Source organism: Condylostylus longicornis, unplaced genomic scaffold (genome assembly GCF_029603195.1).
Source record: "Condylostylus longicornis isolate FDR11 unplaced genomic scaffold, ASM2960319v2 ptg000040l, whole genome shotgun sequence".
In the NCBI taxonomy this organism is placed as follows: Eukaryota; Metazoa; Arthropoda; class Insecta; order Diptera; family Dolichopodidae; genus Condylostylus; species Condylostylus longicornis.
This window is the reverse complement of record NW_026578009.1, coordinates 6,930,419-7,002,507: the sequence shown is the minus strand read 5'-3', so window position 1 is coordinate 7,002,507 and position 72,089 is coordinate 6,930,419. Positions and strand designations below refer to the sequence as shown.

The 72,089-nt window shown below is 25.4% G+C and overlaps 4 protein-coding genes across 4 annotated transcripts; 3 read left to right on the top strand and 1 right to left on the bottom strand.

Moving 5' to 3' along the window:
* Window positions 1-49,452: 49,452 nt before the first annotated feature.
* Window positions 49,453-51,417, top strand: LOC129609717 (inhibitor of growth protein 1). The gene is made up of 3 exons (XM_055521827.1): window positions 49,453-49,733; window positions 49,954-50,915; window positions 50,982-51,417. Exons 1-3 carry the CDS (start codon window positions 49,598-49,600, stop codon window positions 51,186-51,188), a joined length of 1,305 nt encoding a protein of 434 aa, XP_055377802.1. The 5' UTR covers window positions 49,453-49,597; the 3' UTR covers window positions 51,189-51,417.
* A 665-nt stretch (window positions 51,418-52,082) lies between these two features.
* Window positions 52,083-54,400, bottom strand: LOC129609535 (T-complex protein 1 subunit gamma). The gene is made up of 4 exons (XM_055521504.1): window positions 54,265-54,400; window positions 54,147-54,208; window positions 53,253-53,910; window positions 52,083-53,192 (listed from the first exon to the last, which is right to left on the bottom strand). Exons 1-4 carry the CDS (start codon window positions 54,296-54,298, stop codon window positions 52,312-52,314), a joined length of 1,635 nt encoding a protein of 544 aa, XP_055377479.1. The 5' UTR covers window positions 54,299-54,400; the 3' UTR covers window positions 52,083-52,311.
* Window positions 54,401-55,088: 688 nt separating this feature from the next.
* Window positions 55,089-58,306, top strand: LOC129609536 (lysosomal aspartic protease). Its single transcript, XM_055521505.1, has 7 exons — window positions 55,089-55,294; window positions 56,748-56,871; window positions 56,930-57,053; window positions 57,123-57,241; window positions 57,313-57,577; window positions 57,643-57,941; window positions 57,999-58,306. The coding sequence occupies exons 1-7, from the start codon at window positions 55,233-55,235 to the stop codon at window positions 58,158-58,160; spliced, it is 1,155 nt and encodes a 384-aa protein (XP_055377480.1). The 5' UTR covers window positions 55,089-55,232; the 3' UTR covers window positions 58,161-58,306.
* Window positions 58,307-58,788: 482 nt separating this feature from the next.
* Window positions 58,789-66,768, top strand: LOC129609800 (cilia- and flagella-associated protein 43). Its single transcript, XM_055521921.1, has 19 exons — window positions 58,789-58,816; window positions 59,280-59,304; window positions 59,458-59,723; window positions 59,793-60,163; window positions 60,933-61,050; window positions 61,204-61,434; window positions 61,513-61,615; window positions 61,928-62,086; window positions 62,150-62,286; window positions 62,407-62,751; window positions 62,854-63,119; window positions 63,183-63,407; window positions 63,525-64,039; window positions 64,096-64,534; window positions 64,705-64,833; window positions 64,903-65,046; window positions 65,251-65,522; window positions 66,333-66,494; window positions 66,568-66,768. The coding sequence occupies exons 1-19, from the start codon at window positions 58,789-58,791 to the stop codon at window positions 66,728-66,730; spliced, it is 4,098 nt and encodes a 1,365-aa protein (XP_055377896.1). The 3' UTR covers window positions 66,731-66,768.
* Window positions 66,769-72,089: the final 5,321 nt, after the last annotated feature.

The window sequence follows — 72,089 nt, the reverse complement described above, 5'->3', positions numbered from 1 at the left end:
TAAAACAACCTTAAATTACATATAAATATATATATGTGTTATATTACATACATATATGCAAATAAGACAATAATAATTTACAAACATTCTATTTAAAAATTAAAGCAAACAATAAAAAAAAATCAAAGTAATTTATGTATGTAGACACAAAAAAAGAATACAAGTGCAAAATATGTTTCGTCTTTTTTTTTAGGTTTATGACCTACTATTAAAATTTACTCCTCTTCTACACTCATTAATACTCAATTTTTTTTTACATTTATCTTTTATTCTAAAATCTAAATTATGTAAAGGGAAGAATAAAATGAAAATGGTGCCTACTTTTTTTTTTTTGCGTTTCTTTATTGAAGATTTCAATTATTAACCTATGTGTACTATGATTAGCATATGCAAATTATTTAAATAACATAAAAAAACATTTTTTTTTTTAGATTTTCACAATATTATAAATGCTCCATTAAAAAGAGCAGATAATAAAATAAAATTAACAATTACATATAAGCTTGTTTTTATAACACAGAGATATTAAGTGTGAGAAATTTTTAAAAGAGAAATCAAAATACAAAATTTTGATATTTCTGACAATTTACACTGTTCGACGTGTTGATTTGAAACTTTAACACTTCATTTTATAATCTCTTTCACGTCAAACTCAAAAACAGATTTAAAGGATAGGGTCTGAAAATGAGTTTCAAGGTTTTAGGTCACTGAACATTTTTCAAGATCAGTTTAAATGAACTGAACAAATAAAAGAAATTTTTATAAATGCAGTATTGCAAAAATAATAACAGCGAAACAGAATACTGCAAAAATTTACCATGATGAATATGCAAAATATTTTTAATTATTCCACAAAATCAAAACAGTTTAAGTGCCCTACTCACTAACAATTAAACAAAATCAGAAATATTTTGTTTGTGAAAATAAATATAGCGCAGTTTTTTGTACTATATATCGCGATATACTGTGCTTATGAAAAATCCCAATATTATATAATGGGTATTAAATTAATTCGATTACTTTTAAAGTATTAATTTATTTCAAATTTCTGTATATACTTTGTAAATTAAAAAAAAATATTATATATGCATAATTAAAAATTATTGTTATAAATTTGATGATGCATGTTACTTGATGTACTTGCCATATTGGCATTTAAATAAAATGTGTTGCAAAATTCACGCAAGATTTGAATTTGTGCGCAAAAAAGTGTTGCCAACCAAAAAAAAAAAATACAGCGTGACAGGGCTATTAAAATTGGAGCGATACACAAAAGAACAAAGGATTCTTATTGCTGAGCAATATTTTGTAAATAAATCGAACAAAAGCTTCTTCAGTGATGAGGCTCATTTTCATCTTGATGACCTTATTAACAGACAAAATTTATGCTATGCAAATCAATAAAAAATTTATAATTTTTAATTATAAACCAGTGTTTTCTATCAAAATTACTTCTTGCGTGAATTTTGGGACACCTTTTATTAATTATCAATTCTATACTATCAATAAAATGCGAAATGTTTGGCTGAATTACTTTAAGTCAAATTAATTTTTTATATTTTTATGTAAATTTTTTTCTTAAGTTAAAAATATGTTGCATTTCTAGAACGATTTAGATTATGCACATGTTTTTGTTTTAAAAATTAACATTAGTGAATTCAACTCATATCACTTATAACTTCCAACTTAAGCCTATATGATATTATAAAATAGAATAAATAATTCTTTAATGTCCAATATTAATTTATTTAAATTTCATTAAAAATAGAATGTTATAAATTTATTAAATTAAAATTAAAATTAATATAAATTGATAACTAATTTTAAATGAACAAAATAACTTGGTGCAATTAATTAAAATAGAATATATTATTCAATTGTAAAACAAAAATCTTGAAATATTTAAGCTATTTATTAAGTTAATAATAAAATTTTATTGAATTAATTAGTATATGAAAACTATTTTATTCTGTTTTGTACATAACTATACAATTTTAACACATGTTTTATACAACGCAACACAATTTACATAATCATTGATTAAGGTGTGGAAATATGAAATTTAAAGAATTTTTTCATTTTTTTTTTTCAAATTCAATTTTAATTTAATATTTGTTTATTTATAATTTTATATTTTATAAAATTAACCGAATGCACATTATTGTTGACAAGCCTTCCACAGGTAGTTACATAAATTCAGGGTTAAATTGTTAAAAAATCTTGATGAATTACATAGGGCTCTTTTATCATATTCTGTTACAAGTGGCACTATTTTTATTATTTAACATTTTTGAGTAATTCATAATTTTCAATTGCAAGAATTCAAGTGTTAATCGAAAATTGTGGCTCTAAGAAAAAAGTTGAATACAGAATATTTTACAAATTTGAACTTCACATTAATTATAACTAAAATAAGTATTAAGTCAAAATCTAACTTTGACCAAAATATATCTTATCTAGAATCAAAGCCAAAATTTATTTAACATTAATTCAAATTTTTAGTTAAAGTCTTCTCTTAAAAATGCATTGACTTCAAAGTAAATAACTTTCAATAGACTATTGAACTAACATATGCGCGTAACAACTAATCCATTTGAATCCATAGTGTTTTAAGTTCAAGTTCTTTAAAAGCTTTGCAAATTACAATATACCATATTTAGTGGTTTGAATACAACAATAAGTTCAATAATAAATGTTTCTTTCAGCTTTTATACCATATATATCGGATGTGGAAATAGAAAATATAAAAAGTAAAACAATAAAAAGTGGAAACATTTTAAGTCTACTTTGCATAAATTACGCGATTTTTTTTTTGTGTTGTTTCTGCTATTGTTTTTCTTTACAAGATTTTTTAGTTTCTACCTTTTCCTTGTGTTTGTTCTTTTCATTTCTAAATTTATAGTTGTTATTGTTATTTCTATAAAGACCAATTGTGTTTTACTAAATACCAATTCCTTGTTGTAACAAAAAAAAAATGGGGAGAACACTTTCTTCAATTTTACCTTTCCAAATGTCCTCCCACCCATCTCATTCTTTGTCTTTTAACTTAAATTTCATATATGCGACAATATATTTCAGCTATGAATAAAAGCCTCATGGTTTCGACAAAAATATCGAAATCGAAACTTACAATTTGAGTTCAAATGCTGCCACAAAAAATTTTTCCCGAACCAATAAACCACCAGATCTGATCGTGTAGTTTCTATATAGTTATGTACAATCCAAAGCTTGCGTTACATAATTTTTAATACTTCTATTTCTTTAGTTTGTATTAAAGAAACAGAATTTGAAGCCCCAAGTTTCTGAAATATTTTGAAATCTCTACATAGGGAACATTCTGTTCAGTATTACAAAAATCTTTATTTAGCGGGCAATTTGTTTTTCATTAACATTTTTATTTTATGATTTGCTGACCATGAGATTTTGGATTCTCTTCCTACACTATTGAATGTTGTCCCGATCCTATTCTAAAAATTATAATATATGTATATAACAATTCTACGCACTTCGAGTGTGCTATGGAGTCGACCTACGTTTGTAACAACATGTGCAATTTAAGGTCCAATATTTAAAAAATCTGTAAAGATCTTGTAATTCAGTAGATCAACTACCTTTTTCTAACATTTCTTACTTTTATATTCATTTTATTTTCTTTTTGTAAAAATTCACCTGAATAGAAACAGGCGAAAGTATGAAATAAATGAAAAACTTCAAGATTTTTCTTTTGTTTTTTTTTGTTCTGCTTTAAAAGCAATAAAAAATTCTTTTACAAAAATACCGCTCTTAATCATTTGTTACATAAAGACAGTTTGAAAGAAAGAATAAAGCAAAAACAAATGTTAAAATACAAGAGAGAAATAGAAAATTGAACTTGACAAAAGTTAAAGAGAAAAAAAAAATTATAAGAAAAATGTAGGGGAAAATAAATGAATGTGGTTTACAAACAAATTGGAAAATGTGAACATTTTAAGTAACAAGTTTAAAGATCTTATATTTCAAATCTTAATTCAAGTGCTACAACAGCTTATATAGTGAAAAATACTATTGAGACAAATAGTGAGAAAGAGAGGAAAATATTTAAAATGTTATTATATAAGTAAGTAGAAAGATCTTATGAGAAAAAAGAATGTCAGTTATTTCTTTTTTTTTTTTTTTTTTCGCTTTTTATTTTTATTTCATTTTGATTCCATTAAATATGAAAAATTTCTTGTAATAATATTATAGACAAGAACGACACACGGGGGTATGATAAGATGCAGGTAGGTAGATAGGTAGATATAAGTAGGTGCTTTTTGTTTTTTATTTATTTTTTGTTATACCACATAGAAATCTGAACTTTTCAAATATATTTTAATGTATATGTATATAGAAATATGTTTTATAAAGAAAAAAGTAACTACATACTTCAAATAATAAAAAATATGAAAAAAAAACTTGTTATAAATTGCGGTTAAAAGTTCTTGCAACATAGAAGCAAAAAAATAACAATATAAAAGCCAATATATTGAAGGAAAGGTAGGTTAATAACGCTAAATATTTATGATCCAAAAAAATTACATTAATTCATACTATAATAAGATATTGGATGATGTTAAAATGTATTTGAACTGGGACCTAAATTCAAATATACAAAAGTTGAAAAATGCAAAAATTTGACTTTTTTTTTTTCGAAAGTATCAAATTCTAAATCTAAATGTGCTCTAACTAGACACAATTGATATTTGATAATTTTTACAGTTTCTATAGCCACAAATAAAACTATTATGTATTCGCGAGAATCAAATTGAAAAACTGAATTATGAGTTGCCTTTGTTCAGAAGGAACAAGTTTTTTCTACACAATAGAGGGAGCAATCAAATTAAAGATAATGAATGTGTTATATATGGATCTAATGAAGAAATATTTCAATATTTAAAAGTGCAGTACATAGAATTGCTACAACGGGGCATAATTCTAATTAGCCGAACATAGACACAAGAATGGAACAAATTTTTGATGATCTTTAGAGAGGCTACTCGTAATTTTAGAGAGGACAAAAGTGTGATAAACATTTTCACTGAATGCCTATTCTTTCAGTTTCTGTGAGTTTGAGACGAAACAAATTGGGTTTAAAAAAAAATACTGGTTGGTTTAAATAAAACTTGGGATGCGAGCATTAATCTAAAAAGACCTATTATGATCAATAGACCTATTATAATCTAAATACGTTAATTTTCACTCAAAATTTCATAACAAAATTTTTATATTTTTGTCACTTAAATTAAAATTTATAAAAATAAAATTAATATTTTAAATGTCTTTTACTTCCAATCACTGCTCTTTAAAAAGTTTTTCACTTAAGTCTTTTGATTTAGTTTATTAAATGCATGTTACTTAGGATATTTTCTTAGAGAATACCCAAATATAATAAAGAATTAACAGTTTTGTACAGAAACATTACATCACACGTAAGCGGAAACTAAAATTATTTTACATTGAATTCAACATTGTGAAAATGGTAATAGTTATGAACACAATGCTATTTTAAATTTATAATATATTAAAAATAAATTTCTAATTTTCGTATCAAAAGAATAAAAAAAAAATAATTTCTTTTATATCCGATAACGTAACAAATAGAAAATAAAAATTTCAATCTGCCATTGAATATTTCAAATACAATCAAAGTAAATAACAAAAAGAAGGAAAAACAAAAATTGAATTGATTGCATAACTGCTTCTATAAATGTAAATTCCTCCAACACAAAAACATTCTCAGAAAGATTAACAGAATTCCTTAAATTTTTCCATCAAGAATTCAGCAGAGTTTTTTTTTTTCTAAACAGAAAGTTGTCTAAAGACATTGTATAATTGTCATTAATTTTATTTAATATAAAATATGTATGTATGTAAGAAAAAAAACATTTTTTGATATCATACATTTGTACGTATAGAAAATTTCGATTCAGTTTTCGAATTCTTAGAAGAATACGGTTTGGAATTTTTTACAAAAGGCAAAATTTATTAGCATATCAACACAGAAACTATAAGGAAATGAGTAATTGAAATACGAAAGAAAAAAAGTGCATAAAAAATATAGCTTTCACAAGAGTTTCCCTAAAACATTTTACAATAGAAAACAAAATACCTTTATAATTAAATGATTTGTTCCTGTTAATCAATTGATACCTTGCAATGTCGTATATATATAATGGAGTAAGAAACTGTTCTAGTATTTTCTAAAAGAAACACCTTTAAAGATAAAATTTTCAAAGACAAATTATCTCTTTTGAATTATGGAAATGTTGAAGGTCAACTGAAGATCAAATTTTATATGGATTTGGAGTATGTTATTATCAAAAGTAACGTTATTGAAACATAGTTTTTTTAATTTATTTGAATAGTCTTATTTCTCACAAGCAATTTCTTCTGGTCTGGGTAATACTTTGCCAAATAGTAGGACAAAAGATTGTTGTTTCCATGACCGGATATGGATGGTATCGAAAAGTATAAAGAAATTCGCGAAGATAGTTTTCGGAATTGAAGAAATTTTTGTGCAAAATTTTTTTATTCTATTTTTTTTATATTTTTCTATAAACATTCCATAAGAACTTAGTAAATTTATAATGTGAACTGGTTTTTTTGAAAGTGGTATAAGTCCACTTTTTAAAAAGGCTAAGTTAATGGTAATTTTACTGAGTTTTAGACATCTTCTCTCCACTATTTACAATCACAATTTGAACAGAGTTCTCTGTAGACATAAAAGAAACAAATTATGTTATTATGACCAATATTTTTAAATGGATTCAAACGCAAGCCGCTAAATATATGAATATATAAAGAAATGGACTTATAACACTTTCAAAAAAACCAGCTCATATGTTAGTAAAATTTTTGTTTACTAATGAACTATTTCATTGAATTGATCTGCATTAGTTGAGTTTCGAGGATTGTCTGTTTTCGATATTCTTGATTTTGCTTTTAATTTTTACGTTTTAGATTGAGATTTATTCTTGTATAGTTAAATAAAGTAGCAAAAATTTTATTTTATAAACATAAAACTCAAATTAATTTAAGACTTTCCATAGATTAAGATTTTATAAACTCAATTCCCACCATAAATTATGCAATAAAATTATTCATAATTAAAGTCAAATTAAGTATAAAATTTGTGTTTGTTATTTGAATCAAATTTTTTTCCTAATTTAATAAGGTGCTAAAATTTTTGCTTAAAGCTTTTAAATTGAATAAATGAAAAATTTATGACCTATTTACATACTTATGCACATATACCATCTTGGGTCCTTAATACAATACATACTTATCTATACATTTACACAAATAAAGAATGGAATATCAAATTCTATGATAAAATTTTTAAATACCCTAGCTCACAAATAAATAGAATTTTATTTTGAATATTTTTAAATAGAAAATGTTATTGAAATAGAAAAAATCAGTCAATTGAAACAAAATATGGAATTGTATATTTATTAAGAATGTATACGAAAAATTGGCATTCAGTCATATATTGTAGCAGTTAGTCATCATCATATAACCGCCTGTCATATTGGGCTAGATATTCTTATAAGAACGTTTAATCAATAATATAAATTCAAACTCATTAATAAAAAAGAAAATAATAATTTTTTATTGTTCTTATTAAGTACTCTATGATTTAAAACTCAAAAAAAAAAAAAAATTTTTTTTAATATAAACGTGAAATATTCATAATTGGAACCCAATTCAATTCCTTTTATGTACATAATTCCGTCCCATATAGAAATGAGTGCTACTATTATGAACAGACGTCGAATTTATTATTATTTTTTTCTGTTTTGGCTTTCTTTTTTTTTTCTTTTTCTTTAAGTTAAATATGGGTCGAAAATTGATTAGTTTTTCATTTCTCGTCAATATTTTAAGCATTTTATTTTAAATGAATTTTAAAAAATAATCTAAAAATTTTATAATAAGTTGTTCGACTAAAAATATTATGCAGAATTCAGTGACAATTAAAAAAATTTTTTTATATTAAGATTGCGATTTCGTTTCTTGTTTCTATAACCTTAATGAAAAATAGTGAATCTATGTATTTTGCTTGTCCAAATTAGGTTCTTTTATACTCGGAGAAAATAAATGAGCCTAAACGTGAAACTCGCTTTTTTGTCTCACTTTCAAGTTAGAATTCCCTTTTTTTCTAATGAATGTTTCATTTCCTCTAGGGGATTACTTATTTTTGTATACATTTTAGAAAAAATCCAAGATTCGCAATAAGGAAAAACTTTTCTTTTTTGAAAATTACACAAATATATGGTAGTTATTAACCTTGTTCTCATTTGGCTAGCAAAATATCGAGATACACTATCACGCCCTAAATGGTGTAAACTAAGAATTAATAATGTAAATTTTAGCTTACAATATTTTTAAGTAGAAACTTTTAACCCTTTTAGCGTTAACTTTTAAGCTCTAGGTATAATGATTTTCATTCTTAATTTCCAAATTTACATGCTTTTTAAAACCTCAAATTTCTACTTTTCTCTTTATCTGATTGTGGAACCAGTTATACTCATCATAGATTTCAATTTTTTCGATAAACTGCAATTTAAATACGATAAGGCAAACTTTGAACACCAAAATATTGCTCATGCATTTCTTTTATGAAAATTGGATGACGTTCTATTTATTTGGCCAAACAATATTCACCAATATTTATACTTCAAATTTAAATCAAGTTGAACGAAATTCATGACTAAGAACACTAACTAAAATGTCAATACTAAAAGCGGTAAAATTTTTCATATTATTTTTATTTTTTTATTATTCTTCATTTATTATACATTTAATTCTATTTTATTTAAACATTTGTGTGTATTTGTAAATTGATCTCTTTATCTTGTTTCTTTTTGACTTCTTTGTCATTTCATTTCAAAATAAATCCGTAGAGAACTTTGATATCATTTTTCATTTATTTACAATCATAATATTATACAATTACATACTATATAGAGATTTGTATATTAAATTTGGATTGAAAATGGAACAAATTTTTAAAACAATTCTATCATAAAGAGCTCTACATACACATACTATAGTGTTAACAAACATACTCGAATAAAAACAATTAGTTATACTGTGTTTTATCTTTATATCCGTAGAGAGAATTATTGACATAAAAGTAATATTTTTTTTTTATATAGATATGGTCATTACTTCGTGCCGCCGCCGTGATCTTAGACAACTCAATAAAAACAATAAAGAAAAATTGATGTTCAGAATTTTAAAGGAGAGAAATTTATTTCTATACACAATTGAAAGCTCTAAACGTAAGTATTTGTTGTGTGCGAAAACAAAATACTTTGTACAATGTTATTTTTTCAATTATTTGCTACTACAAATGTTTTTAATATTTTATATGTACATATAATGTATTGTGTATACTTACATACATGTTATTATAATTATTGATTTCGATTTCAATGGTTTCAAAGAATATGAATGATTGACTGATCGATTCAATGATCTAGAAATGTCAATTTAAAAGATGACACATAAATGAGAAAGAAAAATTGGAAGAATTTACATAAAGATGACGGAAAGTGAAAAAAAAGATAGTGTAATTTGTCTTAAAAAAATAAATGATAGAAGAATGCATATTATTGAGGAGCCAATATTAGTGAATTTGATAAGGTTATCAAAACCAAGAAACAACATCTACTATTTAAATAAATATTCAGAGATAATTTTTAAAAATTTTCTTAATAATTTGTAATCGCAAGAACAGAAATTTTGAGAATAATCTCAACCATGTATGAAAATAAGGGCAAATTTGAGATTTAACTTCAAAAGTACTCCGTTTTTTAAAAACAAATTGACATGATTTTAATAGTTATTAACATGCTTTAAATTGTTATGGGAAGACATGTTCGCGTAGCTTATTTAAACCTTAATCATTTTCAAAAAGTTATTTATTCCCATAATGTGTGTCTTATGCAAGTTAAAATGCAAACAAATCTCGTTTATCCCCATAGAAAATTCTGTTCATCTGCGAAACACTTCCATTATTTCATTTTATTAAATAAATTGCAATATTATTTTTACCAATTTATTCATCGGTCTCGTTTTCATTTAACGGCTTAAACTCTCTAAATTCATTAGTTTTAATTAGTTTATTAGATAATAATTAAAATTTATATAAATTAAATTTTTATATAATTTTGAAACCTTATACTAAATAAAATAATTTGGAACAAATCGACTATTAATAATATTAATGTTAATAATTCCTATATAAATATATTATTCTAAATAACTAAATCTTACTGATTTTAAAAATAATATTAAAGATTAATAAATAAAACAGTTGGATATTAATATTACATAAAATCATATTTCAAATTAATAAACTAAAAATAAAAATGGAGTGCCAATCATTAATTTATCATAATATGTAAAAATATTAATTATAAAGTCAATGACAAAACTTTTTGTAAACTCTCCTCTTTATTATTATATTTTGGTTTTCTGTTGCATATCTAGATACATGTTGGACAGTAAGTGTTAATTACAATTAATGAACTTTTCAAAAAGACCTTGCATTAGTTTACTAATTGCATTTTATTTAAGAAATAAATGAAATTTGTATTTATTGAACTGAAATGTATGTAGATACTTTATATGTTATGTAATTAACTGAAATATTTTTGTACAAGCAGTTTATTTTGTATGTGTCAACTCTGACAAATTACAGTGTGATTAAGATCAATCTAAAATCAAGGCAAATAAAATTAAATATTTAAAAATTAATGATTTTCATAAAATGTGATGAAGTAATTGAAAAGTGTTATTTTAAAAAAAATTATTTTCTTAATTAATCACTAACTCAATTTATTGATAATTCTATTTGACAAAAATTACATTATGTTAAGTAGACATTTGGGAAATTTCAATGGGAAAATAAATCATTTCACTATTATTTTAAATTAACCGGAATTTAACAAATATCTAGAGATTTACAATCAAATTCTTATTTCATTGCTTTGTTCAAAAATTCAAACCTTTCAAAATAAAATTTTATGGGGCATGGTAGATGCGCTGAAAAGCATAGGGTTCGTCTAGAACCGCATGTAAATATTGAAGTAGCTCAGCTGCTAGGTAATGACGTTTTGACAGAAAGACCTCTCGATTTAACACAAAATACCAATTTGTTTATGGAAGGTATTTAATTCCTGTACGGAAAAGAAAAGTTAGAGCGGAGGTTAGAGCAAGTAGGACCTGTTCTATCCGTTCAGAGTTTAGATGATTTTTTAGGGTAGGAGTCACGCTTCCCCACTGTCGGAGAAAAAAGGCAGTTAGCACCGTCCTTCTTCGTCTTTGGAAATTTTTTTTCCAACCATCCTTTGTTTTAATTGTACCCCTTCGCAAAAAAAATTCTCAAAATCTGATGGTTTTCTTTGATCTCGAATTTTAAGTATAAAATTAAAATTACTTATGCGCATTTCATTTTTCGTACTAACATTTGTTAAATTAAAAAATTCTCATATTGTACAATAAAATTATTATTTTTTTACTTATTTTGTATTTTAAATAATAAAATCAATATTTTTTACATTAATATTCATAATAGCGTATTTATGTATGTTTTAAGTAATTTTGCGTACGTGTAGGCAAAAATTTATTAAGTAAAGAATTGCAAGAGTGCATAATATTAACAAAATGCAAGAGTGCATTCGTATTTTACAATATAAAGAGAACCAACGTCTTTTCGGTATTTATTTTTCCTTTTTAAAGGAGATATTTTTTTATTTTACTAAAAAAAATATATGTAAGTAATATTTAAGTGCATATCATGTACAGAATATTATGAATTTTTATCAATGCATTTCATTTCCAAACAAGGAATCAAATTTCAGCTTAAATAGAAATTCATTGAAATAGCGTGAAATGTGCAATGAATTTTACTTACTTACGAATACCTCTTGTTTTTTTGAAGGAGAACCAAATTATTCCTATTAATTTTTATAATAATTGTTTTTTATCATTTTGTTTTATTTGCGTTATAATTCAATTATTCAATTAAGGGGTTATTATTTTCCATATTTTGTGCATATTTATTTTTTTTTTCAATTTTATGCTATTTTACAATGATGAGTGATCATATTTCTTGCTTAAAATATTCTTGTACATTTACAGTGTAAGTTCAGCAATAATTACTCACACGATTACAAGAAATTTTCAGTGAAAGCAATAAATGGGAATATTTTCCGTTGTTCAGCGTAATTGAAATGCATGGACCCTTGGTGGTTTATTATGGATATATGGAGTTTTATGGATATATTTGCAGTTGAAATACAGAACTCTAATATTGAATTTTGAAAGTTACATTTAGTAACACTTTTTTTATTTCATTTTATAAATACGAATTTTTAAGTTAAATTTTATATGTATAATTAATTAGGGGCTACGAAGAGAAAACGTTAATTGAAATTTTTGTCAAAAATTGTTTTTTTGTATTATCGATGTTGACGACCAAAATGAAATGTAGCTTTGGTAATGGCATTTTCTACAACATTTTGCCTTTTCATGAAATTGAACAGTTGAATTTTCGGCTGTATAGAACCGCAAATTTAATTGTAAAAATTGGAAGTCTTCATGAAAACTTAACTGATTTCTTCTTCCACCCTTCAAATACTATAAATTTCATGCACAATTATATGTCAACTACTATCACATACTGTTTGTTACCTTAAGGGATTAAGAAAAATTAAAGTAAATAGAATTTTTGATGAAAAGAACTTCACTTCTCATATTTCTCCAGTTATCAATAAAAATTTAGGAATTAGACGGTTTTTAGAAATTTCAATTTTAAGGCCTCATAATTCGATTTTTCGATAATCCAAAAAGCTAAATATTTTTAGGTGTTTTACGTTCATTCGGAAGCATTTTATCACTCGGAAACCATTTATGTGTAAGCCAAATCAAAATAATTTTACTGACAAATTAATAAAAATAATTACCAAAGATTATTTATTAATTATAAAATATAGTCACAAAATTCTAGGTTATACTGTAATTTTAGATTTTAAAGTCATAAAATATGAATAATGCATAAGTGCATAAAATAGAATACAGATAAAAATTTCAAAGTTTTGATAGCGTATTGTTTATTTCATATTTTAAATATAATAAAAAATAAATTCATATGAATTTATTGTACACACACACAAACACATATGTGCATATTACATACGTATATGTTTGTGAACATAGAAGAAAATGAATTTGTTTATTATTATAATTAAAAATAAGTAATAAAAATATTTTACAAAGAAAAAAAAATGTTATGATAATATTAAATTGCAATTTAAAACAAAATAAAAAATATAAGAATAGAAATTCTTTGAATTAATTCTTTTTTTTTATTTTAAAGTTATTGAACTTTAAAGTGGAAACATTTCCATAGATATTTGTTCGTTTCTTTGTGTTTATGTGTTATAGAGTTTAAGTGATGTTACCTGAAAAAATGATTAGTATGCTAAGTTCTAAGTAACTAAGACAAAATTAACCAGATAATTAAGACGTTCCCATATTTTCTTTGTTGATTCATAACCAAAAGGTTTGTTTAATGAATGAGAAATTTTGTTTTACTGATAAATGGTTAAAAATAGATTTTTTAAAGAAGTTAAAAAATTATGAGAATTTTTGTATAATAAACACAATTTCAATAAATTTATTGTTAGAATTTGTTGATTTGGTACGAGTAATCGCTGTTTTTAAACAACAATTACCATGGAAATTAATATTGCACGAAAGAGCCAAAACAATTATCATTTAGAACGCACAAAATGTAACTATCCGATTACCTAGCAAAATCTACGTCATTTGAGGAAGGAAAAGGAAATAGTAGGCAGTTAGTAAGCTTTTTTAATTTATTAATGAGACACAAAAATGTTTGGAAAGAAAAAAAAAATAGCAAAAACGTAGTTAAATTGCAATTTAAATTCCTAGAAAATGGAGACCTCAGAGCACTCCTACCAATTCCAAGATCAAAATAAATATAGTTAGAATTGACACGCAACATCCTACTGTTGTTACTGTGATAACGAACATTGAAAAACTCTACCAAACTCAAGCCAAACTTTGAGGGTCAGACCAACATAGAAAAAATCCGGTCCTAGAAATACCAATAAAACGACAAGACGCCCAAACCTGATACGTGCACTCCAAAATGAGTCCAACATATGACAAATAAAGATGCTCCCCAAAGTAAAATTCAACAGAGTCAAATTCAACAAAAGCCTAAAAAACATTAATTTGTAAAAATTTACAAATTAATGTTTTTTAGGCTTTGGGCTTTTTTAAAATAAATAAATAAATAAAATTTATTAAAAAAAAAAAACAATTTGTTTAAAAATTAAAATTATTACTACAATAATTGAAGTTGCAATTAAATTTCAATAATACTCGTATTTCTATAAGATTCGCAATATTTTTCAGTTCAATTACTTTATTAGCTTTAAAAAGTTATTTGATTGTTGCATTATAAAAACTTAGTTAAGTAAGATTCAAATACCTTGTCAATGTATTGAGAACAGTTTTGTAATATTAATTCTAGTTATTTTAAGCAGAACTTTTCGTCAAAATAAATTTAAATTTACATTTTTATTAAAATATGACTGTGTCCACTCAAATATTAAATATTAATATAAAAATATTTTAAGGATTAAACAAAATATATTCATAGTGGACAATTAATATGCAATAAACGTTACTATTATAGCGCTTATATGTAACATTTTCATGAAATATACTTCTATGTCTATTTTATATTATGATGGTGTCACATTAAGTGAAATCTCATAAAGAAACAATAACTCAGATCCGTAAAATAATTTAAAAAATACCTAAATCAATTTTAATATTTAAATTCAATTCTTAATTTGAATATCGTGACATTCAATAATTTTTTTAAGCGCTGATAATTAAAAATTATTCAATTCTTAATTTGAATATCGTGACATTCAATAATTTTTTTAAGCGCTGATAATTAAAAATTAAATTTAAAAAGTTAAATTAAAAAAATCATTATCGACAGCATTGTATACAACGAGGTAAATTATGTGATGGCAGCTAATTTTTCTCCATAGTAGGGAAGCCCAAATAAACTACTTTCAGAGAGTTGTCGGTTTGTGTGTGCACTCGTGTATCTCAAATTCGGGAGTTTATTTTGGCTATGGCAGGGATTAGTAAACTTTTTAAGATTTATCAAACCTCTGCAACTGAACCTTTTTGCGGGTCAATTTTACATTTTTGCGTAGAAATAATCAACCAACTTCCATGAAATTTACTATTTAAATTCGGGGTGATTGTTTTAACTCCTATAATTTTTTTTGAAAAGACCAGGGCTCGGAAATCGGAATATCTACGCAACGGATTGATAGAATTTCTTGAAATTTGAAATTTGAATTCTAGTTGTTACCGAAACTAAGTAATGAACTTTTCAGGGAATTCGGGTAGCACAATGCGAAATTTTACAAAGAGCCAGTTTTACAGTTTTCTAGATATGTTAGATAAAAGCTGATGCATTTTCATAACCTTCTGTAACACTATCACTAAACTAGACAACATACAATGCGGTAGGTTATGTGCTGATCACGTCAAATTTTTTTTATTAATATAAAGCAATTCAAACAATATTCTTAATCAACAGAAATTTATGCTTTGCATTAAAAATGTTACAGAAAAATATTAAAATGTGAAATTATTTAAATCTCATATTACTATTTTATTCGATTTTCAGAAAATTATCAAGAATAACTGCAATAGCGCTGCAACGGAAAACTAGGGCAGCGCAAGAGGAGTACAAGGCAAAGAGGAGGGAAGAGAAAAAGGTCCTGAGGAGGAAAAAACGTGACCATGCTAAATCCCAGCTCTTGGATATCGAGAAACATCGAGACAGAGGCGAAGTAAGAAGCTTTTACAGAAAAGTTAAGCAGCTTTCGGCTGGATTTAAGCCTTACACATATGCGCTGAACGATGGTGACGGAAATATGGTGACCGATGCAGAAGGGATATTACAGACGTGGAAACAGCACTTCGAACAGCTGTTAAATAGGGATATCACCGAAGACGATGCAACAACATCGAACACTCCGGTTAACAACGAAGAGGTATTACCACCTAGCCTCGAAGAAGTTAACAACGCCATTCAAAAGCTGAAGAACAACAAGGCGGCTGGCTCTGATGGTCTGCCAGCGGAGTTGTTCAAGGCTGGAGGTGAGATATTGGTAGGGAGCATGCACCAGATCATCGGCCGCATTTGGATGGAGGAATGTATGCCCGATGAATGGAGTGTTAGCATCATACAGCCCATCCATAAGAAAGGTGATACCACGTCCTGCAACAATTATCGTGGAATATCCTTAATAAATGTTGCTTATAAGATCCTATCCAGCATATTGTGCGAACGGCTGAAACCACTCTGCAATAACATCATAGGAAACTACCAGTGTGGTTTTAGACCAGGGAAATCTACCACGGACCAGATTTTCGCACTCCGCCAGATCCTGGAGAAGACCCACGAATTTCAAATCGACACACACCATTTATTCATCGATTTTAAATCTGCCTATGACAGCATACATCGCACCGCATTATATGAGGCGATGATAGATTATGGGTTCCCGAGCAAACTTATTCGATTATCACGGATGACGCTAGAAAACACCAGATGTGCGGTGGTAGTTGGAAAAAATACGTCTGAGGTTTTTCGAACGCGTACCGGGTTTCGGCAGGGGGACGCGCTGTCATGCGACTTTTTCAATCTTGTTCTGGAGCAAGTAGTGCGCCGCGCGGGTGTTAACACAGAAGGCACTATCTTCTTTAAATCCGTTCAGCTGTTGGGTTTCGCTGACGACATCGACATTATCGCTCGTTCGCGGCGAGCGGTCATCGAAGCCTTTACACAGATTGATCAAGAAGCAAAAAAGGTGGGTCTAAATGTGAACGAGGACAAAACAAAATATATGCTGTCGACAAACAGGCCGGCGGCGGCCCATCATATTGGCCAAAACATCACCATTGGCTCATATAACTTTGAGGTAGTTAAGGAGTTCATCTACCTGGGCACAAACGTAAATTCCACGAACGACATCAGTGTGGAAGTGAGACGCAGGATTACCCTGGCAAACCGCTGCTACTTCGGTTTGCAAAAACAGCTGGGTTCAAAACTCCTGTCCAGAAACACTAAGTTGCAACAGTACAAAATGCTTATTCTTCCGGTTCTGCTCTATGGCTCGGAAGCTTGGACATTGTCTGGGACAAGTGAGCAATGCCTTAGTGTTTTTGAGCGAAAGATTCTTCGTCGCATTCTTGGTCCTGTGAATGAGGGGGGGGTCTGGAGGAGAAGATATAACGCCGAACTCTACGAGCTGTACAGCGACATAGACGTGGTTAGCAAAATTAAAATCAAAAGGCTACACTGGCTAGGTCATGTGGCGCGAATGTCTGAAAGCGCACCAGTAAGGAGAGTATTCGACTCTAGACCCGAGGGAACAAGACGTCGAGGTAGACCGCATCTTCGCTGGGGAGACGAAACATCGGCGGATTTAAAAAGGCTTCGTGTCTCCAACTGGAGGAGAGTCGCCCAGGACCGAGGAGAGTGGAAGAAAATGCTGAGTCAGGCGCAGGACCTTCATGGTCTGTAGGGCCTAGCAAAGAAGAAGAAGAACTGCAATACGAGAAATTAATTTTTGATTTATCTTTGAATTAATTTAATTCCCGATATTTAGAATTTTTAAATGCATAAGTATACAAATGAATAAGTTTTGTATGTATCAGCGAAAAATTTCTGATTCGTTTAAGTTTAATTCGTTTAGATCAGATCAGCACAAATTTCAAAACTTTTAAATTTTTCTCGTAATTTTGCAATAATTTTCAATTATTTTGTGATTATTTGATTATACAAAAATAATTTTCCAATTAAATTTTTTCTTAAATACTTGATTTTTTAATCAAAAATATTAAAATTTAAGTGTTTAATTATTGAATTATAAGTGATAATTTAAAGATTTAATTAAAAATTAAATAATTATAATGAATTTTTACTAATTCTGCTGACTTCTTCTGATTAAAAGATGTGTTAGTTTCATTAAAACTGAATGAATTTTCTTGAACAGTCTGAATTAATTTTTTAATCAAAAAATGAAATAGAGGTCAATGCTACCGGTTTAAAATTATTGCGCTCGATGATTTTCAAAAATCAAGATATTGAACCGTGATATCATGAAGAATAAGTACATACGTTAAAATATTCTGCTTGTATATGAGTGAACCTTTTTCTTTTTCTTAAATTAATATCACGTTTTTTTTTTTAATAACGGAATTAATTTTTCCTGTTCTACACGCTAATATAATTATAATTAAATTAATAAAAAGAAAAGAAAAAAAAAACGGAAATTTTATTTTATTTCCCCAAAAAAAAATTAAAATACTTTTCGTATTTTCTTTTACTTTCATCAAAATAAAGTTTTTTTTTTTTTTTGGAATGAACTTATCACGCGAATAGCGCAAAATTTCTTCTTTGCTTAAATAAATTACTGTATTTTTTTTATATATAATTGTAAAGTGCTTATGTACATGTAAATCACACGGAAATTGTGGTACAAAACACATTCAGGAACAAGAAAAAAAAATATAAGATATGAATAAGGTATTCAAAAAACTTTTATATTTGGCAAATAGAACAAAAGAATCGAGAGAGTCTAAAAAGAGATCGATTGGAAGTTTTGATTCGAAAACAAATAAATTTTGTTAGAATTGACAAGCTTTTTTAAACCCGATAGAATTTTAAATTGGAATAGAAATAACACAAAATATTCTATATTAAAAAATTATTTCAGGAATATAGCGGCTGTTCTCGATAAAGCATATTCTGGACGTACAGTTCTGAGTCACTTTTTAAAGCAGCTCTAACGGATGAAAACACGAACATTTTTGCTTCCAAGATTATGGTTATTGTTTATTGACAAAATATAATTTTTCAAAATGCATTATCTTGAATTGATTTTGCAATTCAGTCTGTAAGATCTTTTGTTAATTTCATTAATACGGGAAAAATGTGTCGAAAATAGATCGAACACAATTTTAAATTAAAACAAGACTTATAGGTAACGCCAATCTATGTTTAATTTTCAAAATAAATAAGCCGGAGTATAATGTGATATTATGAGATTAATAATAAAAATGTAGTGCGCATATATGCTATTTTGACAGTTAACTTTTTCGAAAGCTCCATATTACGAAACACGAATATAATTTGTTGGTGTAAAATATTATAATTTGGCAATATTTTATTTGAATTCATTCAAAATCAAAGCAAATGTCAAAGAAATTATTTAGGTGTAATTAAAAAACAATGTTTTCTATTTGAATTTGGATTTACAAAATATATTTTTTATGATATTCATGTACTCATGCACAGATGAACTGCCCTTAAACTAATTTTTTTATACTTTCTTATTTATAGCATTTTAAGTGAATTATGATAATACAAAAATTTTATTGAAATTTTTCCTATAATATTTTTTATTTCTTTGTTCCTAATAAAATTTTTACATGAAATTTTAAACATTATAACATTAGATTTAAAATAATAATTATGATTACATGTAATACTCGTAGTAATGATGATGATGACTATCGTAATTTTTTGTTAACATACTCATATTATGTATATTTTTTACAAGTTTTTCATACTTTTTTATTATTAATAAATAATGGTCTTGAAATGTTATGAACTTATATGATGACCGCAATAATAATTATAACAATAATAATCATAATAATAATGAACGTATGTAACTATAATAAAAATGGTGTTAAATTTGATCACGATCCATTTTACAAGAATAAAAAATTGTTTCTCTTCTTTAATCTATAAAGCTAAACGATTTATTATTTATTTTTTTTTTACTGCGATTTTATTTGAAACAAAAAACAAGATTAAAAAAATATTGATTAAAATTTATTTATAGGAATAAGTAAAAAAGATTTCAATCTCAGAATTTTTTGCTTTTTATAATAGTTAAGGTAAAAAACATATGTTTAAGGCCTTTAAGGAAAATATGCTGCTAGCGAATGTAATTGAAAATTAATTATTTAGTAATAATTTTTTGAGATTAATACGAAATGGATTTGTGGAACGAAATGAGATAGAGTACATTGCTCTTGAATGAAAGTGAATGTTTTAAAGTTTAAATTAAAAGTTTAATGTTAATTTTCATTACATTTTAGTGTTTAGCTGCTCCTATGATGTGTAAATTCGATTTACAAAGTTATATGGTAATTTTTTGAACTAATTATGACTAAAATTACCAAATGTAAATTGTTTTGATTTAATATTACTGTTATGCAAGTTATTGTGATGCTATTAGTTAAAGCAGTGGTTCTCAACTTCGTTTAGACTAGAGAATTTGTTAATTTTTTTTTGAGAAATTTGAGAGAGCACTTATAAAATAAAATATTACGTGCTGATACACGTAAAGAATTTAGAAGTATTGTATACTTAAATGTTCTTGGATGTTTTTTCGTCTGCTATTACAAATGTATAATTGACATTTGCATAAAAGGTCAAAAATCAAAAAGAAAATTTTATTTTAACTTTCTAATTCCTAAAATGCAATGCATTGAATATTTTATTACTTTCATTTCGTTATAGTTGCAGCGCTATTGTCAAGTGATTGTTAATATAATTTTTTTTTTTTAAATGGCACATCGCATTCATTTAGTGGTAGCCCTCAATAAAATATTTTCAAAATTAATTCTTTGACTTACATGAATATAGGTATCTGTCAACCCTAATACTTGCTTTTCAATTCAACTTACACTGAATACTTTCACACTTATTTAAATAAATCGCAAATAAAGTTGGGTCAAACCAATGGTTTGTATTGTAGCACTTTCTTTTCAACAAGTGAAAATATTGCTTTAAAAAAACAATCTATGTATACCTACCACACTATTAAAATTATTTTCATTCATACATGAAATTATTTTTAGGATTGCATATATTTAGGATGAACGATTTATACAGTCTTTGAAATAAAGCAAAAATTAATTTAAAGAGGTGTTAACAAAATGCTCGATTTTAAGGGTTAATTGTGTGAGTTAAGAAAAATAATTATATTTTTTAATTTCATGGAATTTACTGTTAACTTTTTGCGTTTATAGAAATTTGAAAAAACTTGCGGTTTCAGAAATATAAGGTGTCAAAAATGCATATTTCACAAATTTCAAGAGGCCATAACTTGAGAGGGGGTGGAAATGGAAAAAAATTTTCTTTTAACGAAATGAACTATTTCTTAATGCCTAAAAGCTACTAAAATTTCAATTTCCCATAACCTGGGGTCTAGAAGAAAAACAACATCAAAAATTTGAAAAAAAAAAAAACGGATTTTATATAACGGTAAACTTTAACCTCCATTTTGTTTTTTTTAAAGTTCAAGTATAGTATGCCGTGATAGAAGAAGCAACCCACTGCTTTTTTGCGTTTGTAAAATTTGAAAAATGCATATGGTTCCACTACAATAATTAGTTAAAAATGCAATTTGTGGGGTTTTAGTGGGGTATAATTTTTATAGGCGGGGAGATATGTAAAAATTATGTTCTACGGAAATTAGTTTTCGGTAAAGATCTATGTACATATAAAATTTCGTGTTTCTATCAGACACACGGACAGACGGAAGGACCGACGGATGGATGGGTGGATGGATGTACTGACGGACAGTGTGAAACTAATAAGTATTTTTTTTTCAAAAATTTTTTGGAAAAGTGCTAAAAACTACAAAACTGCGGTCAGTTTTAAAATTTACCTTTTATGTTTTTGAAAGATTACAATACAAGTATGTTGACGAGAACACAATAAGAGATTTTGGATGATTTGGATGATTTTGATAATTTCTTTTTTGATATGAATGAAAGAGTTTGGCTTACAATTTTAATAACAATATTGATAAAATCAAACATAAAAATAAAAAAAAAATTTAATTCTTTGTTAAATTTGATCTAAACAAATATCTTGTTATTTTGTGTGTTAAATATGAAAGATCACAAAAATGGATGAACAATTATAATAAAAAGAAAGTCAATGAAGTTTTTAGTCTTTTGATAATTTTTAATGAGTTTTCTTATACAGTTACCTTTCAGTTTGTTCCTAAAAGCAAATTAATAACATTAAAAAAAAAAGCATAAGTGTAAACGGTCTTCTTAGATTTTTCTTTAATATTAATAATTCAAATAGCTTAACAATTGGATCTTATCAACTTTTGTTAGAAGTGTTCATGTTGAAAAGTTTACTTTTTTTATATAAATTTTTTTTTTTACTTTCGAAATATATAAAACGTATTCTAAATTTTCTAAGTTTATTATTCTTTATGGTCGTATACATATGAAATTTTGTTTACTCATCACCTTTATGAAATTTCACCATTCTAAATTAATATAAGCTTAGATTATGTATTTCAATTATGGTGGATACCTCCATTTAATTCAATAATACTAAATAAGTAATAGACTTATTGAATAGCACCAGTGTAGAGTTCAGATATTTTTATTGTTTCTAGCATTTTAAAAACTTTTTTTTTTAACAAATTTGCAAAGTAATTTCAAAATGTTCTAATAAAATATTGGGCAAAGTTATATTAAATAATTAATTGATTTTTGATTAGAAAAATCTAACAACTTTTCCAACGAAATTGAAGAGTAAATGCACAAGGGTATTCAAATAATAACGAGGAAATTTCCGAAATATTGTAACAGAATTTAATCTAAAATTAGAACGGACAAAAATTAACAGGTAATCTTCGTTAATTAATATAGAGGAATAAATTTCTATTAGAAATGAGTCATAATGGGGAACATGAAATTTAAAACGTTATCATATGTTTTGGAATAGACGGTAATTATTAGACAGTGAGGAGACATCAAAATTTGTACATGTTATGTATTTAATTTGATGAATATTAAAAGATGTTCGATTTTTTATGAATAAACCCAAATATGATTAAGCGGATAAGTCAAACAAAATCTATGAATTCAATTCTGATTTTATAATGAAATCTATCTAAAATATTAATGGTTTTTCAAATCATAATTTCGCTTAATAACAATATTAACAAAAATTGAAATTATATGCTTAAAATTAATGCTCTTAATTCAAATTCAAATAAACTTGCATTCTTTGTATTCATTTTTTCTTATTGTAATTTTAAATTGATTTAAATTAAAAATCTAATTAGGCTTCTTAATCTTAGGAATTAAGGTATCAATATAAGACAAAATCAAAAATAATAATAATAATGTTGTTCATTTTGACATCAAAACATTGTTAATTAAAAGCTTTTCATTGAAAACGGTAGGAGGCTATTTTAAATTTTTTACAAAATATTTTTTTTTTCTTTTCCAAACCTTAAAAAATTTTGAACCCTAAATAAAATATTAAACTTAATTTAATTCTTTAATTTAAAATATTTACAAGATCAAAAATTTTCATATTAATAAAAATTTTTTACAAAATTTCAAAACATTAAATTAAGTTGTCAAAAGTGTATACTAAAATAAATTAAAATTGAATTTTGTATTAGGCTACCACTACTATTGGGTATAATTAAATTTAACACTTAATTTATAGATAAGAGAAATTTCATTTCTTTTCTCTTTGAATTTAAAATTTAACAAAATCAATATCGAAAATAATTTTATACTTATATAGAGTCTTAATTGAACAAAACAAAAATAGTTTTTAATCAGTTTTTTTAATAAAATAAAAAATTTTGAATAATATAAAAATAAATAAGCACAGTGTAAGTGGGTTAATCGGAAATTTATTATTATCTAAATAATAACGAAGTTTATTTAAAAAAAAAAATCTTCTTTTTGGAAAATATTTTAATCAGTTTATAATAAAAATGTATTTGAATTATCATTTTTATTTTCTAAATCTAAAAGGTGTGTTATTTTATTTGAAATTTATAGAAATTAAGATGAGATGTTTTTGTGGGAATCATTTGAAATTATGTAATTTATATAATAAGAAGGAAATTTTCATAATTAGAAGGAAGTTTAAAGCATAAATATATACAAGAGAAATTTAGATCGAAACTAATCAAATTTGAAAAAAAATACAATTTAATAGCTATTTATTATATTGATTTAATGAAATTAAATTTAGAAAATTCATGCAATTTAAAAGCGATTTTATGTAAAATATTGTTTTACATATACACAAATTCTATTGAGAAGTTTATGATTAAGCTGAACTTAGGAATTCACTTTTAATAAGAATTAGATTTGAAAACGTGAATACGGAACTCAAGGATTCTCAAAATTAAAATTTAATGAAGGTATACAAGAAAATTAAGAAATATTAAAAAATAATTTTGAATTCAATTTAAAAATCGATAAAATTCGGATAATTAACTCTTAAAAATTCTAAGTTTTTTCTGGAAAACTCAAATCTTTGTTGAGAAAAAATATTAAATACTCGTATTTTGTTAATTTCCAAAAAAATAACATCATAATATTTGAAAATCAAATGGAATCAGTTTAATTGTTCAAATTAGAGGATGAGAATTTTTAAATATTTTTGAAACACTATAATTAGCATACGAAATATGTACTAAGTTTCGCGAATATTTTAAGAAAACAGAATTCTTGTACGAGAGTATAAAATCAAGTATGCAGTACTTTAAAGGATAGACAGAATTATGAATTAGATAGACAGAAAAATTCGGAAAATTGTGATCGGAGTGTTGTAATTTTTATTGCAATTGGATCAATTACATAGATGTTTGTTAAAAATTAATTGACGAATTCGTTATAAATGGGTTATGGTACGAGTATTAGACACAATGCTGAAGAAAGAAAAGGAATAATAATTTAATATAATAATTAATCAAGCATGATTAATGCTTCTTATTCTTTAAAATTCTTTTTTTATTTGTAAATGATTTTATAAAATATTATTTCTTAAAACTGAGCATTATCAATTTCATTCGCAATCGAAATTCTTGTTTATGGCGTATAACACGACACACGATTTCGTTATGAGCTGTCTGACACATTTATATGGGAACTGAAAAACTCATCCATTTTTTGACATGACATTATTCCAATATATAAAACATTTTCGAAATTTGCAATTAGTTCTTAGAATTAATTTCCATGTCATAATTATTTTGATTTTAGGCAGTCATATTTTGTGGGATTAAAAATTGTACTTATATGTACAAACAATTTTGCCACAAATATATCAAACTGGGACTTAATTGGGTGATGTTTTAAGTCATATTTCTTAAAATATAACTAATTCAGTTTTATTGCTAATATTATGTACGCAATATGTAATACAATGTTATATCTTGAATTTAATAAAGAAATTAGCTTAAACAAATTAATTACTGTAAAAGTAAAATTCGAAAAAAAGTCATCAATTATATGCAAAAACGGAAAAATATCTTGGATGCTCTTTCAAAATATGAATCATTCATCTTAAAAAAAAATATATAAGATTTTGTTGATTTAAATTAACAATTCAATTTGCATATTATTTATACATATACAAACACAAACAAACATGGTATTATAAAAATGCATTTAATTTGTGTATGTGCATTGCTTTTAAAATAAATTTTATTTTTCTTGAACTTCATAATTTCTTTTCACCTATATAAAATATTGTATGCATATTGTGTTTACTCTAAAAATATTACTTGAAAAAGTTATTTTATGAATCCATTAAAATACCAAATCGAATTTTAAATAAACAGAACTTAAATGATTGGCATATACTTAAGAGCATGGCATAGCAACCAAGAAAATCAAAAAGAAAAGAAAAGCAATGTAAACTTATCGTGAATTTTTTATTCCTTTTCATTTCTTTTAAGCAGCACAAAAAAAAAATTAAAAGGAAATGAAGAGAAACAAACCTTTTATAATTTTGTAACCTCAACATTTTATTGAAAAAGAAAGCCATTAATCAATTTTGTTAAAAAAAAAAAATAATCATATGATTTTTGTAAATTAAAAAAAATTAAAAAAGTATTCTTGAAAATTATAAAAAACATAAAATAATAAAATTTTGTTAAATAAATACTACAATATAGCGATTAGCAATTATTGCAATTTAAGAAAAAAAAAATAACAAAAGGAAAAAACTTTCTTCTTGATTAAGTTGAACAACTTAATAAAAATATAACAGATACCATCGAAATTTTAAAATATTTGCAGATTATAACAAAAACCGTATGCAAAAAAGAAAAAACTACGAGTACAATAAATTTTTCATTTATGAAAATTATAATCTTTCTTAAGTGACTGTCTGCTATTAAGATTGCTAAAAAAAAAAATAAGAGTATGAGTACAACATACGTACAACAAGCCATCTTACAGTAACAAACAACAGTCTACAGTCTACAAAATGTCAAATATGCTGAACACATCACATGTACACTTACATCTAAATATATTTACATACATATAATAGATACCGAATGTCAATCAAAAATAAAAGGAAAACAGTGTTTTCGTTTTCGAATTTTTTTTGTTTTTATTTTATTTTCATGTGAAGGGGGAACCCATCGTTTTCGATTCACTTGATATTTAACTTAAGATCAACTAACCAATCAACTATTTTTTTTATTATCCGAAAACTATAATCTATTTGATTTATTTATTTTTTTTTTTAATTTTTCATGAATAGATATATATACGAGTACATGCACATACATACAATATATTTATATATTTAATTAAATATTTTGAGAAAAAAAAGCGATGGAAAGGCATCAAGATGATGGTTTCAAAGAGGTTAAGTACCATGAATAAAGTAAAAATAAATAAATAAGTAAGGCAGACATAGAAGAAAAACAAAAAAGAAAAAAAAAAGTTACTTAAAGAAAAATTTTAAGTATAAAAAAGTTTCCTTGCAAAAATACATGGAGATGTATGAGAACTGATACAGAGTAGTAATTGAACGTTCCTACCATTAATGAAAATTAGAATTGAAGTTTTTGATGATTTTAAAAAGAAGAAAATAAATTTTTTTTTATTTGTTTGCCAAGTTAACCGAAACCAACTGAGTATAATTTGCAAATGTGGATATAAAGTTAATTTTCCCATAATACACATTTGTATATATACATACGTACATATGTAAGTATAATTGTTAATACTAATTTAAATATTTAAATAATAATTATCCATAAAATAAAGAATAATAAAGGAAATTTTTGTTGGGTTTTGTTTTTTTTTTTAATTTTTAAGTAAAAAAAATCGTTCAGATATTTTTTTTAAATGTATTTGTTTATGTTTTTATGTATTAATGTGGTTCTGGGATTGAAAACATATGGCACCAGAAAAAAAAAGTTTTAGTGGCGCGTTTTAAAATTATTAAAATTAAGCATTTTTCATGTAAAAAAAAACGTAGGGGAATGCTAATAGATAATTCAGGAATGGCCAATAAATTTGACCAATATGACATTTTCGTATAATACACGGCGAATTAGCCAGATTTCTTTATTAGCCAAGATATTTCAATAATAAGCCTATAACCAATAAAATGTGGCTAAGAAAATTTTGGTAAATTATAGAATTAAAATTTTGTACGATTTTTTGAATTAATAATTCGTTCTGAACTTAAGTGTTGCAGTATACCAATGTCGTATTCAATCGAAATTTCGTCGGAATTATAATATAATATTCGCCGGGAATCCGAAGTAGCAACGATACGTAAATTATTTGGAATGTTTTTCTTTTATTTCCGGGATATAAACAAAGTAAAATAATTGAATTTCTACACAAAACATTAATGAAGCTTCAAATTTCTGAAAATTGGTCTTTACAAACCACTTACATTCAAGAAAATAAATAATAAAGAAACTTATATACATATATGTACAGTGTAAATTATTATTTCTATAAGAAAGAAGTACTTGCTACTCTGTATTGTTTTCCTTCTGCCCAAATAATTGAATTCAACTTAAAAACAAACGTCAATAATTTAATACAGATTTTTGTGGTACATTTACTAATAATAAAAAAGATTCGCAATCCCTGTGAAATTTTCAATATTTGTAATGAATATTAACAAAATACAAAAAAAATTTTACACACATAGGCGAATACATACATATGCAGTATATATGTGTTTACTTAACTATACAGTTGTGTATAGTTAAGGATATCACAATTAAAATTGAAAAAAGAATCGCATATTAGGGGTAAAATTAATGAAAATAAAATTGTTTTTTTTCTTCACCCATTACAATTTACATATTGAATGTGAAGGACACACAAGACACTTGTAATATGGCTTAAATCAAAAACATTTAAATTATTGTGAATAATTTTTAGTCTAATGATTTTCTTTTTTTCTGAATATCTCAAGATTGTCTGAATATCTTATTAAAATAAATATTAATACAAGTGATTAAATGAAAATTAATTTAATGAGAATCAATTGAATTGCGTTTTGATTTCAAAAAACATTTTTTGCAATTAATTGAATGTAATATAAAGCATGAGCATCTTTTCTTATTATAAACATCGGATCTCATCCGATCCGATTTTTCGATTGGTCGGATTTTTCAATGTCGAAAAATTTGGTGTTTTTTTGGAAATATTGAGGTAGCACAATTTTTCTCGAAGGAATTAAAATTAAATGGTTGTGTAAACGATATCAAGATAAAAGTTTGGTTAATTTTATTAAAATATTAAAATTCCGAAAAAAATAATGCTAAGAATAATAAAAATAATTGAAATTTTAAAGGAAAATTAAATAAGTTACGATAAGGCGAAACTGCCTCAATCAAAATTAAAAGTTGCTCGTAAATAAAATTCAAAGATGACGTCCAATCGCGGTTCATAACGGTTATCGCAATATTTTCATTTAATTTTTTTATTTTTAACTTGAATTACTGAAATTTTATTAATCGACTTTATTAAATGTTTTTTTAAAACAATAAGACAATTGAATTAGATTATTCTAAGGTGGTCAATATAACAATTTAGTGGATTATATAATGCAATATCTTGGTTTTGGACCAAGTCGATTTAGATAATTTCAACTCATTGGCACACTATGTTTTCCAAATGTATGATCAATTACTAATAAAACCTTTAACCTTTAAGAGTTTTAATAAACTCCTTACTTTATGAGTAAATTTATAAAATCGATTTTACACTACATATGTACTATTTTAAAATATTTATTCATTTGATTTACAAAAAAAAAAAAAACTTTTTTTTTTCAACCTTTAAATTAAAAATTGATGAGAAAATTGAAACAAAATTATTAGTTATTTGACGTTTATTTTAAAAATAACAATATTAATATTTGAAATAAAACACCTGCTATTCACATGATATTCACCCATCAATTTTTTTACCCTTTCCGTTTTAACAAATTCCAAATATATACAAACGTGCATATTATATACTTATTATGTATGAGTGTAGGTATATAATAATGTAAATTTTTTATTTGCATAGACAGGATATTTTTTTTTTCAAAATTATAAGAACTGCGTAAAAAGCAAATTTTAAATCTAAACAAATGTCATACTTAAACTAAACAATAGTCTGAAATATAAATTTTTCTTTTGTTTCGTTCTTCACTCCATTTTATAGATACACAAGATTACTTATTTAGTTTCAAATTATTAATGAATTGAAAATTGTGTCTATGTATTAAGTGTATATAGGAATAAATTTATGTATGTACGAATGTATATGTAAATATATGCACGATTTGTTTATTTACTTTCAATTTTTGGTGAACATTCTTAGATTGTGAATCATAATAATAAAAAGATTAGTTGTGTTTAATTTTGAAATGAGTTGGTGATCGCTTCCATTTCTGTAAATCAATTCTAAAGATATTTGAAACAAAAAACAAATAAAACACAGTGTCAAAGGGGAGAAACAAAAAGAGCAAACAAACAATTTTGCAATAGTTGAAGAACTTTTGAATATAGCACTGTAGAATTGTAATATTTGTGAAAGAATAATCCAAATTTCTATCACATAGAGCCTGTTACAATTTGAATTTTTCTTTAAATCGAATTTATTTTTTTTTTTTTAGCTTGTACAGTCATATTTTCAATATTTTGCAATGCTGGCGCTCGAATCGGGAAACATGAAACAAAAATTTAAAATATTTATTTTGTAGAGAAATTCAGAGTCGAATCATGCCCGTTCGTAAATTAATATTTATAAAAAATAAACCAAAAAATATTAGGCTTGAAGTCAGGGAATGAATTTCAAAATATTGGCACCGGTTGTGGCCAAATTTTCTTTATATCGAACGTATATTTTAAAATTTACGGGAATTCAAATTATATAAAAAAAAGTTTTATTCTACATTAAATTGAAAATTTCCTCATAACTAATATTTTACTTTCACTTTACAATTTTATATTTTCCTTGAATAGATTTATAATACATAATTCTTATCTAGAGAACTCAATGATGTATGAAAACTGGTTCCATTATAAAAAAAAAAATATTAATTTTAAATAAAAAACCATATTAGATTTATTGATAAGGGGTGAATAGACAATAGAATGAATATTATATAATAAAATGTTAAGGCCATTGCAAAAATTAATAAATGAAATCCAATTAATTTCAAGACAAACAAAGAAAAATTGATCATCTCAGTAGTTATCTCTGATTTGGGGTTTTTTTTTGAGAACAATTACATTTTAACTAATAAAATGTTGACAAGTAGGTTTTAATAAATTCAAGTTATATAAACGCATGTAAAAACTAAAATATTTCCTTACTATGAATAATCTACTAAAAATCTTTAGTTCTACAATGTACATAGCAAACCCTAAATAGTATTTTATTAAAACACCACTGATTATACAAATACTAATGGACATAACATATTCATATATACTCATTCAAGCACATATGAATATACAAATATAATATAAAAATTTAACGTGTTAATTTAATGAATCAACTTATCATTAAGTATCGACAATCCCATCATCCATATGTACATATATATACAATCAAAAATGCATAAATACAAGAGTATATACATATATATTATGTATGTAAATATTCCTTAGGGAAATGCACATGTAAAATAAATAAGGAAAAGGAATAAAACAAAAAAAAAAATATCATTCATTTCGAAATCATACAAGCGTCATATGGTTTCTAGTATTGTTGGGCAAAATCCCTGTTTCCCTTTTTTTTTTCCTTATATTATTACTATGTATTCTCTGCCTTCCTCTTTCATTTCATTCCATTTTATTTTTTTTTCGCATTTTTAATAAATTTATACAATTTCTAATGTAAATGTTTTTTCTTCTTCGTCCCCATAAAACACAAAATAAAAAAAAAAACACCAAAAATCCTTATATAAAAAAAAATAAAAATAACAAAAAAAAAAAATTCATTAACAAAAGGATTTTTTTTTTTGTTTTTGTTTTTCATGTCTACTAATACAATAATAATAAGATTTTTTACAACAAGCCCACATACAAACAAATATTTATAATATTTCTGACTGAGTATTTTTCAATTTCCTGCATTTTCTTTATAGTTAAATTTTTTGTATAAAAAAAATAATAAAAAAAAATTTTTTTTTTTTTTCAAATCCTTTTGTTTTTAAAGGATTTCTGTTGTTTTGTTTTTGTTTTCATTTTTTTTACAGTTTTGGTCTCAAGTATGCCTATTAAGTATGATTTTTTTTTTTTTTTTTGAATAAACCTGTCGATACTGTTATACAAAGTAAAGTTGAAAAAAAAATGAAGTATTCCCAGAACAAATCGTCATTTACTCTCGTACATCTACTCTTACAACTCTAGCCTCATAGTGCAGCACACTCTTTTATAACATGGAAAAAAAATCATGTTTATTTCAAGGCTAAAAATTACAAAACAAAATGAAAAATGCAAAAAATTTTCTTTAATACTTTTTTTTGTTTTCTTTTTGTATTTTTTTTTTTTTTTTTCAAAATAATGAGTGAAATAAAAAGTGATTTTGAATGTTTTCCCCACAGTTATTTTCTCTCTTATTTTTGCTATTTTTTTTATTTTTCTTCATTTTAATATAGAAAAAAATTATAATGACTGAGTAAACTGCAAAGTTGGAGTAAAAAATAAAAAAAAAAAATTTTTTTCCGACAAAAACCACTTCAATATTTGTTCGCTTTTTTTTCTGTTGTTTTATGCATATTTTTTTTTTTTTAGAAAAATTTTTGTATATTTAATAATATAAAACAAAAATATTAAATTGTATTTTATGAATATTATGACATTTTTGGATTCCATCATTAATTTTTTTTACATTTTTATTATATTTTTTGTTTTTACATACATTTTTCTGTGTAGTATTGGATTTCCACTTGACTTTTGCATAAATAACATATAAAAAAAAAAATTAAAGTGTAATACAAGTGTTTACAATGCCGAATTTGCATAATTATTAAAAAATATTGGGATTGCCAATTTATAATTATTAAAAAAGAAAATCAATTTCGTATATGAAAATCGAATATCAAATTAGTTTTGAAATTCATTGAAAGGTTGGAAAAAAACCCGAAATTTTTCAATGCTACCCATTCAAAATTGAAATAAAAAATTACTAATAATCTCGATGATTAATTTCTTTTTAAAATAAATTCCGAATTTTTTTCGAAATTATCTTAATTTTAGGAAAATTTAAAAAATTATTATTTAAAATTTTTTTTGAAATATTTTAGCATCATCATAAATAAAATTTACATCAAGAAATAAATTTTATTGGAGGCGACGGTAGCACAGGTCTCATAACACAACATTATATAATGTGTGAGATGAGAAATTTGTTATTCTACCACACATGCGCTTCACTTTTTGTCACAAAAAGCGTTCTGAATGTTACTTTTACTAGAAGTAGACCCCTTCTTGTAAAATGTCTAATTATTTTTGTCACATTTAGTCGGGCATAGAGATATAAAAGTGGCTTTAAAACAGAAATTGAAAATAATGGAGAAAAGATGTATTTTTAATGATGGAGAATTAGATATTTTTATAGCAATATTAATTAATTTTGTTAATAAGTGCTCTTGTTGCTACTCTTCTTGCAGCACTAAATTTGTTAAAAGCATACGTTAAAGCTCCTTTATTCAATCTAAAATTTTGAATATAAGTATGTATTTCAAAAAAATGTAAATTGATTAAAATGAATTGGAGTTAAGTAAAAACAAATTACTTTGGATCTGAAAAATCCAAATACATATTGGGTTCTATATTTATCTTCTAAATACGCTTACAGTTTATTGGGTTTTTTGGTTCATTTTCTTCATCAGTTTCATTCAGTCACTAGTTTACTTGCAAAAAAATTTTAATCTTTAGTCTTTTTAACTTAAAAAAATTTCGCATCTCGCTTCTTCTTTCACCTTAGAGTTCGCGTCTAGTTGAATACAAAAACAAAAATGCGCCGTGACAAAAAAAAAAAAAATTAATATTCTCATTTGCAACTGCAACTAAGGGGTTAATGTTACACAAAAAGCAAATCAAAAAATTATAAATAAGGTATATAAAAGTAATTAAATAAATATTATAATTTTAACCTCTACTCTGCCTAGGAGTAAACAGTAAATAATAAGCTTCACCCTCTTTATTAAATCTTTATATACTTTCATAATATAAAAACTCAATAAAATAAGTAAATTAGATTTTAGGATAATTTTTCTTGCACAGATTTTCTACCCATGCAATTGTATATGGGCATGTTTTCAAATTAAAAATTACAGGACCTTATATAGATTTGATCTAATTTTTTGATTAAAATTAAAATTGAATATATTTTTCAAAACACAATCAAATTATTAATTGTGTCAAATATAAACACAAAGTTATCTTATTTCTAATTATAAATTATAACTGAAATATTTTTGGTTATTCATCTTGTTACAAATAAATAAATGTAAGAAGTCAACAAACAAAAATTTTTTTTTCTATTGTTGGGGAATCTTTATACATTATATTACATGTGGGGTAACAATGTACCGCGACCCAAGAAGCTGATATCTGTTGTACCCATCCTTATACATAATAAATTAAGTGTGTTTTATAATTTAAAAAGGAAAAATAACTCTTCTTAATTTCCAAGAACACGTACCCACTTATATAAATTTACAATAATATATATACATATATATATATAAGAGACTGAAGTGAGTATACTTAACAAGTAGAACTCAAATACCATAATTATCTTGAAATCGCTAACATAGCTACATATAACATATAGATTGTATAAACACAGATCTAATGTACATTACTACATACGTGTATTAGAAATATGAATATGAACGGCATTAAATTTAATGTAAAAAAAAAAATGATGGAATATCGAAATTTCTAGATTTTTAAATGCCTCATCTTCTTCATTTTTTTATTGTTAATATGGTTTATGTATGGTATTATTTTATAATTACATAAATCACAGGATTTCATCATTTAATATATGTAAAATATAATACGCTTCTAAATTTCAGTTTCCATTTGAATAATCAGATAATAATCTCCTTCTTCTTACTTTCATTTTTATTATTCTCGTATTTATTTTCCCTTGATCACAATTATAACCTCTTCTTTCCATTTTCATATTTATAAACATACATAAATGTATATATACGAGTATATGAGTGCATTTGAAATATAAGAAAAAAATAATCTAAAACACCAGAAAGTAAAGTAACCCTGATATCCAAGTTATTGTTCCTTTTTTTTACAATTTCAATGCATCAGACCTTTGTATCACGTATATATCTTACATACCTACATACATATCACATGCATTTTGTATATAAAATATTTTTTTCATCTCTCTTTGGAGATTATAAAGAGTTTTTGGTAAGTAGAGCAATCAGTCGACCATATTATATACTTTTATATTTGCTGCAATCTCATAAATTGATCAGTGACGGATAAGAGATTTTTGTACTGTACTTTTTCTTTATTTATTTAATTTTTTTTCCATTTATATCATTATTTAATTAGAATTGATATGAGTATTTATTATTCAAATGTTTGATTTTTTTTATAAAAAAGAGAGGTATTGTTTTCAGAATGAATTTAATTAGTAGAAAAGCGCGAATAACCGTAAATCCAGGACCCGTTACCATGGACAATAATATATGCCGACGATATTGCAATTATTGCCGAATCTCTGGAAGGGCTGCAAACCAAAGTCGAGCAGTGGGCTGACGCGCTGGAAAAGAATGGTCTAAAAATAAGTCGAACGAAAACAGAATATATGCACTTGTCATTCTCGAACGAATCTTTTATAGGCCCGACGAATACAATTAAAATAAAAAGTGTACCAATACCGATAACGAATGCTTTCAAATATCTTGGTTCAACTATAACATCTAAAGGCAAAATCGATGATGACGTCACAAGTCGTGTAAATGCTGGCTGGCTAAAGTGGAGGTCGCTAACAGGAGTCTTATGCGACAAAAAGTTTCCAGTCAAATTAAAAGGAAAAAAATTTATAAGACGGCAGTTAGACCGGCTCTTATGTATGGAACAGAGTGTTGGGCGGCAAATAAGAAACACGAACAAAAATTACATGTCGCCGAAATGCGAATGTTAAGGTGGTCCGCGGGCGTGACGAAATTAGATAAAATAAGAAATGAGTATCTCAGAGGCACATTTAAGGTAGCCGACATTAAAGAAAAATTAGCCGAAAAACGACTGAGATGGTATGGTCACGTCATGCGTAGAGACGAGGAGCACCCTGTTAGAAAAGCACTTAACTTGCCAATACCTAAGAGAGGACCAGGTAGGCCACCATCAACATGGCTTGGCACAATCAACAAAGATATGAGTAAAGCAGGATTGAACGCGGAGACAACCCAAGACAGGAGTTCTTGGCGCCTCAGATCAAGGAGGGCCGACCCCAAATAAGGGAAAAGGTCATGAAGAAGAAGAAGAGAAAAGCTCGAATAAGAGAAATGATCAGGAGAGTTCTGTCCACTGAAAACACTTCAATAAAATACAAGACTTAAATAATTATTGATATAAACTGGTTTGTAAAGATTTGTTACCATAAAAAAAATTGATATTTGTTTGAGTGAAAATATTGTCTGTCAGTCATTGTTTAGTATTTAAATGAATAATAATGGAAAAATGTCAAAATATTTTTGTTGTGAGACTTTCAGTTTATACACTTTATATGGCAATAATTGTTAGGTGATAATTGGGTTCAGTGATAATTGGAAAATGTGATTTTGAAAAATTTAAAGGTTCGTACAATTTCTTTGTTTCAGGCGTTTCAGTAAATTTATTATTTTATATGTAAATAATTAAAATTTTAATTGTCAGGAACTATATCTCTTCTTCTCGACTTTTACTAATTTATTTCTGTTTTTTATTGCAGTACTTTTAATTTGTGTTTTTTTTATTTTTCGTTCTATTTGATCTAATTTTATATTTTTTATTTTTTCCTATTTAATTTTCTTTATTTTGAGCACCAATAATTTGTTTCGTTAAATTTTGGGGCAATGGGACTGTGGCAGCAATAACTTATATTTGGTAATTACTAAAAAAAACATTAAACATTTTATTCTTATTTATAAAACTTAATTAATATTCAAGAAATAATAAAATTCAATAGTTCCATATATTTTCGAAATTATTTCGGAAAATCTTACTATAATAGTAGAATAAAAATTTATTAGTAACAATAAGTGGAGAAAAATGTAAAACATTTCCCAGAAAGTTTTTATTTTAATTAAATTGAATTATTTTCAAAATTTGAAATTACAATAATAAAATGAAAATTTTTTTTATATATAAGAAAAATTTCAAATAAATCAATTTTATGTTATTTCACGTGTGTCATGTTAAAAATGTATCTATTAATGTATAAGTTTTTGTATAATAATATAAAATAAATATTTTTATATTATTAACCAGGTGATTTACAATTACTATGGCTGCAAAATTATAATACAATTTTCCACTAAAAATATTTTTATTGAAAATATCATATTTTATGATAATGTATATGAGGGTGTTGAAATTCGAAAAATAAAAGTTGAAACGATGTGAATAAAGAATTCAGAAAAGGTCATTATGAAAAAAAAAAAATACAACATAAATAAATAAAAGTAAGAATAATAGAAATAAAAGAATGAATTTCATATTTTTTTTTTATATTACACTAGTTAAAATTTCTTATATGATTGTGTTTTGCTACGTATTTGCATTTTATACAGTGAAACCTCGTTAAAATAACCAAGTTAATTGAAGTTTTTTTAATTTAAACATGGTTGTGTAGATTCTTCTGAAAATTCTATATAGAAATCAAATCACATGGAAATGAGTGAAATGATATACATATAGCACCTATTTTTACACATTTTACTCCATACTCACGTTTTATGAAAACACCTCCGGTTTTATAACTCATACAAAATTTTAATGTGAAATAAAAAGCAATTTAAATCTATTTTCAAAATGAGTATTTTTTATTAAATTTACAATGCAAAGATGGTAAATTTTTTACACAAATTAAGAACATTTGAGTACTAATTATCTTCTAATATATGAAGCGTTGTGGAACTGAAGATTAACCTTTAAAATCTATCATGTGTTGAATCGGTTTACAGTAAAAGCGCATATATAAGAATATTTCGATGTCAATCTTGTAATTAAAAAAAAAAAACAAAAATTGCCGCTCAAATTCGACTTAAATTGAAAAAAAGGAGTACTTCTGATTAGTTTTCGTTGAAATTTTAAAAAATCACATTTAAGTAAATTTTGATGAGAATTAATAAATTAATATTCACAAGGGAATTTGTTTGTTGTTGCACTGAATTGGTCCTTCACATATTTCCGTTATAGAGAGATCTCACTGTATAAGTATTTTATATTACTTTGTATTTTACTGTAAATGTATTTGTGCATTAATGATATGTTATAAGGTTTATGTATATTCGAAATTTCATTTTTTAAATTACATACATTTAAAAAGAAAAAAAATTAGGGTGGTTTTTTTTTGTTGTCTTGTGCACGCGACTTTATGCACTAAAAATGCAATAATGAAATGACATATGCGTACATTTTTAATTTTTTTTTTCTTTTATATTCATTTCATCAATGAATTATTTAAATAAAATCGATAATAATAATAAAGACCATTTTGTAAATTATTATATATTTTTTAATGGAAACTTTGAAATTTCAATTTTTATGTTTTACATTTTAGAAAACTGAAACGATTTTAGGGTTTTTATAATTAAACTAGCCAATTAGCCATCAATGGCGTTTATTAATAATACCATATAAGAAGGCTGATATATCTAAGAACCTATTTAATTCCAAATCAAATTTAATTACTGTATGTATTAACGTAGTGTGCGCTTGCTAAATTGTTCGCTTGTTATATGGAGTGCAACTGGATTCCAAATTGTAAGCTCTATTATATTATTTAATAGGTGTATATAAAATATGTGCATATCGTATACGATGTAGACCAATACTTGTTTTTGCTGCAGAACAATACAGAATAGGATATTCTTCCTACTCTAAATCGGAAATTATAATATCCACAATTAAAATTCTAAAAACCCTAAATTATAAATTTAAAACATGACAACACATATTTTATAGTGCAAAATGTATAGTAATTAATCCATTGTATATAATTAAATGAGTAAGTCTAAATAGAGAGACAAATTGGAAAATAAATATCATCAAATGTCGCATGTCTATATCCTCCACATTTTATATTTTATGAACAAAATTTCATAAATTATATAGAAACTTCATGTTATTTCAAGAGAAAAACAACAGAAAAGCAAACAAATAAAAAAAGGAACACAAGAAAGGGTAAATAAAATATCTTAGTTCTCATAAATACCTTGACAATTTAATTAAATTTAAACGCCTCCGTAAATGTTTAACTTTGACAGTTAATATCATTTAATAGTTTAAAGTTACAACAAATAAAAGATTTCCTTATCAAAAAATTTTTTTTTTTGAATTTCGCCAGTTAAATTCTAATTTTTGTTTTTTTTTTTTATTTTAATTTAATAGTGGAGGCTCATTATTATGCAGTAGACGACAATTCATAAATCATTAATACTTCAAAATACAAGAAAAAAATAAAAACAATAATTTTATTTATCTTTGTTGTCTTGCTTTTTACTTGTGTAGTCAAGTCAATTGAACGTATGGAGACATGGAAGATATCCTACACTCCTCTTCATAATTTTATAGAAAAAAAAACTCTGTTTTCATCTTATTGTTAATACACAATATTTCATCTGAAATCTTTAATTAAATCAAGCAACTTCGTCAAAGCAACAAAAAGAAAAAAAATTGAAGTTCAACCTCTGCATTTTCTGATTCTTATTTGATTTTTTATTTACCATTTATAAATTACATTCTTAATATTATGAGTTACGACTAGATCAGTTTTTTTTATACAGACGTGCATTTTATTATGAAAACCTTAATTACAAAAAAAAATTTCTATGTCATGTAAAATATTTAATCCTTTTAAAGTAACGTCTTATATAAATAAATTATATACACCTAATAAATAAAAATTTTTAGGCTTGACATCAATTATTGTTTCCCTACAGTTTCATTAACAGTTACATGTATAAAATTATTTAAACAAAAAGTAAAGCGTTACAAGATTACCTTCCAATATTTTTATCCTTTTATAGGTACCTACCTGTAAATCGTTATATTTTGTGCGTTAAAACTGATTATTGCATTAAAAATATGCGAGTATAACACTGCCACAACATAAAGTATGACAAAAATGAAATTGAAATTGTTAATACGAAATGGCAACATAAAATCAGTATCGCGCGTTTTTTGATTTACTTTTAAAGATTTTAGAAAAGATTTCAAGATTTTATAATCTTCGTCTAATATCTGAGAATATTAGTAAGTATTTCTAGAAGTATTTTTTTGTAATTTCGTCGAAATATTAATAAATTTTGTAAACCTTACAAAATTTGTTAAAAATTTTTATTTACAAAATGTTCACTTTGAATATGAACAATATTCCAAATATAGAATTTAATTGAAGGTACTAAAAATTTTGAAGTCATTATGATGTTAATATAAATTCTAAATAATCTATATTTAAGAATAAATAATCTATATTTCTATATCTATAAAAGTATAGATCTGAATAATGTGAAACAAAACAAAATTTTCAGTTTGATTGCTAAAATTGATTAACATTTGCAATTTATGAAAATTTTTAACTTCTATTTCGTTTAGTATATTCAAATACACCCTATATTACAAAACATATGCGTAATTATGTAATTATATGAGAATATTTAAATTTACTACATTAATAATAATTTTAATGATTGTTTGTAATCCAAGCTCTTTATTTAGGAAGTAAATACATATACATTTTTTATATATATATTTAATTCTTAAATAAATATTTTTGTTTTAAATATTAAACAATATTAATTTGCAACCAATTAATTTAAACCATTTTGAGGATGTTGGTATCCAAATAATCAATATAAATAACAACAAATACCATATTGTGTAACCGGAAACTGATAGCATCTTATCTCCGAAAAGAAAATAGGAAATATGAGAATTTTATTTTAAATTGAAATTGGTAAGATTTGCACATGTAAGTAATGTAATTAGTCCTTAAAATTAGTAAGAGTTTTACTTATAAAATTATGCAAATAAATTTAATTCTATCTCATCTATTTTTTAAATTAATATCTAACTGATTTACTACTTTTGATTCTTGTGCCTTAAATGTTACATAAACATTGTTTAATTTTGTTAACCTTTTGTGAGCTTTTTGATCTCAGATTACCTCAATATTGTTGAAGGTAATATAATAAGAGATAATGTATATAATCTCTTTTATTAATCTTTTATTCATTCCGGAGGAAGAAAATAGGGCTCCTTGAGTATGGTTCGCCGCCATATATTACGGGGCCTACCCACTTTTCTTTTTCGCTGCGAATTTCAATCTAAGCCCTTCCTGGCTATTGTATTATTTGGTTTCCACAGCGTATGTCCCAACCATCTCCATTTTCTTTTTTTTTATGGCCACATTTGTAGGATTCTAGTTCGTTGTCGCCCACAGATCATTGTTCATAATCGTTTTGGGCCAAAATATTCTACATATTACTCTTAGAATAATGTCAAGTGAGACAATTTCTACACGTACCATAGCCGGTCAAAGGCCACCCTCGCTTTCGACAGTCTCTGATCGATGTCTTGTTTTGATATAATAATATAATCAAACACAATTTAAACAAAATGAGAATTAGCATTATAATATCAGTAATACTAGTAAATACCAATAATTACAAACATTTTTATGTTGCATAAAAAAAATATGGGTGAAACTGTTTTATTCAACACGATCATAAAATCTGTTCTAATATTACCACATTGGGAAAAAAAACATTTTATTCTATAATTTCTTATTCTGAATTCTTTTGCATATAAAGATGAATAGTATTGTTGAATGCCAATTATATTAGATTTATATTAGAAATCCTGAAAATGGTATAATTTAATTGAAGTCGAATATGTTCGCTATTTTTAAATAATTTCAATAATAATTATTCTATACTCGTTTCTTATAAACATTACATATACAAATCATACTAATATATTTAATATTAATATTATTATATATTTAAATATCCATAAATAATATTAATGAAAATTAAAACAAAATTAAAGTCAATAATTTAGTTTCTAGCAATAAACTTAGTTAGATGCATATAACGAAGATTTCCAACATAAAGAGTAAGTTCTGCTAGACCTATATCTATATTTATTTCTATGGATATGTGATTCGATTGAATGCTCTTTTTCAGTTTCAATATTTTTATTTTTTTTACACAAAATCTATGTTGAAATAGTTATACTCTAATATAACAGTCTGTATAAATATATTATATAAATTCAATTGAATTTTGAAAATAAATATAAATCAGAAATTAAAAAAGAACAAGAACTTTTTTTTGTATTACGTTAAATCAAAATTGTTGTTCAAGTTAATTGGATGATTTTATACGTATTTGAATATATATATATATATGTATATATATATATAGATATATATATGTACATGCAATATATTTGATCATTGATGGCTGACTCTGATGAAAGATTAAAAGATGGATTGAAAATGAATAAATAAATTTATAGTATAAAAGTAACATAAAACTGGGTGTGTTTTACTTTGCATCCTCTTTTCAATATCCCCAACACAATAAAAACTTAATAATATAATGAAATGAACACACAACAAAAAAAAACATTTTTAATATTATGCGAATGCAGCGCAGATCCATATCAAACTCGAAACGACATAGTCAAGGTATATATTGTATGTATGCATGTGTTTATATAAAAATTAAAATAAAATTTAATTTTATTTAATTCTCATCTTTCTAAGAATCAAAATAAAAAAAATTCAGTCTTTTAAAAATTAAAACAGAAAATAATAAGAGGCAATAATTTTAAGATATTTTCATAGTTAGGGTAGGTTGTTGTTATTGTTCGAATTAAAGTCATTGGATTTATGATTAGATTTATAACTATGTATATTTATAGATTTTTCTAGGCAAGTCTAAGAGTTATGCAAAAAAAAAAACCAATTCAAGAATAAATAAAAGTGATTTTATTAAAATTGCTTCTTTTTTTTTTAATTTTTCTTTTATTTTCGAAACATCTTCGTTATAATGTTTTGCTTTCCAAATCAAATTTCAAAAAAAATATACAAGTTACATTAAAAATGTAAAATTAAAAAATTACATAGAAAAATTTTATAATCGATTTGTTTTCTTCTTTTTTTTTTTGTTTGTCTTGACTTTAGGTGTGGAATGAGTGTCTTCATTGAGTTCATTTAGATTTAACAAGTTTACCAATTCAGCGACAAACATAAAGCGAACAAATTAAAGAACTTATTATGTTAAATATTTTGACATTTATTGAGAAACTTATTAAGTTTAGATATTCAACAAGACAAAAACAAAAAAGAACCTATTTTAATGAATCAGGAAATCGAAAGAATAAATGAGACTATCCAAAAAGATATCAAAACCACTCCTTGCTTTTTTTTCTACTTTTCTTTCTAAATTTCTTAAATTGTAAGAATGACAAAACGAAAATTAATTGAAGAAAATAGAAATTTCAAAAAAATTTCAATAATTTTTCAAATTATTTTTCTATAAGCATTTAAGTATGTAATAAAGATAATGACTTTCTAATTAGAAAAAAAAAAATTATAACTGTATGTGATTAATTTAATAAAAAACGGTTCTATCCATAAAATGTGTAATTTAGTGCTTTAATATTGTGAACAAGATTTTTAATATTATAAATGCGACAATAATTTAAAATTTAGGTAGGCATATAAATTGTATTTTGAATACATATAGAAAGAATTAGGGAATACCCTAAAATCCTTGTGATCTAAAATTCAGTAATTTGATCTTTAGTTCTTTCGCGTTCAATTATTCGTAAATGAAGGGATTAATAAATATTAATTATTTTTTATCAAATATACTTAATGTATGGGCAGCAGCCCTTTAAAATCGACCAGAATAAAATTTCTTAAAAAAGCAATTGTTCAATTTAACCTAACATTATAGGCTTTTCATGAAAAGCAGTATATCGCGATAACAATAGCGAGAATTGCGCATTTTGCAAATGTACCGCATTTATAAACATTGCTAATCTATCACAAAAATATTTAGATTACGAGTGCCACGGCTAGCGGAGTTGTACTTCTTTTTTTACTAGTTTTTGCAGTTTTTTTTGGAATTCGTCTGTTAATTGTCGTACTTAAAAATAACAAAATTTCTTTTTGTTTCAGTTTTCTTTTTTTTTTGTTTTTCTTAAATTTTATTTTTCTTGAAATAGAATTTTCCACTATTTGGCCGAAAATAAATAAAATTTTTTTTTTATTAACGACATTTTTTGTTCATGAACACAATACTGCTAATTTAAAATAGCAAAAGTTTTTATAAAAATGTTAAAAATATATTGTGTATGTGTCACGTTATTACTTTGTAGTACTCGTATGTATTGCATTTATGAAAATGCCTTATATGTCATAGGGAAAGAATGGTTAAAGTGATTTTAATAGAAATTTACATAATGAATTTCCGAATTTGCAATTTCCCAAAAAATTCTCTAATTTAGCAAAGTGTCTTTATCGAGGTTTAAGGTTTAAGTGATATTTTGGTCAAAAATCAGATTTTTACCCCACTTATCTTATTAAGACTTTTCGAATTGAATACGCAGATTGCTCTCTTTAGATCAATATGCGAAAAAAATCACAGTTCATCGCTGGACTATGAATCACTTTTCATATCATCTATATACATTTTCAAATATTTAGAAATTCTGGGAACGGGAAATTTTTTATATTTATATCGCTGTATTGCTATGGAACCTTAACTAACAAAACCATAATCAAATACATATGCATACTCGTATGTATGCATACAAGAACTTTTGAATAAGGGATCAGATTACTAAGTTTTGTCTTATATTTTTAATACCAAATTTTTTTTTTGATATTGTTTAATTCGAGTTTTTTTTGAAAAAATTAACTTTAAAATATTGTGTTAGAGAAAAAATTATTTAAAGGACAACGATGCTTAAGTTTAAAGGTTTAATAAAATTAATAAAAAATTAAAAAATATTGACACTTTTTCTCAAACTTCTTCAAATATATTTTCAGATAATAATTTAAATATCTCATAACTTTATATAATTTCCAAGTCTACTAAATTTTATAAGAGCCGTTTTCCTCAAAAATAATTATATACATACATATATATGTTATGTACATATGTATGTATATGTAAGTTCCAGAATCTTTCCAGACTATTATTGTATATGCAAGCATACACAAACTTACTACATAAATCACTTTTTACCATTATAAACACAAAAACGCTACTATTAAAGAATTTATTTTAACAAAAACATAACCGTTTCAACAACACAAACTGAGTAAAGGATGAATATGAACATAAACATAATATCAGTTAGAGAAAATGAAATTCCCAGATTTGAATATGTGCCAAAACATTTTTGCATTATATCTATACATAAGTTAATATGTATGTTTATGTATAACGTAGATAGAGTAGTAATTTTCATTTTTGTGTAATTTTTTGTGGTATTTTAAAAATACATTTGTAAATTGAATTGCTTGTTAATACCTAGAAATATTTCTAAAATTATAAAAACTTGAATTCTAGAATTTAATTTAATTATCGAAATGGAGTTTATAACTTCTAATTCAAAACAGTTCAAAAATTTTACTAATTATTAAATTTATAAGTAGTTTTAATATTTTTTTTTTTAATTTTCTCAAAATTTTTACCCAAAACATCTTCATTTTTTCTAAAACTATTTACGAATTTAAAGCACATATTCGGCAAATTTGAAAGTGCAATTTTTAACAATTAACAATTTTACACTTGCAATTCCTCTTAGTTCCGATTGGAATTCATTTAATTCCAAAATTGAATTTCACTCGCTTTCAATTCTATGGTTTTTAATGGAATTGAATTTGATTGAATTTGCTATATAGTTCGATATTTGGATACATTTAATTTTATTTTAACTAGTCCATTCTACAAAAAAAAAAACTATAGTCAAACATGATAATATATTTCTAGAACCGAGAAGATTCAAGACTCTTAATTTCTGGAGTAAATCTAAATAATACCAAATCCGGGTAGAAGTTGCATATAAAAAGAAAAATTAGATCGAATTTGTAGTAGGACTTTTATAATTTGTGAATCTACTTCGAAATTCTTATTTTTAGACATTCAAATATTAGAGTATATGAAAACGCTTAGTTACAAACTTTCAAATGTATAGCTAACTGTCTATTTGCATACATATTTCTTTTGTCGTGTACGTAATTTTATATTGCTTATTTTTTTTTTATTTCAAGAGATTTCAAATAAATACTAATTAAAAATATGTTTACGCTTCAAGAAAATTAACAAATGTCCGAAAGCTTTTGATACTGACTGTATTTCTTGTAATGAATTATAATACGAAATGTAAAATAAAAGCTTATTGATAACCGATAATGTAATTTTTACCTCTTTAACTAATCTAATTCTTTACCGATATGCTCACGTAATAAAACTGAGTATGTATTTCAATTACAATTCTCAGTTTGTTTCAAGAATGACTAACATGTTAATAAACCATAAACGCTTCTGTTATCTTTTTATTTGTTTGCACATAATATTTAAATTTGGGTTAGAGTTCTAATTTTTTTTATTTATTTTTTATTTAACTTAAATATAGTAATTTCTTATGAATTTAATTATCGTAATTTATTAAAAGAACTATAAATTTTTGAAATAATAAATGAAGAAAATTAAAATTGCAAATTAATTGTACTTATTGAAAGAAATTTTCAATTTTTTTAAGGTGAAAAGATTTTTTAAACTAAAAATTAAATTAATTTTGTGACTAAGTACTAGGTGTACTGAGCACGAATCACAATAATGTATGTAGATAGGTAGGTACATTTCGGAATCAAATGCAGTTTGCAAGACGATAATTTAGTTTTGAAATACAAAGGGTTTGACTGTATATAAAATTGCCCATTTGAATCTAAATCAAAGAAAGATGCAAGACTCAAAAAACCCGACTATAATTTGTATTCAAAAATTTATTTGAAAATTTTTGATTATCACACTTATTTTATCAATTACATGTCTTCTCATTTCTTATGAACATTTAAATTAATTCTAAAATTTAATGGTCGGAAAATGAATAATAAGTGCATTGCTCTTAAAAAATATAAGAAATTTAATTTCTTTAGTTATCAATATTGAAATTTTGTATTTCCTTTTCTATATGATAATTAAATTAAATTGCTATATGTGGATTAGCAAGTGATAAATTTTTTTTTTCTTTTCCAGTTAATATTTTAAATTTCAACAATTCATCTTAAGCATTTAAAGCTTATTAAAAATTCAGCGATAATGTGTAAATAAAGCAATTTTTTTTATGTTTCTTGTTACCTTTTCTTTCTGTACATATGTACATATGTAGATATTATGTATTTGTATATTGGTTTGTATAGATCTTGGAAAATGAGGCTGTGGTATTTATATATAAGTATATAGGTAGGTACGGTACACATCAGTACATTTACGGATGCAATATTATAAAAAAAAAATAATTAATTAGAAGAAGCTTTCAACGATTTTCCATTATCTTCAAATAGTGATCTTTAAATATTATTTATAATTTAAATAATAATAATTATTAAGAATATGTGGAGATTCCTTTTTCATTTATAATAATAATATAAAAAAAATTTTAGTTTTTTATTTGAAAACTGCGGTTATATCGAATATAATAAAATAATTTGTTAACATACTCCACTAAAATAACTATTTAATCAGTTTTTTTTACAATATTAAAATTATTAAATTAATCTGTGTAACAGTAATAAACACCAACCTCCCTAAACTATTTTATTTCAAGAAGATCGTGATTATTGAGCATAGGTAGGTATTCCTGTTAACCCATTCAATATAAAAACAAAATTTATAGACACCAAACAAAAAGTTGGTGTCTATAAATAAGTAATTTTGGTCAGCAAATTTCTAAATCAATAGTTATGTATATAGATAGGTAGGTTCTAAGTGAACTTAGAAGTACATACTTAGTTTACATAAATCTACATACCCATATATTATCTAGATAATATGAACATGTAGGTAATATAGGTAAAATTCATTACCTAGTACCTTCTATTGTCTATATAAGATTTGTTAATTTTAATAAATCAATAAAACTTTGATTAATTTTCGAATAAGCTAAGCCATTAAAATTCTAATTAAAAATGTTAACATACAAAAATTTATTTTAATATCACAAATTATATTCTGATCTCGGAAAAGCCATTTAAATATAATGTAAGATCCTCGACTATTGTAGAATTTCACAACTGGTCGCTATAATCGCTATATGCATGTTTGTATGTACATATGTGAATAATTATCGTAGCAACATAAGTTAGTTAGGTCCTTCAACCCTCGATAAATTATTTAATACAAAATTCAAAATGGTTTCATTTCAATTTCATCACGAATTAAATCTTATTTTGCAGACTTTGCATAAGCATATTTTTTTTTTCTTGCGGGAACTTAAGTAATCTAGAACATTTCACTTTTCTTTAAAATCAATGTTTTAAAATGTGCACATACATACAGACATATGCACATTCAAAAATTAAATAACTTAAAAAAGTAAAAAGTACTTACTTGCTTGATGGTTTAGCATTATCTCCCAATCCACTGATAAAATTTGTTGAAGACATTATTTTTTTTTTCTTTATTTTAATCCGTCAAAAAAGTAAAATCAATTATTTATTAAAAGCGGTAAATTTTGTAACGATTTCTATTAAAAAATTTTTAATGCACGATCTCGAAAATTTTCTTATTCTTTTTTAACTTTTTAAGAACACACGAGGATCAATTAAAAATGTCCTTTTCTTGTCACGATTTTGCAGTTAGTTATACAAAGAAAATTTAACACCAGAAATTTTTTCCTTTTATAAAATATAAAAATTCAAATTGAAATTGAAATATAAGCAAAATATAATTTGATTTACAAAGATTTAGAAAATTGAAAAAAACGAACACGAAATTTTAATTATTATTTTGTAAGAAAATAAAATTTCTTCTTAATTAAAATAAAAAATTAATTTTTAAGACAAATTAAATTGACAACAAAGAACAAACACACCGTTTCGAACGAACGACACAAAACGATTGATAAATTTGAAAATTCCGCCTGTTTCATATGCTTTTTTGAATTTGCCGGAGACTTGGAAATTTGGAATAACTGCAAAATATTAAACCATATATATGTCTCTTTTTAGCCACGTCGTTTCAAACGAGTTAAAAGAGATAACTATATAAATTAAAACAAAAAAAACTAAATAAATGTGGAAATTGTGGAACGAAAACTGCAAAGAAAGAACACAAAAGAGAAATTTGTAAATGGTATGAATCAATTTTGGGATCAAACCAAAATTAAACCAAAAAAATATTTTATTATTCTACATAAATTATATGGAATATGGCGTGTTTCCATTGTAAATTACAATTTTTATGGATTTTAGAAATTATAAAAATTTAAATATAAATATTTAAGTCTAAAATTAGGAAAAAATTACAAAATTTATTGAGATGTAAACTTTAGTATGAACCAATTTCTAAACGCTCATTAATATCTCGACACATAAACTTTCCACGCTTATCTACCCTCCTCCATCCCCCCTAAAACATTATTCAAACAACACATTAAAAACAAAAAACGTACGTAATAAAAAAGAAAATTAGAAAAATAATAAAAACGAAAACGTCAAATGAGCTTGGGTTTTGGAAATTTTGGTCTTTGGATAACATTTTAAGGTTTAAAGTATTTTTTTTGTGCAAATCAATTATAAGAATTTTTATAATAAAAGAAGATATGATATTTTAAATTTATTTAAATTTAAAAGAAACAGAGTATTATAAAAAAAAATGTTAAATCAAATATCTGCTGAAGCTTTATATTCAGCAACTTTTGTAGAAAATTATATGGACTGCGTTGAAAATCTTCCAGATGATGTACAAAGGCATTTATCTAGGATACGTGATATTGATGTTCAAGTACGAAGTAAGTTAAAAAAAATTTAAATATTTGTCTTAATTTAAGAATTTTGAAAAACACAAAAAAAAAATTACATGAATATTAAATATAACCTCAATTATTTTTTGTGTACAAAATTTTTTTTCTAATAAGCAATACAATAATATATGTACACCTATTATAAACTTATTTATTTACTTATAATTAAGAACAATCCGTTTTTTTTTATTCCTTTTTAATTTAAAAGATTATTTACGCGATGTCGAAAATTATTATGATCAATGGGTTAGACTTACAAGTTCAACGAATGAAAGTGACATACAAAAACGTAGTAAATTAATGGCTAAAATACAAAAATCCTTTATAAACGCTCAAGAATTGGGTGATGAGAAGATGCAAACTGTAAATCAATTACAAGAGTTAATTGATCAAAAGACAAGGCAAGTTGATTTAGATTATAAAAATTTGGATTATGGTAAAGAAGATCAATTAATGGATACGAGTCCAATTGGTGTTTCAACTAGTGGTATTGGTAGTACGAGTGGTACATCAAATATAAATATTCAATCTGGTAATAATAATATACAAAAAACTCCAAGACCACATAGCCCGATATCATCTCAATTATTACCAACATCGGCAATTAAAGTTGAATCAACACAACAAAATGTTAATTATTCTATAGCTCAAACTATAACAACCATTATGAGTGGTGGTAATACACCATCTCAACGTGGTAATACACCTACAATATCAGAGAAGAATAATTCTAATAATAATAATAATAATAACAGCAACAATAATAATAATAATAACAGTAATAATAGTGGAAATAACAACAATAATAGCAATCCTATTGAACAACGAACAACAAGTAAAAGATCGCGAAGACCTAGAAATGAAAATAATTCAAATGTTAATGAAACTGGTGGAAATGAATCTAATAATTCTGCTAATGAAAGTGGTAATAACAGAAATTCTACACAATCAAATGCAATATCAGGTAGTAATTCTGGTAACAATAATAATGCAAACAATTCCAATTCTGGAAATTCTAAAAAAACTGGTGGGCAAGGTGGTGCTGGTGGTAAGAAAAAGAAACGTAAAACTCGTGGTCAAAATAATCAAAATCAAAAAGATCAAAGAGATGAAACACCACCACCAGATCCAATAGATCCAGATGAACCCACTTATTGTTTATGTGATCAGGTTTGTATTTTTTTTTTAAATTCATCATTTCTTACTATATTTAAAAAATTTGTTTTTCTATTTAAGATATCATTTGGCGAAATGATTTTATGTGATAATGATTTGTGTCCCATTGAATGGTTCCACTTTTCTTGCGTATCACTTATGTCAAAACCAAAAGGTAAATGGTTTTGTCCAAATTGTCGTGGCGATCGTCCTAATGTTATGAAACCGAAAGCTCAATTTTTGAAAGAACTGGAACGTTATAACAAAGAGAAGGAGGAGAAAACTTAAATTTTAATTTTATTTTAATTCAATTAAATGCATACATACTTTTAATTTTCAGACTAAAATTGAAACTTATAATTTTAAAAGATTAAAATTTCATAATTGCAAAATGTTTATTTAAGTTAAGTTGATTAAAATTAATAAGATTATATTTTTGTTGTTTGTAAAATACATATTATATACATAGGTTTATTTTGTGCTTTTGAATTTTAAATTTAAACTTTCGAAAATTATATTTTTCAATATAGAACTAAAATATTGTATAAAAATTTCTTATTAATTCGAAAGAAATAAATGTAATTTTTTTAAAAATTGAAGTACTTTTACATTCATCCCATAATATCCTATCGTTTCAAGGTGTGCGTCTATTGAATGAACATATATAGGTGCTCTGTTTCCACTTTTGAGTACCGCCATCCCAAAGCTGAAACAGTAAACAATTATTTTTGATATTGGTGTATGAACTGATATTGTTTGTTTCAAATATCAACGCGAAAGTACTGTCCATTTTCTTTTTGATCAATAGCCCAGCTTTCTGTTTTTTACCTTGCTCCATAGCCTATACATATGGAGATTCATAAATGTACTTACAGAGCAAAATGGAACTCACAAGTGAATGCCAAATTTATTTATGCTTAAAACGTAGCTGATTGATGTTCAACTAATTTCATTAAAGGTTCAACAGCTCCGTTTGGGGAAAAAGATTGCACGACACTAGCAAAAAGAGAATTAGAAGAATAGAAAAATTTGATCTTCTTTTCCTGAAAAGTATTTTGGGTTTGAACAATGTTGAAATGAAATTTACTTACGATATGGCATTAAAAAGGACGTTCATCTATATTTGGAGGTAGGTGATATACCATTATTATAGTGGAAAGGAATAAAAATCCAAAATTATTGTTATAATTAGAATTATTTATTATGAAAAGAAATACCATTAGTTATACGCAAAAATATTTCATCAGATACAGAACGAAATTTAAAAATAAGAATAGATGAGATGTGTGTGTTTTGCTTCGTAACTTTTAGTAAAAAATGCATACTTCAATGAGTTTGTGTAAATTTTTTTTTTTAAGTTAACCCAAAAACATACAATTTCAAATATATGTATTTGAAATATATTAGGGGATTATTCTTGGGCGGCCATTTGACTTGGTGTTGGAGCTTCATTATTACCATCTTTTTTCTTAGATCCAGATACAATATCATCAATTCTAAGTAATAAAATAGCTGTCTCAACTGCAGTTTTATACACTTGTAATTTTACAGATAATGGTTCCCAAATACCACGTACATTCATATCAACGATTTCCCCAGATTCACCATCAATACCCCAGGCACATACAGTATCACCAGAATGCGAAGCATGTTTTGCTCTAAGCATTGTTAGAGATCTGATTGTATTAGCACCACAATTCTGTGCTAAAGTTCTTGGAATAATTTCTAATGCTTGAGCTACAGCACTATATGGTCCTTTGACTTGACGTTTAGTCAACATTTGCGATATAGCCATTTCAATAGCACCACCACCTGGAACTAATCTTGGTTCCAAAACTAAATTACGAGCAACATGTAAAGCATCTTGTAAATTACGTTCAGTTTCATTTAAAATATCTTTTGATGGACCACGTAACAAAATTGTACAAGCTTTTGGATCCTGGCATTTTGTAACAAAAGTAAAATATTCATCTCCAATTTTTTTTATTTCAAAAAGGCCAGCTCTTGTACCAACATCTTTTTCAGTAAGCTCTTCAGTACGATTAACAATTGTTGCACCACAAGCTCTAGCAATTCTCAAATTATCAGTTTTTCGTAGACGACGAATTGCAGTGATACCAGCTTTTAATAAGTAATGTTGGGCTAAATCGGATACACCTTTTTCAGTGAAAACAACATTTGGTTTAAGAGCAATTATATCGGCACAAATTCTTTCAACATGTTCTTCTTCAATTTGAAGCATTCTTGTAAAATCTTGCTCGCCAACAATTTCCACATTAGTTTGACTTTCACCTAAAATTTGGAAATTTGTAAGATTTAAAATAAATATTTACTTTCTATACAATCTCATACCCTTTTTGTATTCTAAAGGACAATCTAGTAAAATTATTCTTGGGTTTTCAATATAACGACACATTTTTGGATGTGTTACATCTTTGTTAATCATAACCCCACTTAACACACATGATTCACTGATTGATCCTCCAGGAATTTTTTCAACTTTTGCATAACGTTTTATGTCCACATCTATCTTTCCATTTTCACTCATGGCAACCGTATCAACAGCATCTAAAGCAATTTTCACAGCTAAATCAGACCACCTATTAATGAATTTGGTGCCAATGCAAGACTTAACAACTTTAGCCATTTCTTCTCGATTGTTTCTATCTAAGGGAACTGATAGATCACTGTTTAAATGTTTTATAATGTCTTCGAGAGCTTCTCTGTATGCTCGAATAATCATAGTTGGATGCCATTGTTGTTGTAAAAATGGCTCTGCAACCGCCAACATTTCTCCAGCTAATACAATTACTGATGTTGTGCCGTCACCTACTTCCTCATCTTGTGTTCTAGCAATTTCGATCATACTTTTTGCTGCTGGATGTTGGACAGTGATTTCTCGAAGAATAGCATTTCCATCATTTGTCATAACTATTCCTCCCATTGGATCCATTAACATTTTTAACATTGCTTGAGGCCCCAAACATGTTCTAATAACATCAGCAATAGCCTATAATTTATTAGAAGTTAAAAATTAGGTTAAAATTTTCATTATTGTTTTTATGTTAACAACCATAATATTGCTCACTCTTATGCTAAATTTAACAGTAAGTTCAACTAATATAGTATGATAGAGAATGATGTAAGTTAAATTTTTCCATAAATCAAAAAATTCGTTTATAAAATCGAAATTTATTTTAAAAATTTAACCTATGAGTGAGTCATTTGATAAAAAAAAAATGTTACCTTCCCAGCGGTAATGTTTTCCAGCTGAACTTTTCTACCGGAATTTCTTTTTGTATTTTGACCTACGAATAATTATAATATAATAAAATTGCGTATATTAATTTAAATAATACGTTACTTAAAACCAAAATCGGCTGAGCTCCACCAAACATTTTGTTATTTTAAATTAATTCTTTAGGAAAAAATAAATTACTTAGGAAAACTCGTGCTTTATTGCTAAAAATGAAAACTGCGGAGGTTATGTCAAGTTTATTTGTCACTACTCTTGACAACCTACAAGAATATTTGGTTAGGTGAAATCTACAGAAAAATAATTTAGAATCCAAATTTGACAGTAAATAAGGGTTTGTGCACAAAATAAGAATTTTAAAAATATTTTCATTCACCAAAAAATTTTTTTTATTTTTGACAATTGTTTTTTATTCTTTAAATTGTCATTCTTTTTTATATATTTGAACTAATAATCGCAAATTAAATTGTTTGACACATAATTGTATTTAAAGTAAAAGGAGTAAAGTTCTTTTCTTTTTTACATAATTTGTGATTGAACACAATAATTTTTAATTTATCGAACCCAAATTGTTATCAAAAATTTTATTGGTTTTAAATTTTGCTATATATTTGGAGTTGTATTTTATTCCACCACACTTCGTATTGTTCATACGCTCTAAAAATTTCTCACAAGATGGCAGTAAATTCATTAGAAATATATAATGAAACAAAATGGCTTTATTATAATTGGCAGTAAATTCAATAGAAAGATAGTATTATTATAGATGACAGTAAATTCATTAGAAATAATTTGTTAAGAACCGGCTTTATTATTCCAGTACCGAAAATTAAGTTTCCAGCTGTAATTCCAGAAAACATAAAAATGCCCAACAGCTGATTGTCAAAAAACAATGATTCGGTAATACAAAGCTAAAAAATTTTTTGTCATAAAGTTTATTGATAATTTGATACTCTTTGTTTTAAGTTGTTTTAAAGAAAAAAGATAGTTTGTGAAGAAAGAAAAAAATATTAAAAATTATTTCATCTGTAAAATTAATTATTTAAAAATTGATATTTTGAACATTATTTTTTAAAATGTTAAAATATTTTATATTTGCATTTTGCCTACCAGTATTATTAAATGCGGAATTAGTCAGGTAAGCAAATTAAATTACAAATATATGTATATATGTTTGTACACATAAGTTAAATTTTGAATATATATATATATAAAAATAGATATAAAGGTACATACCTAGTTGTAATTGTTTGAAACACTATATGAGTCATTATTTATCAACAGATTATTTAATTATATACACACAAACATACTGCACAAAAATTAAGCAAAGAAACCTTACATTTTCTTACATACATAAATACATAGGTGCGGAAGTCACCTTCAGTAATATCACTAAAAAATTAGAGTCAGATTAAACTGTGTACATACGTACATACGTAATTTATAGACCATTTTTGTTAGTAGTCCTGTTTATAATAAATATATGTATGTAAATATGTATTAAATAAAAATATATAAGATGTTTGTACAAGAACATGCTCTTTTTAAAACGCATTAAAATTTTATGATGAAGTTGGCAAACAATCATTTAATTTTTTGTCTAATATCTAATTCTATGCGTAGCAATATAAAATTGCCATCATGTCACAATCTTTGGTAAACATTTTATTGTAGTCTTATTCCATTTTAAATTTCAGGTATACCCACATAGATGGGTAGTAGATATTGCAAGTTTGTACAAGGAAGAAAATTGAATAAGAAAACTTGAATGCGAGAGTGTATGCATGTTTATATTAACTTGCCGGTTTCAAAATTAGTAGTCAATTGTGCTATGAAGCTAGCAACAAAATCTTAACGGGTAGGATAATAAACTACTGACATGCATTTTTACCAATTATAAAACTAATTATGTAAAGTTATATGTGTATATTTTGGAATTTACTTTATTAAAAAGTCAAGAAGCAAAAGTAAAATTTGATTTGAAACAATTGGGCACTAGTATCTACGTACATCTTACAGGTTCAAATTTCAATATAACTTATAAATTATGGATGCCTTACAGGAGCATACCAATATTAATATTTTTCTATTTAATATTTAAAAATCTTTCGAAGAAAACAGAGAAATATTTTTCCAAAATTCTCGAGATTTTATTATTGTAAATAATTTTATAAAATCGCAAATGTTATTTTAGGTTAAAGTTTATTAAATAGGCTTATCTACACAAATTATTACAAGTTTAAAAAAAAACTTATCAATAATGGAATAAGAAAATAAATATTACCAGACAAAATGTTCAATAATTTACACAAAACAAGATTACTTTTAATTAACGGGGATTTTGTACTTTATATGTGTAGTCACATCTGTATGTACATCCATATATATATATATATATATTATGTATATATATATATACATACATATTGATGTATCTATTTATCAGTAAACAAAGTTGAAAGGGTCATTAATCTGACCACCGATTTCATATTATTTTTCTCAGCTTAGTACCTATACTTTGTTATATTTATTTGATAACAGATGAGAGAAAATAATTAATAATTTAAAATATTGTTATTATTTTGCAGAGTCAAATTAGAACGTGCAGAAAATGTTCGCAATCATTTCAGAAGAGTTGGTACAGAATTACAACAATTACGATTAAAATATGTTGAAGGTCCTACACCAGAACCTCTATCAAATTATATGGATGTAAATATTATTTCTATATTAAAGTATTTTTAAACCTTACATCTTTTTCTTATTTTAGGCTCAATATTTTGGAGTAATTTCGATTGGAACACCACCTCAAAGCTTTAAGGTTGTATTTGATACTGGTTCATCAAATTTATGGGTCCCCTCAAAACAATGTCATATTACAAATATAGCATGTTGTATGTTGAATACCTATATTAAATTTTATTTTATTTTTTTCAAATACAAATAATATGTTTTATTTTTAGTACTTCACAATAAATATGATGCAAATAAATCAAAAACCTTTGTTAAGAATGGTACCGAATTTGCTATTCATTATGGTACTGGTAGCTTATCTGGTTATTTATCCCAAGATACAGTCAATGTAAGATTTTTTTAAATAAGAAAAAAATGTTTAAATGCTAAAAATAATTTTTGTATTTTTCATTTACATAGATAGGAGGAATAGACATAAAAGATCAAATATTTGCAGAAGCTATCAGTGAACCAGGACTTGTATTTGTTGCAGCTAGATTTGATGGAATTCTCGGTTTAGCATATAAATCAATTGCAGTTGATGGTGTACAACCACCATTTTATAATATGTATAATCAAGGATCTGTACAATCTCCAGTATTTTCATTTTATTTGAATCGTGACCCTTCAGCACCCGAAGGTGGAGAAATCATGTTCGGTGGATCTGATCCTGCTAAATATAAAGGTAAAAAAATATAAAACTAATTATGATATACGTGGATATAAATTCTACTTAAAAAACTTTTTCAGGCGATTTTACTTATGTACCAGTAACACGGAAAGCCTATTGGCAATTTAAAATGGATTCAGGTACAGTCGGTAATACAGAATTTTGTAAAAATGGTTGTGAAGCAATCGCTGATACCGGAACTAGTTTAATTGCTGGACCAGTTGGTGAAATTTCTGAAGTTAATAAAGCAATAGGTGCAACACCAATAATGGGCGGTGAATCAATGGTTGATTGCTCTTTAATACCAAAAATGCCAAATGTTAAATTTGTTATTGGTGGAAAATCTTTTGAATTAGAACCCAAAGATTATGTTTTAAGAGTAATATTATAATTAGATTTAACGATTTCTAAATTTTTTAAACGTCAATATTTTTAGGTATCTCAGTTTGGCAAAACTATGTGTATTTCTGGATTTATGGGACTAGATATTCCACCTCCAAACGGACCATTATGGATTTTAGGTGATGTTTTCATTGGAAAATATTATACAGAATTTGATGTTGGTAATGACAGAATAGGATTTGCTGAGGCAGCTTAATTTTCTTTGAAAAACATACAAAATTTTAAATACCAAAAATATATTTTACATGCCTTAGAACAAAGAAGCAAAAGTTTAAAAATTCAGTTTTGAACTAATTTAGTAATGTAATTGAATTCGAACAAATAAAGATATTAATCATTGAAGACTTATTACTATATAAAAAAAAGAATAAGGGTACTATTTAGTCCAACAGGTGTTTTAACATTGCTCATGTGAATATATTCGTACGTTATTTTAAGATTTAATAAACAATTCAAATTATGAGTTCTTATGGCTGAATTGTCTAGCAACACATTTTTACTGAATTTTGAAGTTACGATAAATTAATATAAATTTATTAACATTTTTACATTGTATAAGCGGTAAATACTTTAATAGCTGAATTCATGGAATCAAATTCTAACCTTGTGAAGTTTTTTGAAAAATTATTGTTTATATATATGTATATTGTTTATATATTTGAAAAATTATATTGTTTATATACATTTTCTCAAATATTTGACCATCATTAACTTCAAAATTCAGTAATATTTTTAATATTACATAATCCAGCATCTACGCATTACTACAATTTTGAAGTCATTTGAATTAATGCCAAGATTACTTAAGTTTAACATCAGAAATAATGAGCGCTTTCCCTAATAGTCTTCGAAGTATTTAATATTTTATTAATCTTAATTTTTAAAAAATCTTGACTTCAAAATATCAGTTAGAGGATATTAATACAAAATTCAGTCTATGGGTTGTTATTGTGTATTTGAAGTCGTGAATGCTCTAAACAAGCAAGTCCAGAAAATGCAAGTTAGATTTAGCAGTCTTCAATGCAGTAACCGTATGATTCTGTGTAAATTAATATGTATGCTGACTTCAAAATTATAGTAAAATTATGTTTTACAAATCTTACTTATGAGTTTTAAATGTTGAATTACCAAGGAATTACAATATTTTGGGTAAGCTCTTACATATAATTCCAAATTATTTTGTAATTTAATAAAGATAACCCTTATTTTCATTATGTCTTTTTTTAATAATAAACTGAATATTTGTTGTTATGGAAATCAAAATAAAATATTGTTTTACTTTTTAATTTCATTTTGAATAAAAATTATTATTAAGGAGGTAATATACAATCAAAGTCAATGTAAACCAGCTTAAATAATTAAAAACAATATAATTTATCCAGAAATTTTTAATAAAAATGGAAAGAAAACAAGGCTTTTTAAAGTAATATTTTTTGTTCAAATTTTATTTTATTGTAAAAGTTCAAACGTATTCTTCTAATTTAATTTTGAAGATGGTCACATCATATCACGTATACCGAACCAACTTTTATTAAAGAAAAAATTTTTGCTTACCATTGTGATGACACTATTACATTTTTTGATCTTGCAACTAAACAACAAACATTTTATTATGCATTCGGAGGTGATTCAGGTGATGGAGTATCATGTATAACTGGTCATAATAATTATTTTATGTTTGCATTTGCTGAATTGAAATATAAACCAAATATTTATATGGTGCTATATCCAAATATGCAAATAACTAAAATATTACCTTGTAAGCTAAATATATATGTAAATTTTTTTCAAAGTTAATTATTAATAAAAAAAAAAATTTTAATTTTAGCAAATCATATCACAAAATATATTGATATTAGATTTACAGATTCGGAATATATTATTGGTTTAACAGGTTATCCTTTATTTGCAATTGCTATTTGGAATTACAGAAAAGGTATTATAATGGGTGAATATCGCACTGAAATTATGATTGAAAAACAAAAATTAATATGTGGATCAACTGGAAATATATGTGCTCAATATTGTTCAATTACCAGAGAAATTAATATTTGGGAAATAAATTCGATTAGTGAAAAAGTTTTCCTTATTAAAAAGAATATAAAATTAACATCAATTAAAAGTGAAATTGATATTGATTTAACATTTGGTCTCGATGGTAACTTATATTTAATTGATTCTGGTGGAATATTTTATATGGTAAGATATTTAAATCGTTAATACTTTAATAAATAAATACCTTGCTCATGTAATTGTAAAATAATTCAAAACTTACCCACATATACACATGTATGTTTAGACTGCACTACTATTGTAGTTTGGTTTTCTTATTGATGAATTGCCGTGAATGTTGACGTTAAAATCTAACTTAATCTAACTTGACTGATTCAGCAATATGATTTTAATTTAAATTTTTGCATTAACGTTTTTTAAATTTTTTTTTTAATTATTAGAAATTATAAATACATATACATATGTACTTTATTTGAGAATGGTCACTGCATCTTCTATTTTGAAACCCTGGGGTCTTATCACGTAATTCGATTTTTTTGAAACGATTTTCATATTTGCAGAAAGGGAAAGGTTGTACTATACAAATTGATTGGTACTACCTTATCTTATTTCCGAATATGAAAATCGTTTCACGAAAATCGAATTACATAGTAAGGTCCCAAGTTTTTTTCTTTTGCTTGCTTATTCTAGCAAACTTCAAAGATAAGTTTTCTGTTTTGAACTTTTGGTTGTTATTTTAGAGCTTATTGATTTCGACTATATTTTCCGAATAGTCTCAATTTCAAAATTAGTTTTCATTTACATATTTTAAAAAATCGAAATTTTTTGAATCGATTTTTTTAAATCTATAAATACTATCGATAAATTCGATTCAACTAAGCAATGAATAGCTGAACTAACTCTAAATTTTTAACTTTAAGCAATTATTATGAATACATAAATTTATTTTTTAAAGATTCAAGGTACAAACTGTATTTTAAAAAAACTTTGGATTTGGGACGACAAAATTGAATCAAATGCTGAAGGTTCATGGTTTATTGAAACTCATAAAGGTGGTTTCTTAATATTAAGCTGTAACAATTACCTAAAATTTCTAAAAAAGGATAAAACTTGGAATGTTATTTTTACAATTGAGTTAACCGAATCAATTAATTGGCTTAAATCAATAAATAATTTTGAAAAAACTTATTTCTTAACAAAGGATTGGAAAATTCAAATTTTACTAGATAATTCAGAAAAATCTGGATTGGAAGAAATTGGTGAAATTGGACCATTTATAAAACAATTTGCTTTAATTCAACCTTATGCAAAAAATGTTGCACTTTTACTTAAATCAAACCAAATAAGAATTTCTGATATTGTTACTGGAACAGTTCTTTCAAAAATACAAGTAAATGAGGCGATCTATTTTAAATCGTATCCTACGTTACCAGTATTAATTGTTGGTCATTCAGATGGTACAATAACTTTAATTTCATGTTATGAATTAAAAAATCCAAAAATTCTTACAAATTTCAAATTAAATAATTTTCCAGTCAAGGATATTTTAAATACAGAAGATTATATGGTAACATTTGATTGTAGTAAAACATTTTTTATTATCAAAGGGAAAATTGGTGGTTCATTAGAAGTTGTGAAGTATTTTCAAATAAAATACGATATATATAAAATGGTGGCCATAGAAGATAGTGAATCATCTTTGAAGTTGATCATAATTCCATGGAAAAATTATGAATTTCAAATGGAACTAATAGTTTTAATATATGAAAATGATAAAATAACAGAAAAAATTTATAAATTAAAGTTTAATTTAGTTGACATTATAACAATTGAAAAGCGTTTACTGGGATCAGCTTTTAAATCAAATGAAATTTATGAATTAAATTTGGATAATGAAAATATAATTGATAATTTATGGCAGAAATCAATTCATCATATTAAATACACTAGATTGTATGGAATTCAAAATACAATAATGACATGGGGACTTGATGGAATCGTGAGTTTCTATGATTTTAGTAAAAAATCTTTGAATTATGCATTTTCTGTACAAAACCGAAGAAATGAAATGGATTATATAATATCTGCGCAATGTACACCAAACCAAAAGTAAATATTATTTATTTGTTTTATTAAATTTGCACAATAATTTCAATTCATTACTAATTTTAGACACTGTTTCATTCTAACAAAAAAAGGAACCCTTAAATGTTTTACAACCAAAGAGAAAATTCCTGATTTTGTTATAAATATTCAATTAGAAAATTATTTCATTAATGCAACAACTTTCCCATATAATATGGAATCGGGTGAGATGATTATAATGATTTTTATTCTACACTTAATCTCTATAGTATTGCGTTGTTACAATCTCTATAAAATTTCTATAGTATTGCGTTAAAAACAAAAATTCTTTTTATATATTTTAGGAAGATCATGGATTGAAGAAATGTCATTTGATAAATTTGAGAAAGAAAAAATAAAATTTGCTAGCAAGAGAGAAAAAATTATGGATGATTTACAAAAAATTAGAGAAAAAGTACAAGCTTTAGTTGATGAAAATGAAGCACTTGAAGATCCAGATGATCGTGTTCCTCTGAGTAGCTTGAATGTAGCTAAAGAATATGCTCAACGTATTATCGATAAAGCAAAAAAGAATCGTGAAGCTGAAGATAAAATATTAAAAGAATTTATAGCACATCAAAATCGTATTACATCTCTTATTCTTAGTCAAACATGGAGTCATATGTTAAAGAAAAATCAAAAAGTTTTTGGTATTTTTACACATTTAGAATGTGAAAATTATGCTTTGTCACATTTCGATTTGAAAAAATTTGAAAATATTGAAGAGAAAATAAATTTACATCGAAATAAAGAAATTTCATCAGATATTTGGTATGCATTTCTACCACCATGGCAAAAAAAAATTTATGATCCTGAAAAACGAAAATCAATAGAAATTCTTCAAACTGACGTTAGTGAATCAATTGTTGGATCACAAAAACAAATAATAGAAAGAAATCAACAATTTGCTCTTTCTGGGACTGCAACACATATTTTTATTGATCCTCATCCAGCTCAATATCATCAATTCGAAACAACAACCTTTAATCAAATGTACATTCAGGAGTTTTTGGTTGAGGTACATATATTGTTTCTGGATAATGTTTTTAAGAAAATCATATTAAAATTTTTTTTTTGCTAGTTTGATGTTAGAAAATTAAAACAAAGCTTTAACAAAATTTTTGAAAAAATGATTCAGACAAAAGAAGATACCTTGAAATACGTTAGAGAAAGAAATGACCGCTTTAGAGTTATTCAAACTGAACAGAATGCTTTGGCTCTTTTAAGAGGTGCTGATCCAAATTTTACCCGATATATTGAAGATCCTGAAGTAGCACCAGAGGAAACTCCTGAATCAGTAACGAAAGTAAGTTGCTTGGAAGCTTGGAAAATAAGAATTCCAGAATTCAACTAGATATGTTTATTTGAGATTTTCTGAAATACAAAATCAAAATTTCTATAACTATATCAATATATTTTTTAGGTTGAAGAAACAGAAATTAAAGTAAAACCTTATATATCTCCAACTGAACAACGATTAATGGAAGAACTGGCACAAAAAGAGGAATTAAGACGTTTAGCTTTATTAGCAGATGATTTTCGTGAAAGAGCATTAACTGTAATGATGGATGGTGTATTGGAAAAACGTTGGGAAGATGAAATCAAAAAAGATGTCCCAAAACCTCAATGTTTACTTAAGGATAAAGATCCTAACGATTATACAAAAGATGATCATAGAGCATTAAAAGAATATGAAGAAAAAGTTGAATTTATTTGTTCAGAACGTGAACGTTATCGAGTGATGTTAGATGAAGAAGACAAAAGACTGCAAATAATACAAGATGAAAATATTTTAAAATTTAATCAGAAATGTGGTGAATTATTTTTACAAAAATTGCAATACGATGCAGCTGTTAAACAGGAAGAATTGAAATTATTAAGAACATCTTCCTTTAATTATCAACGAATAAAATTTAAACAAAAAGAAGTTACTTTAATGTAATTTTATTTTTAAATTCAACAATGCTAATTTAGTAACTAAAATATCTTTTTAGTAATAATTTGACTGAAAAACGAAAAAAAGTTGATGAATTAACAGCAGTTATTGCAGAAATTGAGAAAAAATTTCAAGAGTATCAACAAAAATATGAGCAATTACAAAATCGTGATAAAGGAATGGAAAAAGGTTTTAAGTCTCAGTATGCCGAAAGTGCACCAGCTTTTGTTTTAGATACAGCATATAAATCATTTAAACGTAGACCTAAATGGCAACAAAAAGCTTCGGCAACAGCAACTATTTACAATGAATTGGCAAATATCATTATAAGTAAAAGTTCATTAAAAGATACTTTTCCATTACCTCCCGACTGTTATGAGTACTTAAATTTATTGGAAAATAATGATCATTTTAGTCAAGCGCCCAGTATAATCGATCAAAAATTATGGGAAATATTATGCCGTTTAAGAAGAGCAAAAATTGATAGTGAATTTAGAGTAAGTATTAGAGGATGTTTAATTGTTGAACTCAACTTATTCAGCAATATAATTTTAATTGCTGAATAAGCGAAATTATTGTAAGATCTGCATTTATGCGCTTGCTCTTTATAAAATTGATTTAACAATGAAAATAATGAAAATATAATTTGAATTTTTTTTATATAAAGTTAAAAGCTCTTGGTTTGCAACTAGCAGAAATAGAAGCCACTCTTAATTTATTTATAAAAGAAGTTTCTACTACAAAATCAATGAATTCTTCATTGGAAAAGGATTTGCGAGATTTGAATTTTGCTTATGTATGTATAAAATTTCATATTTCATAAATTTCTATATAGTAATTATGATTCTTATTTTAAAATTTTTAGCAAGATTTTGTAAGAAACAGAACAGTTCAAATTGTTATGCCAATGGGTCTGGTAGAAGTTCCATTAACTGGCAAAATGTCTGATTTTCAAGGAAGTCTTTTATTGAGTAGAGCTGATATTGACGACATAAATACTATTATTAAGGTTAGTTAGTTTTTTTTGTTTATTTCGTGAGCCTTGCAATCTTGCATAGTAAGTTGAGTACAACTAGACATTTTGAAGTTATGGAGTATTATAGTTATTCGGATAATAAGGAATGGCTGTAATTGAAAATGTCTTTTGCACATTTTTTTTCTAAATTTTAGTTGTAATTTTATAAAGAATTGCATAAAAATTTCTTTGTTTTAGAAAACTGGACAGAAAAAATTAAAAACCATGTACAGACTGGCTGTATTCCGACGAAAAGTTTTAATGAAAGAATGGGAGCATACTGCTTTACAGATGTCAGTTCAAGATTTAAAAGATTTTCTTAATGTGGTTGAACATACAAATGTTACATTCGAAATGAGACAATGGTTAAGAGAAAAATCTGAAAATCGTCTTATTGAAGTTACGAATAGTTATTTGAGACGAAAAGTTGAAGCTAAATTACAATACTTAAATAGATCTATTAAGGAAAGGTAAGTACCTATTATAAGTACATGTGCACATTAATATATGAAAATTATTTTTTGCTAATATTTTTGGCTTATTATCTCGTAAAACTAGAAAAGTCGACATATTTGTATCTATCATAGAATACCTAATTGCGGGGGTGCATGAAATAGATTGTATTGCATTTCACATCTCAATCTGAGCACAGATTTCAATAGTTTACTAATATATATGTACATATTTTGCAACTTATGTTCGAAATTGCTCCGCGTTCGGTATGATAACATGAAAAGTATGAAAAGAAAGCCATTGTTGTATAGAAAATTTCGTCGGTCAATGCACTTTCGCTTCAAATATCGATAAAAATGTGCTCGAAATTTGATAACAGAGAAATTTTATATTTTGTAAGAAAACAGTTGAAATTTTACCACGTTTCCTACAATCCGTTGGAAACTTCTGAACGATTTGCAAGATAAAGCAAAATGCGAACTGTGACTTTTCTTTCTTACGTAAATGCTAAATTTTTTATGTTTAAATATTTGAATCTGACGAACGGTACAAGATAGGGCCGATGATTACATTCAAAGGAGCTAATTTTGAAAACCCATAGTACTACCGCAGCGTAAATTTTTTTGAAAAATGGCATTTGTTGCCGCAAAGTATTCATCTGATAGTTTGTTGATTTTCGCTTTCCGGTAAATGCTTTTAAAGCCATTATATTGTTCATTTGTTTTAATTTTGTATATAAAAACTAATTTTATTTTTTATAAACTTCTTCAAACTCTAAATAAATTTTGTTTTAATTTTTCATTCTTATTTAAAATTTAATATTTTAGCAATGACAAAATTGATGAGTGTATTACAAAAATTAAAGAACAAAAAATTGAAAATTCTAAACTGGATAGAGCTATTAAACTATTAAATATTGATGTAACTGAAAAGAATTTAAATCGTGATTTAGTTTTTGAGGAAAAACAAATAAGAGAACAAAGAGAAAGGTGCATATAAATACATACAACCATTTATTTATATTTTATTGCATACATAAAATAATTTTTTTTTTCATTTTAGAATGGTTATCTGTATGGAACGAAGTAGATTAATTAGAAAAGTTCAAGCTGGTCATTTGCAAATATTGGAATTGGCAACATTATTAGAACTTCAAAAATTAAAAACATATCCGACATTAAATCCTTTAATGAAAAATTTATCTACTATTTCAAATACTCAATAGAATATTTTTTATATTAAGATATTTTTATATTGAACCAAAAGATTTCATTGTGAAATTAAATTAAAATCGAAAATGTGTGGAAAAAATAAGGTTTCCGTGAAAATTTTTAAGATTTTTCAATTATAACCATATTTTATAATTCAAAATTGAGTTATAAAATATGGTTATAGTTAGATCTAGTGAAATCTGGTTGTAAATTTATAATTTTTTTTTTCTTTTGAAATTTCAGATGAAAAATTATGAATTTATGATTTTCTTAAAGTTTTTGTCTTTAAAAATTTGGGAAAGTAATTATTGTTTCATGACTAATTCCAAACCAAAAAAAACGCCATTTTTATTATATAGCTTACTCTTAGGACATACAAGCGGACATTAAAACTCAAAGACATTATTAAATAATTTGAAATTCTTAACTTTCAAATTTTGCTATTGTAAATTCAAATATTTTTCTTAGCATTTCCTTCGCATTAGCTGCATTTCGTATTCACATTATTTGCATTTCATGCATTTAATTTAATATTAATTTTACGATTTGAATAGCACATAAACCAGTTGAAACTTAATCCAAATAAATAAATCTTTATTAATATTCTAAAATTGTTAGGAACACTTGATTTGAGAAAATTATTTTAGATCATTTTTTAATTCATTTATACAAGTTATTATAAAAATAGAAATTTCATTTATGTACGCTTACGAATTACGGATTATGTAACTGAAGCAAGCACGATACATTTTATTTTTCTTTCAAATTCAATACATTAAAATTTATTCTATATTATTATTAATATTAGCTGTACATTTTTGCATTCTTGCAAAAAAATATACTTGTAAGATTGCATTACAGTTATTTAATTAATTTAACCGGAACGGTTTGTGGTGATTTTTTTTATTCATGCAAATGTATTATGGCGGTTCTTTGTATACCTACACCTAATATGCAGCACTATAATAGTGTTAAGTAATTTCAAAATAACTTTTGCTTTATGTATTTTCGATTCATAATTAGTATAGCTTTATATATAAATTTAAGCTTAATAGAGTATTTCTTTAGGGTATTAAGTACAAATGACATTTGATTTAACTGATCACAATCAAAATCAATTGATATTATAAATTATAGATAGTAAAAATGGAGTAAGAGTGTTCCTTAATCATCGTATTTCTCTACGTGCATAGCAAAATAAAAACTTATCGATTTATTTTTTGAAAATCTGTTACTAACTCATCTTCTAGAGGGGAAAGGTGATTTGCTCGTCATTTTACGAGTAATATATTAGTTTGCAACATTATATCAAAGATTGTTTTTAAAATATCCCATGTAAAGATGTAAAGTGTCGAATATTAAAATTTCTGGAATTGCAACTACATAATTTAAGATTATCGATTTTTATTGAGGTTCAGAACGTCATATACACTTGAAGGATCGGTTATGGTTACGTTCCTTTAAAAAATTCTATTCTTATTTTAGGAAAATTAAGTTTTTATTTAGAAAAAATTTAATAAAAATGTTAGAACCTTCAGTCTTTATTTTCCTATTTCTGACTTTAAGGGAGGTCAAGCAAAATGTATTTCCATTCTCATAAAGAAAAGACGACCCCGTAAAATGTAGATCTAACGTAAACTTATTCAACATTACAAATAATCGCTCAATAAAAGTAAATTGTTTTGGATAACTTCTCCAAGTTTTTATTGAAGAACTTCTTATGACGGATAACTTTTATAATTTCTATATAATTTGCATACTGAAACAGTTTTTCGGAATCTCATTTCTTTATTAAGCTTTAAAAACTTTTTTATTTTTAAATTGTACATATAAAGTATTTTTCGCTTTTTCGAGATTTGAATTGTAAGAATTCAAATTTCGAGAAACTGCAAAAATTAAAAAATTGTCTTGGCCGGATTCTGTAGGATGTTTGTATTTGTTCATTTATTGCAAGAATTTGAATGCACTGCTGTCTGCATTAACTATTTTGTTTCCTTGTAAGGTACAAAAATACAATAGGGAACGTCTAAGAGTTTTTCTTATATAGTAAACTCAATTAAATGAGCTCATCTTTGCCCTCATTTTATTTGATAATAATTGCATTGCAAAAAAGAAAATACGTTGCGTATTGTAACAAAATAAAAGTCTTTTGTGTCATCATTATGAATAATTTCAAAAAAAAAAAAAATTTCTTTGATAAAAAAAATGCCTTTCAAATATAGTTTAGTGATCTGTAAAGAGCACTTAAATTTTACTGAAATAAATTAATAAAAATTAAAGAAGTGAATTGAAAAAAGAAAATGCCCTGTGGGAAGTCTTCATATTCAAATTTTCTTATTCTATTGTTGCTTTGAGTTTATAATAAACGTATATGACTGCATCAATATTTTATGAATTGTTACCTAATTTTTCTATGTGCTATATTTTCATTCAGTAATTGAAAATTATATTAATTTTTATTTAAAGTTTATAGAGGGAGTTAATTTAAATCATATAGTTTAGATAAAATCGGGTTCAGTACGCTTTTTCGGACTAAATCTAGCCACATCCTTTGAATACAACCGAAAAATAAAAATGATAACTTTACTGGATGATATTTATGAATTTTTCGAAAGCGAATTTATAATATAGAAATTTAGTTATTCAAGTTAGCATGAAATAAATTTTTTTATACAGGGTGTAGTTCTTAAAGCTTGTTGTTATACGCTTTTAAATTCGATTGTTATACATATTTATATATGTATGTAGTATTATAAAAACAAATGAACCATGTGTAATATTAATAAAAATGAAAATATTTTTTATAGTAAGTTCTTTGAAGATTGAATTGTAGCTAGAAAATTATTGCATTTTACATTTTATTTTTTTACTTAATTTATTTTACGTATAGGAAGTATCATATTACTATATACTTGTAAAATTAGATTTTTTAAAAATATTAATTAAATACTTTTAGAATATCAAATTTCTTGTATAACTTGCTTTAATTTATTTATAATAAAAATAATTATTTATTCTAGAATTATTACTATTTGAATAACAATAAAATAATAAATATTATTGCCGGGCCACCCACGGGCAGGTCCCATTAGAACTTATAATTCTTCAGAAAGATTCTAGCTAGATATTTTAAAAGTGTAGCTTAAATGTGCTAAAAATAATGCTCTCAAATGCTCCCTTCACTATTAAAGCAACTTCAGTGGAAAAGAAATATGTTTTTCGGCTGCACATAATTATAGGGAAATAAAAACGTCGATTAATGGTCTATTCTTCTTTGATTGCATCATTTATAGTGATGCAATGTAAGGTGTATAAAATATATGTAACTAAATCAAAATGAAGCTCTAATCTATTATTTTTTAGGTCTCTATTCTCCATTAGGTCTCTAAAACTCTGATTTTCCACAGAAATCTCGGAAATGTTACCATAATTCTCTCGTTTCTTGGGAATTATTTTTTGACGAGAAAGTAGAAACTATTTTATAATAGTCAGTATGCGTATTTTCATAGTAGTTATAACAGTATAACCAAAGAATACTCCAAATTTTGGTACAATTATAAAATATTTGTGTGGATAAATTTAATTTACTAGTTAAAAATTTGATTTAAAAAAAAAAATTTAATATAACACAAATTATGTTTTTTTTTGTGTACATACCTTACATAATTTGGAATTTTCATAATATAAGATGGGTGGCGGATTCCTAAATTTGAGTCTTTTAAAAAATATTATATATAAATTAGGCATGTTTGTGTTAGTGTTTTCAATCACCTTTATGTATAAAATAATTAAACAAATTAATTTTTATGCTAATTTTTGGTTCAATGTTTCAGATACGTGTTTAGGGAGTAATAACAATAAATTTAGTTTGGAAAAAAAAAATCACTGAAAACATTTAAAATGGTTGATCAAAATAAATTATAGCAATATTAACTATTAAATAGATCCAATAGCATCTTTCCTTTTTAATTTTTTTACCTCTTAATTTAATAATATTCGCATTATTACATTACTCTCGGATCATATATTCCGAATTTTATTGGTTTTTTCCGCGCGTGAAGGGATACTATACCTAGAACTTCAGTCATGTTAAGGTGCAAGATTTATTGTACGACAGTATTGTTCTAATTAGTATAATTCAAAGCCATACTCATTGGCTTAATTTAGTGCTAATTTAAGGCCTGGGCTTCATCTTTCTTCTAATTCATACTTAACTATCTTATGTATACATTTTTCGTTCTATTTCCCACCTAAAAATAATTTCTAGTAGGTTATTAATTTTAATAATGAACAATTTATGAATTATTTTAGAATACTGATGATGAAAAATTAATAATTTCTTTTGAAATAAGTAATTGAAACTAATGATTTTTTTTTTAATTTCTTAGTTATTTATATCAAACCAATTTAGAAGCAATATTAATTTGATTCATAAATGAAATTATTTTAAAACAAAATTCAACCCTGGCAAAAATACAAAAATTTTTCTCCCCTTCCAATTTTTATTGGTAGGTTTTATATGATTTTTCCTTTAAAAATCTTATTGCATATTTATTAACTTCTGCTCCACTGGATATTTATATATATTTTACGTATACTTTAATACATCACAATGTTTATTACACTGTAAAAAATTTTGCAATAAAATAATTATAAATTATAATAATTGAGGAAATTTTAAACACATTAATATATCTGCAAATAATTGAAGTAAAAAATTTTTTGACTGGTTTTTTTACGATATGATGCAGTAAATTTAGTGCAGCCCAGTGGAGTATCACCTGTTGAGATTCAGACTTATTCAGATTTTGTGGGGACGATGACGAAACTCCCGAGTATATTCTTTGCGACTGCTCGGCACGGGCTATCCGGCGACGCAATTGTTTTGGACAGGTTTCCTAAGCGCTCGGGAACTGCTGTCCAACTTCCTTGAGAATATCTCCAGTTTTATACTTGGGATTGGGATATTATAGGTGGAAACGTTGGGAGGCTACAATAAGTAAGGAGTGGCTTGGGGGGCCCACTCGATTCCTTAAAATTTACAATCTACAAGCAGTAAATTAACTACAAACCTTTGAAAGCTATAAAATCACATTATGTAGATTCGCATAACTCGCAAACGAATAGGATAATCGAGTAAAGTCTTGGTAAAGTCTTCAATATCTCAATCGTAAATGTACCACTTAATATAGAGTAAACTGATTAATGAGAATTTTGTAATCTTACAGTGCACGTATAATGTAAATTAATTCATTTATTGTAGACATTATCACCCAAATATTTTTCAGTGTAAGTATGTACTTGTAGTATTATGGAATGTTTGTATGTACCTACATACATGGCAAGTGGATCTTTAATAAACGCTTTCGTAGA

Bases quoted from the DNA above. Each gene is read 5' to 3' on its own strand.
- LOC129609717 (XM_055521827.1), top strand. From the start codon at position 49,598: ATGTTAAATCAAATATCTGCTGAAGCTTTATATTCAGCAACTTTTGTA. The intron at 49,734-49,953 runs GTAAGTTAAAAA...TTAATTTAAAAG, and splicing joins TATTGATGTTCAAGTACGAA to ATTATTTACGCGATGTCGAA. The intron at 50,916-50,981 runs GTTTGTATTTTT...TTTCTATTTAAG, and splicing joins CTTATTGTTTATGTGATCAG to ATATCATTTGGCGAAATGAT.
- LOC129609535 (XM_055521504.1), bottom strand. From the start codon at position 54,298: ATGTTTGGTGGAGCTCAGCCGATTTTGGTTTTAA. The intron at 53,911-54,146 runs GTAACATTTTTT...AATAAATTATAG, and splicing joins AAAACATTACCGCTGGGAAG to GCTATTGCTGATGTTATTAG. The intron at 53,193-53,252 runs GTATGAGATTGT...TCCAAATTTTAG, and splicing joins TCCTTTAGAATACAAAAAGG to GTGAAAGTCAAACTAATGTG.
- LOC129609536 (XM_055521505.1), top strand. From the start codon at position 55,233: ATGTTAAAATATTTTATATTTGCATTTTGCCTACCAGTATTATTAAAT. The intron at 55,295-56,747 runs GTAAGCAAATTA...ATTATTTTGCAG, and splicing joins TTAAATGCGGAATTAGTCAG to AGTCAAATTAGAACGTGCAG. The intron at 57,578-57,642 runs GTAAAAAAATAT...AAACTTTTTCAG, and splicing joins TGATCCTGCTAAATATAAAG to GCGATTTTACTTATGTACCA.
- LOC129609800 (XM_055521921.1), top strand. From the start codon at position 58,789: ATGAGCGCTTTCCCTAATAGTCTTCGAA. The intron at 59,724-59,792 runs GTAAGCTAAATA...TTTTAATTTTAG, and splicing joins AATAACTAAAATATTACCTT to CAAATCATATCACAAAATAT. The intron at 62,287-62,406 runs GTGAGATGATTA...TATATATTTTAG, and splicing joins CCCATATAATATGGAATCGG to GAAGATCATGGATTGAAGAA.